The 72089-nt window shown below is 44.4% G+C and overlaps 2 protein-coding genes, 1 long non-coding RNA gene and 1 other non-coding gene across 8 annotated transcripts in view; 2 read left to right on the forward strand and 2 right to left on the reverse strand.

Annotated features, from left to right (window-relative positions):
- The window catches only part of LOC109759772 (uncharacterized), a 14839-nt gene extending 11231 nt beyond the window's left edge, over positions 1-3608 (forward strand). For 2 of the 4 annotated variants that reach the window (XM_020318609.4, XM_020318610.4), the window contains exons 9-18: positions 473-622; positions 728-910; positions 1010-1099; positions 1251-1321; positions 1396-1495; positions 1584-1640; positions 1951-2004; positions 2085-2165; positions 2977-3212; positions 3318-3608. In XM_020318609.4, coding sequence (XP_020174198.1) covers positions 473-622; positions 728-910; positions 1010-1099; positions 1251-1321; positions 1396-1495; positions 1584-1640; positions 1951-2004; positions 2085-2165; positions 2977-3212; positions 3318-3441 — 1146 coding nt within the window. In that variant the 3' untranslated portion in view covers positions 3442-3608. Of the gene's footprint in view, positions 1-472; positions 623-727; positions 911-1009; positions 1100-1250; positions 1322-1395; positions 1496-1583; positions 1641-1950; positions 2005-2084; positions 2166-2431; positions 2724-2976; positions 3213-3317 lie in introns of those variants that run through there. The other 2 variants (XM_020318612.4, XM_040389405.3) reach the window with 2 other exon arrangements.
- Positions 3609-18234: 14626 nt separating this feature from the next.
- Positions 18235-19338, forward strand: LOC109759776 (uncharacterized). The gene is made up of 2 exons (XR_002232188.3): positions 18235-18518; positions 18595-19338. It is a non-coding gene; the product is annotated as an uncharacterized lncRNA (long non-coding RNA).
- A 32164-nt stretch (positions 19339-51502) lies between these two features.
- Positions 51503-54340, reverse strand: LOC109759774 (uncharacterized). 2 transcript variants are annotated; one of them, XM_020318617.4, is made up of 6 exons: positions 54068-54340; positions 53812-53937; positions 53626-53730; positions 53307-53543; positions 53004-53191; positions 51503-52300 (listed from the first exon to the last, which is right to left on the reverse strand). In XM_020318617.4, exons 4-6 carry the CDS (start codon positions 53440-53442, stop codon positions 51740-51742), a joined length of 885 nt encoding a protein of 294 aa, XP_020174206.1. In that variant the 5' UTR covers positions 53443-53543; positions 53626-53730; positions 53812-53937; positions 54068-54340; the 3' UTR covers positions 51503-51739. The 2 variants fall into 2 exon arrangements, with proteins under 2 accessions (XP_020174206.1, XP_020174205.1); XM_020318616.4 differs by having other exon boundaries at positions 53812-53940; positions 54068-54318.
- Positions 54341-56335: 1995 nt separating this feature from the next.
- On the reverse strand, positions 56336-58932 carry LOC109759775 (uncharacterized). The gene is made up of 5 exons (XR_012201490.1): positions 58805-58932; positions 58657-58722; positions 57545-57678; positions 57206-57328; positions 56336-56771 (listed from the first exon to the last, which is right to left on the reverse strand). It is a non-coding gene; the product is annotated as an uncharacterized protein (transcript).
- Positions 58933-72089: the final 13157 nt, after the last annotated feature.

The following is a 72089-nucleotide window of genomic DNA, read 5'->3' on the forward strand; positions in this document are numbered from 1 at the left end:
GGACAACTTTTATGGAATGGAGGGAGTACTAGATTATAAGTTATAAATCTCAGAGGACTAGCTCATGAGTTGTAAAGTAGTATACCTTATGTATGAGAGAGATTTTTAACGCTTAGTTCTGCATCAGCTTTGCAGATAGGCATAGGCAAATATGTTTTTTGGCAACTATAGACAAATTTATGAAGGTGAGGTCGTGAGGACATCACCACTATCATAGTAAGTCCTTTGGGAATAGTGCTTATATTGCTATGGTGTTTTTTAGATTGAGTCATATGTATAGAGGCTGAAGGAATTTAAAGACAAGACGCTTATCTAGTGGATCCCATATACTCCCTCCGTTCCTAAAAACTTGTCGCAGGTTTGAAGTTTGAACTAAGGGAGTACAACATAAGCCTACAATGCTGAATTAGCAGGTCCCCATTTCTGCGCCACATGGATAGCTCATGTTTAATATGTATATTCGTTGAAACAGGACAAAGGCTATAGCGAGTTGGCATATTGGTTCTCCAATTCATGCACATTACTCGTGCTTATGCAACGAACATTCGAAACAGCACCAACAACTATATTTGGTCCTCGGAGACGTTTGAAATTTGTTGAACTAGTCAAGAGGATAATTGAGGTGAGGCCCTCGTCTTTCCGATTTTTTAATGTTCACTCTTTATTATATTTTCTGAAAAATTCTCTATTTTCCAACAACATTAGTCTGAATGTTTATTGATTGAAGGAACTGAAGGGAAATCCAGGTTTCCGTAATACCCACTTGATTGAAGAATTGAGTGGCCATAAAGCCCGACGTCCTGCTATGCTTTTCAAAGGGCACCTTACATCTTTCCTTGAGAAGGTCTATGAAATGATGATGGGCCATCTGACACAAGAGCTGCGGCAGTTGTTTTTTTGTAGCATCACGGTTTGAATAAATTTCCTTGGAATGCTTTTTTAAAATATATATTTCCATAAGATAAGAGGTAATACTCAGCCCTTTTATTTTCTGGCATTTCTATTGCAGGAACCGACAATATTTCAAACTTTGTTTGACCATTGGCAGGTCATAGAGCAAATATTAACCAAGTACTCTACCGTTTTGAAATCCAATTATGTACGCAACCTAAACATATCATTTCAAGACCTGTATCTCACGAAAATATCTATCATTATTTTTTGTCTCAAAATATATACTTCCACTACCCCCTCCCCCCAATATTTTAATAAAAGATATGCAGTGACATGTCTTTTATTGGTATGTACAGGTTCCTCCATTCTTAATCAGCAAATTCTTCACACAAGTCTTTTCACATATTAATGCCCAGCTGTTCAATATGTAAGACTGAGCTCTGTCCGTGCGTCATTATACTATTTTCAGTAAGTTTTACTATGGTATTGCTTATCTTGTAGTTTGCTTCGCCAAAAGAAATGCTATTATTCTAGCAACGCAAAATATGTGAAAGCTGGATTGGAAAGATTAAAAGTTTGGTGCAGTTCTCAGACTGAAGAGGTACTACTCACTTTTCCCGTCCTTCTCTCGTACCTTCCTTTTTTCACACTATGAAACCTAATGATATGCGCATATGCGTTGCACACAGTATGCAGGTTCTTCGTGGGAACAATTGAGGCATATTAGGGAGGCTGTCCTATTCCTCGTTAGTGTCTGATGCTTATTGTTTGTTTCATTTGCTATGTTGTTACTTCCTTTATTCTGTGTACATTTAGGTTTGTTCTAAGTTAAACTTCCGTAAGTTTGACCATATTTACAGAAATTATATAAAACCAACATCGTCAAATTCCATCATAAAATTATATTCACAATATTATTTGGTATGTAGATGTTGATATATTTTTGTATAAGCCAGTTAAATTTTAAAATGTATGATTAGCATACATCTATATGTACCACTATTATGAAGCAAAGTGAATAATATAAATTTGACACTCAACAAATTCTTTTACTAGGTTGTTGATGGAAAGTCAAAGAAAACTCTGACAGACATCAGTAATTTGTGCCCTGTAAGTGTGTATTTGAACTAAGTTCAGTCATTCTCCATATACGTCTTTTGGACATGACATGTCAATCTTTTGCAAGACAGGTGCTGAGTGAACCACATCTGTATCAAACCATCACAATGCATTGGGCTAACACAGATAGCAGAAATACTGTTTCACCGGAGGTATGCGTATTTGCCACTTCAGTTGGACTGGCAAATCCTCGATCACAAGGGTTCCATTTTTCTCGCACTTTTTGATAAAACTATTATCGTTTTCAACGGAATACTGGAAACACTAAAGTTTTAACAAGAGATATAATCTGTTAGAAGGATGTTTGGATCACGTGCCGTGGCTCAAATTTAGGAAGAGGATACCTTAGAGCAAGTACAATAGGATGACGTAGGCGGGCTGCAAGACTTTAAATATTATATTTTTTATGAGTTGGCAGAGAGAGAAGAGGAGAGAGAAGAGAAGCGGGCTACTGATTAACAGCCGGCTGTAGCACGCGCTCCTAGGCACTTTGTGAGAGAGGGAGGGGGCCATGTATCACCAAAGTAGTACATGTTTCTATACAACTATTGTATTTGCCGGCTATTAAGGTTGGCTATAGATGACTTGGCAAGACCATATAGCCAGCTACTGGCTATATTATTAACCATGCTCTTAGAACTATAACTGTAAAAGTAGGATGTTAGAAAATATTTATTTGATGAAATTTAATTGGACTTGGTTCAAAGTTCGAACAAGTTTCATCGAATTTATTTCCAGATTTACCAAAGTTTCGGGTATTTTGGTGGCTACCGAAATTTCTCAAACAAAATTTTGAACCACAATTCATTATAGATCATGAATACCTCAGTTGACTGACATAGGTGTTCTAAAAATGTGGAAGCAACCGTATTCCGTATCCTGATCATTGGCTCCCCACGGATGTCCATCTATCTACATAACTGCGTTTTTGTTTCTGATGAAAGAAAATGATAATTAATGTAGGTTTATTCGTTTGCTGCATTGTCTAAAAAACGCATGATATTTGAGCATGCATCGATGGAAGATTCTAGGGAGGCATCGATGGAGGATTATAAGAATACATCGACTGTAGATTCGAAGAATAAATTTATGGAAGATTCTAAGAATGTATCGATGGAAGCTTCAGAGAAAGAAAGGTTGAAATACGAAAAAGAATTGGATAGCTGGATCACATCCATATCTTTGTTGGAGCCACCAAGGTTATTTTACTTCTCCAAAAGTTCAATACAATCAATAATAACTACAGTACAAGAATTCTTTGTGAGACATATCTCTAATGCTGTTCATGGCACCTCAATTTACAGCATTCCATTTTCTGTGGATGATATCTCCAAGTCATTGGTTACATTTGCGGACACAAATGTTGATGTGCCAGCTCAGATCCGTAATAACCCTTGCTTCAACTTCCTACACGAAAGAACAGACTAGTAGCCCATGGTCACTGGCGACCTGGGTTGAGGTTACTTCGACGACATTACATTAATTTGATTGTGTGTTGTTCAGTAATTTACAAGAATTTTTACCAGAGTATGGGTGATGATAGATTGATAAGGTATACATAATAGTTGAGAATGCAAAAAGGCAGTCTTTTCTTATATTATCCACATATGATTTATCTCTTAATAATAAATATATATATAAGAGAAAATACATTGTATATTAGAGAAAAAATATTATATTATCCATAAGTATTTTGAAGTATTTAGAATACTGTGGACCTGCTTGGCAAGAGCCGTTTGAAGCAGTTCCGAACGATGCGTTGAGCTAGCTAGACATGCAAACTGATTAACGGCCATGCACAGAGCACCGACGTACAATCATGCACTAACTGAATGGCCAAGCTAAACGCGCCATGCACAATCTCCGTGTTACACTTACCGGAGCAAATAGGAGTAGGCAGTCAACGGCGGAGCTGCACGTTGCCCGGAGCAGCTTGGTTTTCTTTCGCGTCTAGGATCACCAAGAGCTGCGCGTGGAGACACGACCTAAAGCTCTGCAAGACCACGGTCCCGGCAGTGGATCATGCAGCGAAGCTGCTCGTGAAGTGAAACAGCTTGGCCTTCATCGGCGTTGCCGTCGAGGTAGTTGTCGCCGTGGAAAGAGACAAGCCTAGCAGCTTGCTCCGCCCCATCAACCATGACAGTTCGCACCGCACTGTACTGCCGTTTCTTGATTTGTCCATGGCCGCCCGATCAAGACGATCTCCATGGACAATACCCAAAAAGGCTTCCGCCCCTAGCAAAGATCAACATCATCTGGTACAAACGCACACCAACACTACACACACCCAAGACAGGATACGTAGGCGCTGCGCGCAGCTACACCATCCGTAGCACTATCATCAGGAAGAGATGAAGCCGCATACGATGAACGATGGACTTCAAGGCGGTGCCTTTAGGAAAGATACGACACTGGAGCGCCACCACCGCCCGATCTGAGGATCAGAGTTCCCCTGGAGCCGCACGGCGGGCAGTGAGAGCCGCGACGACGCCTTCAAGAAGGGAACGAGCTCTGCCGCCGCCGTTCCGTCCGAAGATAGAACAAGTTTTCACCCTGGCCAACACTCACCGACACCGAACGCCACACCCCGGCTACCACGCCGCCCACACGGCCATGGTCACCGGGCAGCACCAAGCCACGGGCTCTGCCCAAGAGCACTGCGCTACCGCCACCAGAGCCGCCACCCCGGTGTCCAAGACCTTGACACCACCTCACCCAAGACCCGCCACTACCCCAACCAAAGAGACGAGCGGAAAGGTCCAACATTTCGCACCCCTGGGCGACCCCAAGCGTCGAGACCCACTAGGCCGGCCAGCATTGGCATCCATCAACCCGTCCTGCAGCCTCGAGTGCGAGACGAGTTCGGTCCTGCGGCACCGTGAGGGTGACGGGGTCAGTCCTGCTGCACCGTGCGCGAGACGAGCTCGGTCCTACTGATACAACTCTACGCACGCATGACGTTCGCTTTACCTAGAACAAATATAAAACTGGAAGTACTTTGTAGGTGTTGTTGGATAGGTTTGCAAGAATATAAAGAGCACGTAAATAAAACTAGGGGCTGTTTTAAGTAAAGAAGCAATAAAGTTAGTATAGCGAGTGTGGAATAGTGGTGGTAGGAGTTGCGAAATTGTCCCTAAGCAATTGGCTACTTTACTAGACCGATAGCAAGTTTTATGTGGGAGGGGCCACTGCTAGCATGTCATCCATGACTTGGAGTTCTATGCACTTATGATTGGAACTATTAGCAAGCATCCGCAACTACTAACGTTCATTAAGGTAAAACCCAACCATAGCATTAAGATATATTGGTCCCCCTTCAATCCCGTATGCATCAATTTCTATGCTAGGTTGAAGGTTCTGTCACTCTTGCCCTCCAATACATAGTCCTATCAACATACAACTAACCCTATGATGTGATCCACGCGCGCGCTCATATGATGGGCACCAAAGGACAGCAACATAATCACAAGCAAATTAAACCAATCATAGCAATTCATCAATTACCGATAGGACAACGAAAATCTACTCAGACATCATAGGATGGCAACACATCATTGGATAATAATATGAAGCATAAAGCACCACGTTCAAGTAGAGGGTACAACGGGTTACGGGAGAGTGGACCGCTATAGATAGATGGGGGAAGGTGATGAAGATGTTGGTGAAGATGACGGAGGTGTTGGTGTAGATTGCGGTGATGATGATGGCCCCGGCGGCGTTCCGGCGCCACCAGAAGAGAGGGAGAGAGAGCCCCCCTTCTTCTTCTTCTTCTTCTTCCTTGACCTTCTCCCTAGATGGGAGAAGGGTTTCCCCTCTGGTCCATGGCCTCCAAGGCGAGAGCCCCTCCGAGATTGGATCTGTCTCTCTGTCTCTCTCTGTTTCTGCGCTTCAGATTCTGGCCTTTCACCGTTTCTTATATTCCCGGAGATCCGTAACTTCGATTGGGCTAAAATTTTAACATGATTTGTACCCAGATATTGGCTTTCTTGCGGCGAAAGAAGTGCACCAACCGCCTTACGGAGTGGCCGCGAGGGCCCAGGGCGCGCCTGACCCCCTGGGGCGCGCCCCTCACCCTCGTGGGCCCCTCGGCATCGTCTCGCGTTGATTCCACTGCTCAAAATTCACATATATTCTAAAAATAATCTCCGTCAATTTTTATCCCGTTTGGACTCCGTTTGATATGGATTTTCTGTGAAACAAAAAACATGCAACAAACAGGAACTGGCACTGGGCACTGGATCAATATGTTAGTCCCAAAATAGTATAAAAAGTTGCCAAAAGTATATGAAAGTTGTAGAATATTGGCATGGAACAATCAAAAATTATAGATACGACGGAGACGTATCAGCATCCCCAAGCTTAATTCCTGCTCGTCCTCGAGTAGGTAAATGATAAAAAAGATAATTTTTTATGTGAAATGCTACCTAGCATAATCTTGATCATGTAATCTAATCATGGCATGAATATTAAGACACGAGTAATTCAAAGTAATAGTCTATCATTTGACATTAAGACAATAATACTTCAAGCATACCGACCAAGCAATTATGTCTTCTCAAAATAACATAGCCAAAGAAAGCTCATCCCTACAAAATCATATAGTTTGGCCATGCTTCATCTTCGTCACACAAAATGCTCCCATCATGCACAACCCCGATGACAGGCCAAGCAATTGTTTCATACTTCGGTATTTTCAAACTTTTTCAATCTTCACGCAATATATGAGCGCGAGTCATGGACATAGCACTACATGTGGAATAGAATATGATGATGGAGGTTGTGTGGAAAAGACAAAAAAGGAAGAAAGTCTCACATCGACGCGGCTAATCAACGGGCTATGGAGATGCCCATCAATTGATGTCAATGCGAGGAGTAGGGATTGCCATGCAGCGGATGCACTAGAGCTATAAGTGTATGAAAGCTTAAACTGAAACTAAGTGGGTGTACATCCAACTTGCTTGCTCATGAAGACCTAGGGCATTTGAGGAAGCCCATCATCGGAATATACAAGCCAAGTTCTATAATGAAAATTTCCACTAGTATATGAAAGTGATAACTCAAGAGACTCTCTATATGAAGAACATGGTGCTACTCTGAAGCACAAGTGTGGTAAAAGGATAGTAACATTGCCCCTTCTCTCTTTTTCTCTTTTTTTTTTGTTTTTTGGTGGGCTTCTTTGGCCTCTTTTATTTTTATTTTTAAAGTCCGGAGTCTCATCCCGACTTGTGGGTGAATCATAGTCTCCATCATCCTTTCCTCACTGGGGCAATGCTCTAATAATGATGACCATCACACTTTTATTTACTTACAACTCAATATTACAACTCGATACTAGAACAAAGATATGACTCTATATGAATGCCTTCGGCGGTGTACCGGAATGTGCAATGATCTAGCGTAGCAATGACATCAAAAAACGGACAAGCCATGAAAACACCATGCTAGCTATCTTACGATCATGCAAAGCAATATGACAATGAATGCTCAAGTCATGTATATGATTATGATGGAAGTTGCATGGCAATATATCTCGGAATGGCTATGGAAATGCCATAATAGATAGATATGGTGGCTGTTTTGAGGAAGATATAAGGAGGCTTATGTGTGATAGAGCGTATCGTATCACGGGGTTTGGATGCACCGGAGAAGTTTGCACCAACTCTCGAGGTGAGAAAGGGCAATGCACAGTACCGAAGAGGCTAGCAAAGGGTGAGAGTGCGTATAATCAATGGACTCAACATTAGTCATAAATAACTCACTACTATTGCAAAAATCTACAAGTCATCAAAACCAAGCACTACGCGCATGCTCCTAGGGGGATAGATTGGTAGGAAAAGACCATCGCTCGTCCCCGACCGCCACTCATAAGGAAAGCAATCAAAGAACACATCATGCTTCAAATTTGTCACACAACATTTACCATACGTGCATGCTACGAGACTTGCAAACCTCAACACAAGTATTTCCCAAATTCACAACTACCCACTAGCATGACTCTAATATCACCATCTTTATATCGCAAAACTATTGCAAGGAATCAAACATATCATATTAAGTGATCTACAAGTTTTATGTAGGATTTTATGACTAACCATGTGAATGACCAATTCCTGTCATCTCTCTAAATAGATATAAGTGAAGCAAGAAAGTTTAATTCTTTCTTAAAAAAATATGCCCACGCTCTAAAATATAAGTGAAGCAAAAGAGCATTCTACAAATGGTGGTTTTCTATGTGAAGAGAAACAGGCAATCCAAACTTCAAATGATATAAGTGAAGCACATGAAGCATTCTATAAAGCCATACTCAAAAGATATAAGTGAAGTGCAAAGAGCATTCTATAAATCAACCAAGGACTATCTCATACCAGCATGGTGCATCAAAGAAAAGTGAAAACTAAATGCAAAAGACGCTCCAATATTTACGCATATCATGTGGCGAATAAAAATATAGCTCCAAGTAAAATTACCGATGATCGTTAGATGAAAGAGGGGATGCCTTCGGGGCATCCCCAAGCTTGGTTGCTTGGGAGTCCTTGAATATTACCTTGGGGTGCCTCGGGCATCCCCAAGCTTAGGCTCTTGTCACTCCTTATTCCTTCATCCATTGTGATCTCACCCAAAACTTGAAAACTTCAATCATACAAAACTTAACAGAAATTTCGGTAAGATCCGTTAGTATAATAAAGCAAATCACTACTCTAAGTACTGTTGCAAACCAATTCATATTTTTTTTTTTGCATTGTAGCTACTGTAATATAACTTTTCCATGGCTTAATCCACTGATAGAAATTGATAGTTTCATCAAAACAAGCAAACGATGCATCAAAAACAGAATCTGTCTTAAACAGGACAGTCTGTAGTAATCTGAACATTCACCCTACTTCTGGTACTCTAACAATTCTGAAAAAATTAGGAAAAATAAAAACAATTATAGAAAGACAGTGCAAAAAGTTTCAGAACCGTTTGACGTTCCAGTAAAAAATGTAAAATCACGCATTACAGCCAAAGTTTCTGTTTTGCACCGCACAAACCAACAAGCAACGTAAACATCCTAAAGGAAAATCTAGGCACATTATTTTTATGATACAATGGATTTGTACAAGGGGATAATTATTTTTGTTGAAAAGTTTCTATAATCAAGTTTCACAAAGTTTCCGTGAGCATGAACAAAGTTCAAGGAGCTCCCCCACTTCAACAATGCTTGTCTCTCTCACTTTCACTTTCCTTTTTGAAAAAGTTTTAGGTTCCTCTCTTTATTTTTTTTGTTTTTAAACTATATAAAAGCACTCAACAGAAGTAAATGACTCTCTAAAACTTTCGGGTTGTCTCCCTGGCAGCGCTTTCTTTAAAGCCATTAAGCTAGGCATATAGTGCTCAAGTAATGGATCCACCCGGATCCCAAGGTATATCAACGCCAATTTTAATTAACAATGATTTGTGATTTAGTAGTGAGCACAAAGTAACATATATCATCCAACAACGAAGTCTAACTCTCTTCCTATGCATCGGCATGTCATACAAGAACAATTCATGAACATCAAGTAAAGTCCCATACATAGCATAAGCAGTTTCTTGCAATTTTATATCATAATTGTATTTATAAATTCATCAATATCATAATTGTATTTATAATTCTCATAGCAATATTCAAGGATAGCTAAATTTTTAGGTCTATAAACTGAATCATCAAAATCTTCAAACTCTTTAAACAAAGATTCAATTTCACATGCACCCTTAAAAGCAACGAATTCTTCTATTCGTTCCACATCATGGTAATCATATATACCGTTAGCATAAGAAGCTAAGGTTTCATTATCATTAAATTTGCATGAAAAGGGAAGGTGTGGAGCCTTCATCCTAGAGCAACAAGTATAATCATATCTCAAGCATAGTTGCCTAGCATACCAATACAACATATAAATTTGATCCCATAATAGTTTTCCTTTTTGAGTCAAGCGATAATCCCTAAAGTATTCACGTTGACCCAACATGTCTCCCATAACATAATTGAATGGGGTTTTCTCAGGATTATCAAAGTAGTACATAATATCTCTCACATAATGAGCATCGAGGGTTTTAGGAGGTTCCCCATCTCCATGAGTAGCAAGTAAACCTAATTTTTTTGGTATTTCGTGTTCCATATCCATAACTAAAGATAGAGAACAAATTAGAACAGCAAATAAAAATTACTTAGTGATAAAGCAAACAAGCACACACGAGAATATTCACCCCACGCTATAACTCCCCGGCAACGGCGCCAAAAAAAGGTCTTGATAACCCACAAGTATAGGGGATCAATTGTAGCCTCTTTTGATAAGTAAGAGTGTCGAACCCAACGAGGAGCTAAAGGTAGAACAAATATTCCCTCAAGTTCTATCGACCACCGATACAACTCTACGCACGCTTGACGTTCGCTTTAACTAGAACAAGTATGAAACTAGAAGTACTTTGTAGGTGTTGTTGGATAGGTTTGCAGGAATATAAAAAGCACGTAAATAAAAACTAGGGGCTGTTTTAAGTAAAGAAGCAATAAAGTTAGTATAGCGAGTGTGGAATAGTGGTGGTAGGAGTTGCGAAATTGTCCCTAAGCAATTGACTACTTTACTAGACCGATAGCAAGTTTTATGTGGGAGGGGCCACTGCTAGCATGTCATCCCTGACTTGGAATTCTATGCACTTATGATTGGAACTATTAGAAGGCATCCGCAACTACTAACGTTCATTAAGGTAAAACCCAACCATAGCATTAAGATATACTGGTCCCCCTTCAATCCCGTATGCATCAATTTCTATGCTAGGTTGAAGGTTCTATCACTCTTGTCCTCCAATACATAGTCCTATCAACATACAACTAACCCTATGGTGTGATCCACGCGCGCGCTCATATGATGGGAATCAAAGGACAACAACATAACCACAAGCAAATTAAACCAATCATAGCAATTCATCAATTACCGATAGGACAACGAAAATCTACTCAGACATCATAGGATGGCAACACATCATTGGATAATAATATGAAGCATAAAGCACCATGTTCAAGTAGAGGGTACAGCGGGTTGCAGGAGAGTGGACCGCTGTAGATAGATGGGGAAGGTGATGAAGATGTTGGTGAAGATGACGGAAGTGTTGGTGTAGATTGCGGTGATGATGATGGCCCCGGCGATGTTCCGCCGCCACCGGAAGAGAGGGGAGAGAGCCCTCCTTCTTCTTCTTCTTCCTCCTTGACCTTCTCCCTAGATGGGAGAAGGGTTTCCCCTCTGGTCCATGGCTCCATGCCGGCATAGGGGCGAGAGCCCCTCCGAGATTGGATTTGTCTCTCTGTCTCTCTTTGTTTCTGCACTTCAGATTCTGGCCTTTCACCGTTTCTTATATTCCCGGAGATCCGTAACTCCGATTGGGCTGAAATTTGAACACGATTTGTATCCGGATATTGGCTTTCTTGCAGCAAAAGAAGGGCACCAACCGCCTTACGGAGTGGCCACGAGGGCCCAGGGCGCGCCTGACCCCCTGGGGCGCGCCCCGCACCCTCGTGGGCCCCTCGGGCATCGTCTCGCGTTGATTCCACTTCCCAAAATTCACATATATTCCAAAAATAATCTCCGTCAGTTTTTATCCCGTTTGGACTCCGTTTGATATGGATTTTCTGCGAAACAAAAAAACATGCAACAAACAGGAACTGGCACCTGGCCACTGGATCAATATGTAGTCCCAAAAATAGTATAAAAAGTTGCCAAAATTATATGAAAGTTGTAGAATATTGGCATGGAACAATCAAAAATTATAGATACGACGGAGACGTATCACCCCCCATCGCGAGGAGAAAGGCGGGCGCTTCCACCCCCCGCGCCAACTGCACCAGCCGCCCATGCAGCCACCACCAGATCTGCAGCCGAGAGATCCCTACAACTCCGCCCAGCCACCAGCGCATCTGTCGGCGCGCCCCAGCACGCTGGAGGTCGGGCCTAGGCTAGCCGGACCACCCTCAGCCCACGCCGCCGCAGCCCTTGACCCCTGCCGTTGGGATCTAACGAGGGAGCACCACCGCAGCTTGCAGCCTCACCATCCCCGCGCACAGGCTCGCACCACCTGACCTCACGCAACAGCACCACCGGCACGCCACCCAGGTCGCCGTCGCGCTGTCCCGCACGAACGACGGGCTCCTCGCCAGTGCCCCGCGTCCCGCGCCGCAGTACAGTAGGGAAGGAGGGAGTGGAGCCCCGCCGCCATCGACGCTAGCCAGGCTTCGCTCGGCGGCACCCTCCGGCGGAGGGGAGGTGGGGGAGGTGCACGGCCGGCGGTGGCTAGGGTTCGCTCGGCCGCCAGCGAGAGCAGCACGGGCAAGCGAGGGGGTTATCACCTCCATGGACAATAGGGCGGCGGCTTGGGAGCAAGCGAAGGTAACAACGAGCTCGTTCATTTCGGGTGCTCAGTTTTGAAAAAAGAGGTCCGGTTTCTTTTTTTCAAACAGAGAAAATACCATAGTATTAAAAAAACTGTAGTATTAATATCATTGTTTTTAGTGGTTGTCAAACAGCTCAAAGTAATTTAAACCATGATAATCCTAAAAACTCTAGTATTTCTAGAATACTTAGAAAATTCAGAGCCTTATGTGTCAATGTGAAAAGTAGGCTGATATCATCCTATTATAGATGTTCTAAGAAACGTGAAACAATTATCTTAGGACATGTACAATAGTTAAGAAAGCAGTCTTTTCTCATCTCTTCCATCCTATTTAGAGATGACAATAAAACATGTTGTACAACTATTTATGTTTTAAAGTCATCTTTGAATAGTGATTGTTTAAATAAATAGTAGAAAATATGTGTCGCATAGCTCGCACGTGGCGAGGACCTTGAGTAGTCGTGCGGGGTGCTTTCCAGAAAACCTTATTAGCCCTCTTCCGATGCAAGATCACAAGAACAACGCTACAATAACGCTTGGAGTAAACTACAATGACGGTTCAAGGCAAAACCCTAGATCAGATGGTGTATCTTTGGAGGTGGCCGATAGGTCTTATTGGCAGACCATTCATGTACGCTTTTCGTCTCGAGCTCGGCCAGGCAACAACAACAACTAAAAAACATCCTAAATTCTAAAAAGTGCAGCTGCACTTTTTAAAGGTCCTGAGCACACACCCTTCCACGATGTCCGATTGAAATCGCGGCCTTCAGGTACTGGATGGTCGGTGCCGAAACAAACAAATCCATCCATCTTGTTTCTCTGCTCCCACGACCCACTCCTCTCTCTCTCTCACCCCATGAACTCACCTTCTTCCTCCACGCCCCAGCGAGATCCACCTCCATCGACATGGCCCTCGCGCTAGCCCGCCTCCACCAAGCAAAATCCCGCGCCGAAGCTCCTCCTTCCCCAGCCTTCTTCTCCGCTGACGTACCCCACACCCCGATCGGAAGAGACAGCAAGATGGGCCTTGCACCGATGGTAGCCGGACCACGTTTGACGGCGATGTGGGTAGAGACGACCAGCGGAACCCGGGAGATGGTGGCCATGGTGGTTAGTACGTGATCAGGCGCGACAATGATGGGGAGATAGAGAGGGTGCTGGAGAAGAAGGACAAGCTGGTTCGGAAGTATGAGGACAAGAAGAAGGCTCCGATGGACTGGGCAAGGCAATTCAACGACAACCGGAGTTAATCGAAGAAGGTAATACTATTACAACTGAGCAACTAGTTCATTGTATGAGTTGCATCAAATCGTGCATGAGAATGAGAATGAGAATCAGGGTTCACAAGTCCTAAATTCTTCCAATAAGACCTTGTACAATGCAAGGTGCTTAGGAGATGTGCTTAGAGAAATAAACCAGGCTCTCTAAGCACCGGTGCTTATTTGTACAGGGTAGAAGCTTAGTTAGGCGTCTCTCCTATAGAAATAGACACTGGTGCTTCAGAAAACCCGGTTTATTTTTTTAAGCATCTCTCTAAGCACCTAGCATTGTACAAGGCCTAAATGAACCATGTTATAGCATGCATCGTTAATCATAGAAGCCCAGATATAAGAGGTGGAGGCCTTGCTTTCCCCTGTCATTTTTCGTACCCATCTGTGGAGACTGTACCTAGTAAAAATACAGAAGAAAGAAGAGAAATTAAAGGAAATGATACCTAAAGTTTAGAGCCTTGTTCATAGGAATTGGAGGTATCGGAATAATTGGCATCAGTAACACATGCTCACTACGTAGCATGTGCTGCTGCTGGACGTCTCCCTCTGGACATATTGTACAGAACCATGATTGTCTGTGACAATTTTGTGCGATTTCACGTATAGTAACCAAATTGGCACGAAGTCACACAGATTGGAAAACGAACACCCCTTGAGTACAGCGACTTGCTTGCCTCTTCCTGAGTACTACAATGTTTTGTCTCTGCTAGGGGGGGGGGGGGGGGGGGGGGGGGGCAGTCTTTCAGGATTAAACCTTCTTTTGGTGCAGCGGGTGTTTATTTGGCATAATGAGCGTCACGTACATTTCTCTGGCCAATAAAAACAACAAGAAACCACAGGAGCTTAGAACATTGTCGAAACTCCAAAGAAGCATGACTAGTTGTGTCCTCTTTTCATGGCGTCGGTGGTCGTACTGCTCCTGAGCGGGTAAGTCGTCAGAAGCGGCTGAGAGTAGAACAGTATCCTTCCTATGCTGCCACGCTCGTTCCAGACCGCCGACGTGCTCGCCAACTACACCTCGTGCTCTGGCTGTTGGGCGTCAGGTCCAGCCGAACTACACGTCCATCCGCTGAGGTGGAGGTCGAGCGCGCCAGCCTCGCCCAGGTGCCACTCCACTGCCTCCCTCAACCTGTTGATAATTCGTTCGTGTTATGTTCGTGTGTGTGCTCCTGTTATGCGTGGTGCATGTGCTCATGTCATGCAAGTCCCAACAACCGAAGCCGACGACTTTGACCGTGACGGCGACCTCGATTTCCACGAGACCAAGGGCGAGGGACATGTCTACTTCCTGTCCAAATATGATTTCGACAACGCCGTCACAAACAAGTGAACTAAAGTTGTGCGAATTGCTTCATACTCGCGGGCTAACTGTTCAATGAAATGAGAGAACCAAATGACAGTTATAGGGAAGTAGGTTATAGGGAATATGCTAGCTGTGAAACAATGAATTACCTAGAAAAAAGTGAGATAGAGAGTAGTTTTGACACTTTTAGTATAGGGGGTCTGCTAGGGATACCCTTAAGCCACTGATTTGTGGATTTTCTCTATATTATGAACTGAGAAGGAGCGGGAGGTGCCTGCCGCAGCTGTCCCGGCCTAGCCCCTGGCGGCGGCGAGGGAGGAGGTCCGACGGCGGCTAAGGTCACCTCCCCGCCGCTTGAGAGAACGAACCGCGTGAGGGAGGGGAGGGGAAAGTTCTCGTCTTTTCTTGTCTACATGGAAGAAGTATGGTAATTTTGGACATTTTATCTAATTATGATAGCATCAATGGTAATGACACAAAGCGAAATCATACACCCCAGTTGAAAGTTATCGATGCATTGTTTATCAAAAGTTCATTGACTTGGATGTTTCTTTAGATCGTGTTGGTTTAGAATTCATAAATGATGGATAGTCGAGCAATTGCCTATGTGGGGCATGCCTAGGCCAGTCCTATGTCTTATTTTGAGCTGAGTTTTTATTTATTTATTTTTGTTTCAAACAATTTATAAAAAAAATATAGCTAATCATTTTTAACATTGCAAATTTTTAGGGAAAATGAAATAAGTACATATTTATATGTATAATATTCACAACATACTTAAAAGGTACTTATAAGGTATTTGAGAAATTTTCATCGTGTATTCATAAATTATTCACAGAATACTTTTAAAATGCTCATTTATACAAATTATTTTTATGTATTAAAATTTTCCGTTTTTATATATTATCATGCACATGTGAATAGATGTTTCTATACTGTCCGGAAAAAAATTCAAGTATACAAAAAAAGTGAAATTGAAACAAAAATATTGCAATAATAAAAATAAAAAAAGAAATCAGAAAATAAAAAGTAATGAACGAAAATACAAGAGCAAAGATAAATGACAAAGTAAAAGGAAACAAAAGCCAAATAAAACACGGGCCAGGCCCAGTTGTGCACTGTGTGAGTGCATTCCTCACATCAAGTGGCTCCTGTTCTCTTCTAAATTTGCATTCAAGGCTTATTTCCTAACCTCTCGGGTAAGCAGCATCTCACAACTGATTCGTAAACCATGGGCGCATCTCAGATGCAAACTCTTTCTGTGGCTCGTTATTCGCGTTAGAATCAGGATAGCTGACTGGCTCACTAAACAAAGTCCGCCGCAAAATGAAAGTTGTGCTTTTTCATCTTCGTCTCATGAGGATATTTATCACTTATTAATGGTAGAGAATGAGTGGCTGTCGACAACATATGTTGCTCAGTCTTTCTTTGGCCAAGCTCCAGCTTGTAATTAATTCTGAAAACAAATTCAATCCTGCAATAATGTTTGACATTGTTGCAAGGATTAGGATTCAGTGGCGAGGAAGCTTTGAAGACGACTGTGATTTTGGTGGTCGGTCCATTTGGTGGGAAAGGAAAAGAAGGGTGTGTGACAACCTTTTCGTACACATTCAGCAGATCAAAGTACATTCAAGGCAATGGACCCTTGAGAGCGTTAGTTGATTTTTTTTTTTCTCGGGGTTCCAGTTTGAAAACACACTACCTCTTGGTGCTAGCTAGTGGTCAACCTTGTCTTATTATGAATTTAGGATGCTTTATTGGTTGTTTTCATATTGTTTTTTCTCAGGGCTTCTTGTTTCCTGGTTGTACTTGAACTTTCTTTCCTGGTCTTAATTTATCGTATGCAATTCTTACTACAAATTAAAACGCGCATGTTACCATTTACCCACATAAGCCCATGATATAAGAGGTGGAGGCATTGCTTTCCCCTACCATTTTTCATACTCATCGATGGATGGGATAGGGAGGGGGTCTGATAACTAAAGTTCAATATTTTCATTAATCCATGCTCCATATAGGAATAAGAGGTATCGGAATAATAGATATCAAGTACATCAAACGATGCAGGACGTTTTCATTAGGTCATCTTGCTTCGGGGCGTTATTGTACCATGATTTGAGCATAGGACCACGGATTTTAGCAGTCGACCACCTGTTGGAGGAGAGTGGCTTGCTTGACTTGTGTCCATTTGGAGGCTGTCTTGATCAGTGGCAGAGGAAGGGGGTGGCCAGCACTGAGACAGCCCCCCCCCCCCCCCCCCCACCCCCCTCCCCCTGCGCGCAATGACAATGCTTTTTTTTTTTGTATTATGTGTATGAACAGTATATTCTTTTGATTTTCCGCATTGACCGGCCCTCCTTAATTCCAGTTTCTGGGCAATCCTGCCACTGCCACTGGTCTTGATGGCATCCAAGAAACAAAGATAGGGATTTCTTTCAACACTATTGTGTTGATCTCGACTATTATATTAATCATGTATCTCATTAATAAATCCGAAAAAATGTAGTTAACAGATCGGTTATAATGAATTACATCCTCAATATCTTCTGGGGCTGCTACTTTGTGAGTCTTCTGTCTGTAAGGAAAAATCTGGTCCGGCAAGAGTAATATTGAAAGAGGATGGTCACCCGCAAAAAAAGGAGGATGGTCATACCCATCGACCGCTGAGAGGTTCTCAGCAGGCCATCATCTCACCAAGGACTGATGGAGCAAAATTTTAAGAAAGAACAAGGGACCCTTGGACCTCGAAGGAGCATAGATCGTTGAATGATCCTGCCATTGTATCATCTTTGTATCTATCCACATTAGTCAGTATACCCAACATGTAGTAATTTGGAAATTACCGGGTTCTGGTGTCATGAATTGCATCAATAGGAATAAAGTGACTGGAGACAGATGAAGGGCGATTTCCTGGAAGAGGCTTAACTAAAAGAAAATAATAATTGCCTTCCGTTGTACTTGCGGGGCTTTTTCAGTGGTGTGAACTGCAGTTGATTGATAATTCCCTGGAAGTAGAGGCAGCTGAGCATCATGATTGAATTTCAATGGTGATGATTCATTGAGTAGTCTGAACTGGTTTTTTCTCAGTGGTGTCTCTGATCAATACAAACCCCAAGAAAAGGTACACACCGAGACAATTTCAAGAAACCAAACTGAGAGCCGATGGGGGAGAGGTTCTGCATTCTGTCGGCAAGAGAGGCAGCATCGTGCGATGGGACAACCATTCCATTCTTCGAATGACACATTTTCCTCTATTTCATCATTCTATCTAACAAATCATTTTTATTTTTATTGTACTGTGATTATTTATGAGGTTATGATATATTTCATCGAATGACCACCATGGTAGGCATTTTGTATCTTTGTTTAGTATCGGACCATCATTGCTTGATTAACTGGCAGACAATCATGAAATTTACCTATCATTTTTGTAACCGCAGATCACCTTACTTTAATCAGGCAACAGAGGAAGGAAGTTGCAAAGAAGCATGAAGAGAATAAAGATCTCTGCATTTTTCCTGACTGAGGTAATCTCATGATCTTATCATATTTGCTTTTCTTATATGATGCCAGCCCCTTGTGTTGATAAGTATTTTGCTGCAGGTATGAAGGAAATTTATTTTTTGGTGGAAAAATCTTTCTTCGATGTCAGATCACTATAAAGGATGAGTTGCTCCACAGTGTCATCAACGAGTACAACCACGCCGTGCTCACTATGATGATGCGCAATACAAGCTCTTGCCCTGTAAGTATCCTGGAGAAAGATTTGCATCCAGTTCTCCGGTTCAAGTTCAAGCTCTTGCCCTGCAAGTATTTTCGAGAAGATCTGCTACAGTTCTCCGATCGGTGCCACTCCATTGTCAATGGCGCTTCTCCAGCAACAACACGCAGATCATCTACACTAGCAACAAACCACCTGGGACACGCAAAGGAAAACTAGATTCTGTCTTTTCCACTTCATCACAAACCAAGCAGAAAGTAAATCTATCTACTGACCAGTGTAGCCGTAGTACCTAGGTCTTAAGTTATGTAAGACAATCATCCTAAATAAAACAATACTCCATAGTAAGTCTCTCTTTCTCTTCCCTTGTGTGCTATAAAAAATTGAAAAGACAAAGCACACAAATGTTTGCACAAATTTTCGGAAGGCAACTAACAAATATATCAGCAGAGCGCGGCGTGCCGCGGTGCACAACCTGCTAGTGTATACCTATGTATGTTGTGATGTGGTACTGGACTTGTGAACCTACAAATGTATATCGATGTATGTATGAAGACATGATGTATTGTTGAGATATATTATGATGCAACTTTAGCTCTACATGTGTGATGTTACATGTATACATACTTGAACTGGATTTTTTGTGTGTTGGCGGTGTACTTAATTAAGGGCACATCGACTGCCGGGAATTCTTCCATCTGCCCTGTAATGTCAGTCTGCCGGCAAAAATCTATGTGCCGGGAATAGTACTAACTGCCGGCAAAGCTTCAGGCATGTAGGTCAGGGGAACTGCCGGGGTTTCTTGTAACTGACGGGAATGGTCTTTCCCGACAGGACTTTCAAGGGCAGTTTGTAAATGCCGGCAAAATGCATTCCCGGCAGTTTATTTGCCTTCATTGGCTAGTTTTCCCGGCAGATAAGGTGACCCCTAAGTTTTGTCATGGTGTAGTGGTTCCGGTAACCTCCCGGTACTCCTGTAAAATCCCGATTTCACCCGGAACACTTTCGATATCCAAACATAGGCTTTCAATATATCAATCTTTATGTCTCGACCATTTCGAGAGTCCTTGTCATGTCCGTGATCACATCCGGGACTCCGAAGAACCTTCGGTACATCAAAACATATAAACTCATAATATAACTGTCATCGAAATGTTAAGCGTGCGGACCCTACGGGTTCGAGAACTATGTAGACATGACCGAGACACGTCTCCGGTCAATAACCCATAGCGGAACCTGGATGCTCATATTGGCTCCCACATATTCTACGAAGATCTTTATCGGTCAGACCGCATAACAACATACGTTGTTCCCTTTGTCATCGGTATGTTACTAGCCCGAGATTCGATCGTCGGTATCTCAATACCTAGTTCAATCTCGTTACCGGCAAGTCTCTTTACTCGTTCTGTAATACATCATCTCGCAACAAACTCATTAGTTGCAATGCTTGCAAGGCTTAAGTGATGTGTATTACCGAGAGGGCCCAGAGATACCTCTCCGACAATCGGAGTGACAAATCCTAATCTCGAAATACGCCAACCCAACAAGTACCTTTGGAGACACCTGTAGAGCACCTAATCACCCAGTTACGTTGTGACATTTGGTAGCACACAAAGTGTTCCTCCGGTAAACGGGAGTTGCATAATCTCATAGTCATAGGAACATGTATAAGTCATGAAGAAAGCAATAGCAACATACTAAACGATTGAGTGCTAAGCTAACGGAATGGGTCAAGTCAATCACATCATTCTCCTAATGATGTGATCCCGTTAATCAAATGACAACCCATGTCAATGGCTAGGAAACTTAATCATCTTTGATCAACGAGCTAGTCAAGTAGAGGCATACTAGTGACACTCTGTTTGTCTATGTATTCACACATGTATTATGTTTCCGGTTAATACAATTCTAGCATGAATAATAAACATTTATCATGAAATAAGGAAATAAATAATAACTTTATTATTGCCTCTAGGGCATATTTCCTTCAGTCTGCCACTTGCACTAAAGTCAATAATCTAGTTCACATCACCATGTGATTAACATCCATTGTTCACATCGTCATGTGACCAACACCCAAAGGGTTTACTAGAGTCAATAATCTAGTTCACATCGCTATGTAATTAACACCCAAAGAGTACTAAGGTGTGATCATGTTTTGCTTGTGAGAGAAGTTTAGTCAACGGGTCTGCCACATTCAGATCCGTATGTATTTTGCAAATTTCTATGTCAACAATGCTCTGCATGGAGCTACTCTAGCTAATTGCTCCCACTTTCAATATGTATCCAGATTGAGACTTAGAGTCATCTAGATTAGTGTCAAAACTTGCATCGACGTAACCCTTTACGACGAACCTTTTTTCACTTCCATAATCGAGAAACATATCCTTATTCCACTAAGGATAATTTTGACCGCTATCCAGTGATCTACTCCTAGATCACTATTGTACTCCCTTGCCAAAATCAGTGTAGGGTATACAATAGATCTGGTACACAGCATGGCATACTTTATAGAACCTATGGCCGAGGCATAGGGAATGACTTTCATTCTCTTTCTATCTTCTGCCGTGGTCAGGCTTTGAGTCTTACTCAATTTCACACCTTGTAACACAGGCAAGAAACTCTTTCTTTGACTGTTCCATTTTGAACTACTTCAAAATCTTGTCAAGGTATGTACTCATTGAAAAACTTATCAAGCGTCTTGATCTATCTCTATAGATCTTGATGCTCAATATGTAAGCAGCTTCACCGAGGTCCTTCTTTGAAAAACTCCTTTCAAATACTCATTTATGCTTTGCAGAATAATTATACATTATTTTCGATCAACAATATGTTATTCACATATACTTATCAGAAATGTTGTAGTGCTCCCACTCACTTTCTTGTAAATATAGGCTTCACCGCAAGTCTGTATAAAACTATATCCTTTGATCAACTTATCAAAGCGTATATTCCAAGTCCGAGATGCTTGCACCAGTCCATAGATGGATCACTGGAGCTTGCATATTTTGTTAGCACCTTTAGGATTGACAAAACCTTCTAGTTGCATCATATATAACTCTTCTTTAATAAATCCATTAAGGAATGCAGTTTTGTTTATCCATTTGCCAGATTTCATAAAATGCGGCAATTGCTAACATGATTCGAACAGACTTAAGCATCGCCGCGAGTGAGAAAATCTCATCGTAGTCAACACCTTGAACTTTGTCAAAAACCTTTTTCGACAAGTCTAGCTTTATAGATAGTAACACTACTATCAGCGTCCATCTTCCTCTTGAAGATCCATTTATTTTCTATGGCTTGCCGATCATCGGGCAAGTCAACCAAAGTCCATACTTTGTTCTCATACATGGATCTCATCTCAGATTTCTTGGCCTCAAGCCATTTCCCGGAATCTGGGCTCATCATCGCTTCCTCATAGTTCGTAGGTTCGTCATGGTCAAGTAACATGACCTCCAGAATAGGATTACCGTACCACTCTGGTGCGTATTTTATTCTGGTTTACCTACGAGGTTCGGTAGTAACTTGATCTGAACTTACATGATCATCATCATTAACTTCCTCACTAATTGGTGTAGGAGTCACAGGAACAGTTTTCTGTGATAAACTACTTTCCAATAAGGGAGCAGGTACAATTACCTCATCAAGTTCTACTTTCCTCCCACTCACTTCTTTCGAGAGAAACTCCTTCTCTAGAAAGGATCCATTCTTAGCAACGAATGTCTTGCCTTCGGATCTGTGATAGAAGGTGTACCCAACTGTCTCCTTTGGGTATCCTATGAAGACACATTTCTCCGATTTGGGTTTGAGCTTATCAGGATTAAACTTTTTCACATAACCATCGCAACCCCAAACTTTAAGAAACGACAACTTTGGTTTCTTGCCAAAGCACAGTTCATAAGATGTCGTCTCAACAGATTTAGATGGTACCCTATTTAACGTGAATGCAGCTGTCTCTAATGCATAACCCCAAAACGATAGTGGTAGATCGGTAAGAGACATCATATATCGCACCATATCTAATAAAGTACGATTACGATGTTCGGACACACCATTACACTGTGGTGTTCCAGGTGGCGTGAGTAGTGAAACTATTTCACATTGTTTTAACTAAAGGCCAAACTCGTAACTCAAATACTCTTCTCCATGATCAGATCGTAGAAACTTTATTTTCTTTTTACGATGATTTTCCACTTCACTCTGAAATTATATGAACTTTTCAAATGTTTCAGACTTCTGTTTCATTAAGTAGATATACCCATATCTGCTCAAATCATCTGTGAAGGTGAGAAAATAACGATATCCGCCACGAGCCTCAATATTCATCGGACCACATACATCTGTATGTATGATTTCCAACAAATCTATTGCTCTCTCCATAGTTCCGGAGAACGGCGTTTTAGTCATCTTGCCCATGAGGCACGGTTCGCAAGCATCAAGTGATTCATAATCAAGTGATTCCAAAATCCCATCAGTATGGAGTTTCTTCATGCGCTTTACACCAATATGACCTAAACGGCAGTGCCACAAATAAGTTGCACTATCATTATTAACTTTGCATCTTTTGGCTTCAATATTATGAATATGTGTATCACTACGATCGAGATCCAACAAACCATTTTCGTTGGTGTGTATGACCATAGAAGGTTTTTATTCATGTAAACAGAACAACAATTGTTCTCTAACTTAAATGAATAACCGTATTGCAATAAACATGATCAAATCATATTCATGCTCAACGCAAACACCAAATAACACTTATTTAGGTTCAACACTTATCCCGAAAGTATAGGGAGTGTGTGATGATGATCATATCAATCTTGGAACCACTTCCAATACACATCGTCACTTCATCCTTAACTAGTTTCTGTTCATTATGCAACTCCCGTTTCGAGTTACTACTCTTTAGCAACTGAACCAGTATCAAATACCGAGGGGTTGCTACGAACACTAGTAAAATACACATCAATAATCTGTATATCAAATATACCTTTGTTCACTTTGCCATCCTTCTTATCCACCAAATACTTGGGGTAGTTCCGCTTCCAGTGACCAGTCCCTTTGCAGTAGAAGCACTTAGTCTCAGACTTAGGACCAGACTTAGGCTTCTTCACTTGAGCAGCAACTTGCTTGCCGTTCTTCTCGAAGTTCCCCTTCTTCCCTCTGCCCTTTTCTTGAAACTAGTGGTCTCATCAACCATCAACACTTGATATTTTTCTTGATTTCTACCTTCGTCGATTTCAGCATCACGGAGAGCTCGGGAATTACTTTCGTCATCCCTTGCATACTATAGTTCATCACGAAGTTCTACTAACTTGGTGATGGTGACTAGAGAATTCTGTCAATCACTATTTTATCTGGAAGATTAACTCCCACTTGATTCAAGCGATTGTAGTACCTAGACAATCTGAGCACATGCTCACTGCTTGAGCTATTCTCCTCCATCTTTTAGCTATAGAACTTGTTGGAGACTTCATATCTCTCAACTCGGGTATTTGCTTGAAATATTAACTTCAACTCTTGGAACATCTCATATGGTCCATGACGTTCAAAACGTCTTTGAAGTCCCGATTCTAAGCCGTTAAGCATGATGCACTAAACTATCAAGTAGTCATCATATTGAGTTAGCCAAACGTTCATAACATCTGCATCTGCTACTGAAATAGGTCTGTCACCTAGCGGTGCATCAAGGACATAATTCTTCTGTGCAGCAATGAGGATAATCCTCAGATCACGGATCCAACCCGCATCTTTGCTACTAACATCTTTCAACATAATTTTTCTCTAGGAACATATCAAAAATAAACACAGGGAAGCAACAACGCGAGCTACAACATAATTTGCAAGTACTATCAGGACTAAGTTCATGATAAATTTAAGTTCAATTAATCATATTACTTAAGAACTCCCACTTAGATAGACATCCCTCTAATCCTCTAAGTGATCACGTGATCCATATCAACTAAACCATGTCCGATCATCACGTGAGATGGAGTAGTTTCAACGCTGAACATCACTATGTTGATCATATCCACTATATGATTCACGCTCGACCTTTCGGTCTCCGTGTTCCGAGGCCATATCTGTTATATGCTAGGCTCGTCAAGCTTAACCTGAGTATTCTGCGTGTGCAACTGTTTTGCACCCGTTGTATTTGAACGTAGAACCTATCACACCCGATCATCACGTGGTGTCTCAGCACGAAGAACTTTCGCAACGGTGCATACTCAGGAAGAACACTTATACTTTGATAATTTAGTGAGGGATCATCTTATAATGCTACCGTCAATCAAAGCAAGATAAGATGCATAAAAGATAAACATCACATGCAATCAATATAAGTGATATGATATGGCCATCATCATCTTGTGCTTGTGATCTCCATCTCCGAAGCACCGTCATGATCACCATCGTCACCGACGCGACACCTTGATCTCCATCGTAGCATCGTTGTCGTCTCGCCAATCTTATGCTTCTACGACTATCGCTACCGCTTAGTGATAAAATAAAACATTACAGGGGGATTGCATTGCATACAATAAAGCGACAACTATATGGCTCCTGCCAGTTGCCGATAACTCGGTTACAAAACATGATCATCTCATACAATAAATTTAGCATCATGTCTTGACCATATCACATCACAACATGCCCTGCAAAAACAAGTTAGACGTCCTCTACTTTGTTGTTGCAAGTTTTACGTGGCTGCTACGGGCTTAGCAAGAACCGTTCTTACCTACGCATCAAAACCACAACGATAGTTTGTCAAGTTGGTGTTGTTTTAACCTTCGCAAGGACCGGGCGTAGCCACACTCGGTTCAACTAAGGTTGGAGAAACTGACACCCGTCAGCCACCTCTGTGCTAAGCACGTCGGAAGAACCAGTCTCGCGTAAGCGTACGCGTAATGTCGGTCCTGGCCGCTTCATCCAACAATACCGCCGAACCAAAGTATGACATGCTGGTAAGCAGTATGACTTATATCGCCCACAACTCACTTGTGTTCTACTCGTGCATATAACATCAACGCATAAAACCAGGCTCGGATGCCACTGTTGGGGAACGTAGTAATTTCAAAAAAATTCCTACGCACACGCAAGATCATGGTGATGCATAGCAACGAGAGGGAAGAGTGTTGTCCACGTACCCTCGTAGACCGAAAGCGGAAGCGTTAGCACAACGCGGTTGATGTAGTCGTACGTCTTCACGATCCGACCGATCCAAGTACCGAACGTACAGCACCTCCAAGTTCAGCACACGTTCAGCTCGATGACGTCCCTCGAACTCCGATCCAGCCGAGTGTTGAGGGAGAGTTTCGTCAGCACGACGGCGTGGTGACGATGATGATGTTCTACCGACGCAGGGCTTCGCCTAAGCACCGCTACGATATTATCGAGGTAGACTATGGCGGAGGGGGGCACCGCACACGGCTAAAAGATCAATGATCAATTGTTGTGTCTATGGGGTGCCCCCCTGCCCCCGTATATAAAGGATCAAAGGGGGAGAGGTGCGGCCAGCCTTGGGGCGCGCCAGGAGGAGTCCTACTCCCACCGGGAGTAGGACTCCCCCCTTTTCCTAGTTGGATTAGGACTTGGGAGGGGGGAAAGAGGAGAGGGAGAAGAAGGAAGGGGGGCGCCGCCCCCTTCTCCTTGTCCTATTCGGACTAGGGGGAGGGGCACGCGGCCCGGCCCTAGCCGCCTCTCCTCTCTTCCACCTAGGCCCACTAAGGCCCATTATGTTGTCGGGGGGTTCCGGTAACCTCCCGGTACTCCTGTAAAATCCCGATTTCTCCCGGAACACTTCCGATATCCAAACATAGGCTTCCAATATATCAATATTTATGTTTCGACCATTTCGAGACTCCTCGTCATGTCCGTGATCACATCCGGGACTCCGAAGAACCTTCGGTACATCAAAACATATAAACTCATAATATAACTGTCATCGAAACGTTAAGCGTGCGGACCCTACGGGTTCGAGAACTATGTAGACATGACCGAGACACGTCTCCGGTCAATAACCGATAGCGGAACCTGGATGCTCATATTGGCTCCCACATATTCTACGAAGATCTTTATCGGTCAGACCGCATAACAACATACGTTGTTCCCTTTGTCATCGGTATGTTACTAGCCCGAGATTCGATCGTCGGTATCTCAACATACCTGGCAAGTCTCTTTACTCGTTCTGTAATACATCATCTCGCAACAAACTCATTAGTTGCAATGCTTGCAAGGCTTAAGTGATGTGTATTACCGAGAGGGCCCAGAGATACCTCTCCGACAATCGGAGTGACAAATCCTAATCTCGAAATACGCCAACCCAACAAGTACCTTTGGAGACACCTATAGAGCACCTTTATAATCACCCAGTTACGTTGTGACGTTTGGTAGCACACAAAGTGTTCCTACGGTAAACGAGAGTTGCATAATCTCATAGTCATAGGAACATGTATAAGTCATGAAGAAAGCAATAGCAACATACTAAACGATCGAGTGCTAAGCTAACGGAATGGGTCAAGTCAATCACATCATTCTCCTAATGATGTGATCCCGTTAATCAAATGACAACCCATGTCAATGGCTAGGAAACTTAATCATCTTTGATCAACGAGCTAGTCAAGTAGAGACATACTAGTGACACTCTGTTTGTCTATGTATTCACACATGTATTATGTTTCCGGTTAATACAATTCTAGCATGAATAATAAACATTTATCATGAAATAATGAAATAAATAATAACTTTATTATTGCCTCTAGGGCATATTTCCTTCACCAGCGCCCGCACGCCCCCTTTCCCCCGGGTTCTGCTAGTCGCGGCGCACGGCGGGTGCTCCTGCCCACGCCCGGTAGCCCGCCCCATTTGGCCTCTGGGCCTATGACAAGGGGGCCCCGCCCCTCGGAACGATTTTTTTTAAAAAAGAATTAATTAAAATAAATAAATAAGATAATAATAGATAAATAAATAATTAAAATACTAATTAATTATTTAATTATTTAACTTAATTAATCATGATTAAATTAACATAATTGCTAATTAAAATAATTAACATGTTTAGTTAATCTCAGCCAATGACATGCGGGACCCACACGTCAGCGACCCAGTCAACGCCTCTCTTGACTGCTGACGTCATGCTGACATCGTGCTGATGCATTAATTAATTTTCGAATTAAATTAATTTATTAAATCCTGGAAATTGATTAAATGTTTTAAAATTAATATAAAATAAACCGTAGCTCGGATGAAAAAACTTTGTACATGAAAGTTGCTCAGAACGACGAGACGAATCCGAATACGCAGCCCGTTCGTCCGCCGCACATCCCTAGTATAGCAAACACGCAACTTTTTCCCTCCAGTTCATCTGTCCGAAAACGCGAAACACCGGAGATACTTTCCCGGTTGTTTTCCCCTTTCGTCGGTATCACGTCGTACCGCGTTAGGGCACACCTAGCACCGCGTATTGCCATGTTATGCTTTGTGATGCTTTGATTGCTCTGTTATTTATTGTGTTCCCCCTCTATTACTTCTTACCGGTAGACCCCGAGACCGCTGTCGATACCCCCGAGATCGACTACATCGACGACCACCCCTCCTTCTTGCCAGAGCAACCAGGCAAGCCCCCGCCCCTTGATCACCAGATATCGCCTATTCTGCTCTATACTGCTTGCATTAGAGTAGTGTAGCATGTTACTGCTTTCCGGTAATCCTATTCTGATGCATAGCCTGTCATTGCTACTACTTTTGTTACCTTTACCTGCAATCCTAAATGCTTATTATAGGATGCTAATATTCCATCAGTGGCCCTACATTCTTGTCCGTCTGCCATGCTATACTATCGGGCTGTGATCACTAGGGAGGTGATCACGCGTATATATTATAAACTTTATACATGATACATGTGGTGACTAAAGTCAGGTCGGCTCGAAGAGTACCCGCGAGTAATTCACGGATTGGGGGGCTGAAAGGACCTTTGTCCCGACGGCCCTCTGGGTGGATCTTTGTGGCGGAGCGACAGGGCAGGTTGAGACTACCTAGGTGAGAGGTGGGCCTGGCCCTGGTCAGCGTTCGCGGTTACATCAATTAACACGTTTAACGAGATCTTGGTATTTGATCCGAGTCTGGCCACTGGCCTATACGCACTAACCAGCTACGCGGGAACAGTTATGGGCACTCGACGTCGTGGTATCAGCCGAAGCCTTCGTGACGTCAGCGACTGAGCGGCGCGCGCCGGATTGGACCGCGTAAAGCAACTTCCTTTGAAATGGAGGTTGCTAGGTCTGCTTCCGGCCGCCCTCGTAACGTGCAGGTGAGCAATGGGCGATGGGCCCAGACCCCTGCGCCATAGGATTTAGACCGGCGTGCTGACCTCTCTATTGTGCCTAGGTAGGGCTGCGACGTGTTGATCTTCCGAGGCCGGGCATGACCCAGGAAAGTGTGTCCGGCCAAATGGGATCGAGCGTGTTGGGTAATGTGGTGCACCCCTGCAGGGAAGTTAATCTATTCGAATAGCCGTGATCTTCGGTAACAGGACAACTTGGAGTTGTACCTTGACCTTATGACAATTAGAACCGGATACTTAATAAAACACACCCATTCAAGTGCTAGATACAACCCGGTGATCGCTCTCTCACAGGGCGACGAGGGGAGGATCGCCAGGTAGGATTATGCTATGCGATGCTACCTAGAGAACTTACCATCTACTCTCTTCTACATGCTGCAAGATGGAGGCTGCCAGAAGCGTAGTCTTCGACAGGACTAGCTATCCCCCTCTTATTCTGGCATTCTGCAGTTCAGTCCACCGATATTGCCCCTTTACACAGATACCCATGCATATGTAGTGTAGATCCTTGCTTGCGAGTACTTTGGATGAGTACTCACGGTTGCTTTTCTCCCTCTTTTCCCCCTTTTCATTCTTCTTGGTTATCGCAACCAGATGCTGGAGCCCAGGAGCCAGACGCCACCGTCGACGACGACACCTACTACACCGAGGGTGCCTACTACTACGTCCAGGCCGCCGCCGACGACCAGGAGTAGTTTAGGAGGATCCCAGGCAGGAGGCCTGCGCCTCTTTCGATCTGTATCCCAGTTTGTGCTAGCCTTCTTAAGGCAAACTTGTTTAACTTATGTTTGTACTAAGATATTGTTGCTTCGGCTGACTCGTCTATGATCGAGCACTTATATTCGAGCCCTCGAGGCCCCTGGCTTGTATTATGATGCTTATATGACTTATTTTATTTTTAGAGTTGTGTTGTGATATCTTCCCGTGAGTCCCTGATCTTGATCATACACGTTTGCGTTTATAATTAGTGTACGATTGAATCGGGGACGTCACAAGAACATTCGCCAAGGTGGAGTTTGTTAGAGTTGTGTCGAATATTATTGTACAAGGTAGGTTACAGTTGGACTTGGTTTTGGACTGTGTGTAGACAGGGTAGGAGTTGTGTCCTAATAGGACACTTGTATCCTAGGCCTCTCATATATAGTGGAGGTAGACACACGATGTAACCTATATCAACATAATAGCATGGGTACGCGGGGGAGCCGGCGGCGTGTGCCGGCGCCCAGGCGGCCGGAGTGCGGTATTGTAGCGGAGTCGTGGGGAGGAGCGCCCGTAGTCATGCCCCGGGGATGTAGCCATATCGGTGAACCTCATTAACAAATATCGGTGTTGTGCCTCGTGTGATTGCTTGGTCCTCGGATGATCGACTACACGCCTCGGATTTATTCTAACAATACACGTGATTCTCAAGAACGGAAAGAAACTGTACTGTGTTTCTAACAAATTCTCCGAGCCAGTAACGACGGAAGACCAAACATATGCCGACCGTCTGTTGGTAGCCGAGCATCTGCGGGAGAGTCAAGCAATGTAGAGAGAATCAGGATTGTACCGTTAGGATTTTCTAGAGCTCTCCCTTAGAAGATGACCGTTGTGTGATACTATAAAGTGGTAGCACCGTGTCACAGTGAAACTTTTTGTGGGGCTACAGAACTCCTTAATTCTTCTGACAAACAAACTTCTGGTCTACGTACAATGGCAGACATAGAAAAAATAGCTTTGAATTAGTATCGTAGTTGTTTTTACCTTTGCGTGTTCTAGCGCGCTACACACCTACTCATATATAAGTTGAGGTTGTGTTGCTAGCTCTCCCCTGTCACCTCTCATACATACTCATCCATACAAGAGGCCGCAGCTAGCAGCAATAAAAGAGAAAGTTTGAAGTCATGTTGATAGGATTGAGAGATGTCAGAAACAGAGGCGCTCTGTCTAGCATGTGTAGGCATAGTCACACAAGAGTAAATTGCACCAAGTTCCGCAGACTCTCTCACCCACCGTAGTTCTTTTTCTTTGCCCCCGCCGCCCTTTGTGCAAAAGGACATGCTCTCCAATATTCATTTCTTTCCTCACGCAGCAATAGGGACAGAGACACACAAGCTCCGCCTCCCAACTCCCAAGATAGATGCCGCTCCCAGCTGCTTGTTCTGGGCGAGAACATATTGAGTGCGCCAGCTGAACTCATGCACCGGATGCACCCATGCTACATGAGCCACCTTCCGAACTGAACGCCTCCGCCTCCTCCTCTTTCTCCGGCGAGTCAGGACACTCCGCCTCCTCCTTCGCCTCCTCCTCCTCCGGCGAGTGATCAGGGCACTCCGCCTCCTTCTTCGCCTGCTCAGGCGCGTGACGACACTCCGTCTCCTTCTCCGCCTGCGCCGGCGCGTCCGAGCAGCCCGCCTCCTCCTCCGCCTTGTCAGCAAGGGCGGAAGAGAGCCGCCGCCGCTCCGACTGCTCCGGCGCGTCGTAGCATTCCGCCTCCTTCTGCGCCTCGTAAGCAACAAAGGAAGACAGCCTCCGCCGCTCCGGCCGCTCCGGCGTCTAGCAGCACATCCAGAGGCGGGAGGCAATACAGATTCGGTCCATCTCTCAAACCTATAGAGAAGTTACCATAGGAAATGACCGAGAGGAAAACGCGGAGATCTGTCGGGCCCACGTGAGGGACTTCTTTGAAACGCAAAGAGCTAAGAAACATCCACCTCCGGTGGAGAAGATAGATCCGGTGAAAGCAAAGCGTACTTTGGATGCCCTGAAGCGACCACCACCGCCTCCGCCGGATGACAACCATGTCCGCGCTCTTAAATAGGCAGCGCAAGAAGTGCGCCGATCGGGAACTACTTCAAGTGACAAAAGGTTAGAAGAACGAAGAAGTGGGAAAAAAATTCCCCAGCTAGGCAAACAGGCGAACCAATCTTTGCCCCCGCTGAAGGTGTCTAGCGATATCATCGCAAATCTGCCGGGGATAATGCCCGGTACCAATCCTGGTGATTACCTACCCGACGATGCACATTTTGATACAATGAAGGTGGACGATCACAAATATCGATACGAGAAGCCTCTCGTCAAACCTGGAGCTCCTCCTCCAACAACGATGATGCGAAGATTCCATAAGTGGTACATGGACACCTGCAAGTCTGGGAAGGATACTTTGATGCTAAGAGTTAAAGAGGAGCACGACCTCGTTGGAATTGATCTGTTGTCTGTTCCATTTGAAGAGTTCTTCCAGTTTTCAATCAGAAGACCCTCGATAAAATAATCATCACATGCTACTGTCTGTAAGTACTACTTCTGTAATTAAGTCTCTATATATAGCTCAGCTCTTTCATTGCATGTATATATAATTATCGTCACTATATTATGCAGATTGAAGATCGTCCAATGCAAGAAAAGACAAATCTGGGATATTGGGTTCATTAACACAAATATCATAGATGAATGGACGGTTAAACATAATGCCAAAGAAGTCGAGGCCAACTTGCTAAAATCATTGCTTCAAAATCAAAACAAAGATAAAATACTCTTTCCTTACAACTTCAAGTGAGTGTTACTGTCTTGTGCATATTCGGTTTCCCTTATTACTCTAGGTTATAGTAATGTAATTGATGAGTTATGCATGCGTGCGCAGCTTTCACTTTATTCTCCTACAGATTGAGCTTGAGCAGGGACTAGTAACCGTTTTAGACTCAAGACGAAAAAATCCCAAGGAATATGCGGACATGACTGTAATGCTCGAGAAGTAAGTTCAATCGATCATTATCGTACCATATCGGCAACTTTGTTCATTTCCTGATATGAAGTAATAATCATTTTCTTTGTCTCGCAGGGTTTGGAAAGTGTTCATCGCAAAAGCTCCGAGACTGCCGAGGAAGCTGCGATTTACACACCCGAAAGTAAGTACTACTAGCTAGTTCTGCGCATCTCCCATTGATTCTAGCTAGTTTCATCAATACCATTTATAATGCTTGATTATCGGTTTGATTGACCTCTATTTCTTGTATAAAGTGGTTGTGGCAGGAAGGCGGGACTAATTTTTGTGAATACTACGTTTGCGACTACATCTACAACGCGACGACCTCTAAGCGGGGCTACTCTAAAGAAGATTATGAAGTGCGTAAGCAATAATATTCACAATTTTATTTTATTACCATCATTTGTGTTGAGTTTCATTCATATATATGTATTGACCCCCTTCTTCAAATTAGCTTTGGCAGCTCTGGGATGAACTCCTACCACAAGATCGCATAAAAGCAATTCAAGCGGAATTGGCGGGATTCTTTCTTGACCACGTCATCAATAAAGACGGAGAATACCATGTGGAATATGAGTTCAGATGTTAGGGGATTTTAAGAGATCTTATATTGTATATATGTAACCAGTAGCGTCGGATAGATATACGAAAACTTGTTGTTCGACCAATCTCTCGAAGAAGGAGAGAGGTCGATCACTTCTCTCTGTATATGTTCATGACGATCTTCTATACTTAATGGTTTCCTTCATTTGCTTACTACGGGAGGAGCGTGGCCTGGTGGATCTGGGAGGGAGGGGGTTAGGTGAGGCGAGGTTGCGTTGAATCCCAGAAAAGATGAGCGTGCGGGCGGGAACAATCTGAGGGAGGCCGAAACCCTTGCCATGGGTTGGAGAGGGCTGGATGGGTGGGGGATTCGGCGGATCTGGCAGCTCCCGGTGCTGCGAGGTGAGAGCAGAGGAGTTGGAGGGCCGACGGCGAGCTCTTGGAGGAGGGAGGCGAAGAGGGGGAGGGTGGCAGCGATGTGAGACGATGGGGAATGGGAGGGGGCTGCGAAGGAAGAGAGGAGGGTGTTAGGGTTGGGTTTTTATAGCCGGGGAGTTAGACGGGCTTTAGCGGGCTTTGGCGGGCTTGCGGGGCTATACCAGCCCATCCATGACAGTTTTCGAAAATGTCACCGGAAATCCATCATGGATTAACAGGTTTCTTGTAGTGTAGCTAGCGTGTCGAGTCCCCTCTATACGTATAGTACGTAGCGTCGATCAAGCATGAAGATAAGAGAGGACACTTCTCTCTATTAGCTAGCTAACACAATATATGAAACCCCCTAAATTAACCCTACAACCCCCCCCCCCCTTCAAAATAATTAAAAACCCCAGCCCTTGAACTGCTGAAGCGTGGACGGTTATTGGTCCCGGTTGGTGCCTGGGGAAGCCGCAGCGGCCACGTGGAGCCCCATCTGTCCCGATTCGTATAAGAACCGGGACTAAAGGTATTGGGTTTTAGTACCGACCCTTTAGTCCCGGTTCCCGGACAAATGAGCCTTATGAACCTGAACAAATGGGCCTTTGTCTACTAGTGGATCAGGCCCCGTAGAAGGATTGTTGGAACATTGCAGACTGGTCCTATTATTTTATCAAAATCAACCCTCACTTCACATCTCCCTCTCCCACAAACAAATCTATGTGTTTAATTTTTTGGTTCAAACAAAGCAGGGGTCATATATTTTCAATTAAATCTCTGACTTCGCAAATGTTCTGACTATCTTCTATGTTTTGACAAGATCTTTGAATCAAAATCAATGTTAGTTACATTTTTCAACATTAATAGCATCTGCTTTTTGACACTTCAATCGAAACTTGACTGCAACATTTACATGTTTTGTAATTTGCCGGTTAGAAATATCAGCCTACCTCTCATACATGGGTCCCACGTGCACATGCTTCCAGTACACCAAGTTCTGGGTCAATTTTCAAAAGCAAAAAATAATGATTATTGGAAACATATACAACGTTAATCTTATTTCAAAAACCTTGAGGCGGCCTCACCACGTGGGTCGAGCTTGTGGAAACGAAAAATGTCAACACGCGGTGGGTCGCGTCTTGAGCTCGGGGGGAGTTAGGTCCTTGCGTTGTAGAGATCGCTCAGGCCCGGAACTTTGTGGATTTTTTACCATCGCAGATCCTAATCTTTGACTAAGCCTACATACACAGCAAAATAGTAAACCGCGATTAAACAGCGCCCTAGCTTCTAGAACATGCTTTACTACTCTTGCGCCGCACAGTCCACCTAATATGTGGTATCTCTGGAATTACGTGCTTGATGAGCCATGTAATCATGTAACCGTTTTTATGTGTATGTTGTCGGAGCGGTTGGCCAGCGAGATTTTATGCAATATAGGTGACAACATAATTTCCTGATCGTTCCACCACCTCCAGTGACATTTGCATAGTTTATGTCTTATATGAATTTATTGGCTGATATGTCAGTTTTTTTACTTTACTTTAGTCAGATGTTAGTGTTTTAGTTGTTTTCATCTTAGCTATACAATGGTCGGGGTTTGCTCATCATTATTTTAGTGCGACATTTGGAGTTAATGCAAGTGCCCTTTATCGGAAAAAAATGAAATATTTTTTACTGATCGATTGTGGTATTTTCCCTTTGCGTTTAGTTGACACTGGTGAACTAATTGGATTTTTTTTCTGTTCTTTTCAATAAAATGGTTGTGTGCATCAGTTGATGCACAGATCATGGTACGCGCCTCATTGGAAAAATTGTGGCACTTCTCATGTTCTTTCTTAACATATTCAAGTTACATTCTTACTACTAATCGCAACGTACTCGTCAGATTGTTGAGGTGATTATCTTCTTACTTGCGCTGTTATATGTACCACTTTCTCAAGTTCCAGATTTACTGATGCAAGGCTCATATTTATTCGATGGCACTACGGATGAGCTCACTTGTATATACACTTGAAGAGTACATCGATCAGTTTGAATGCAACACACATAGAGCACATAATATAAGGAAATGTTTCATTACTTTCCCTTGTCACTTCCCATACACAACCATAGAAAAGACTAGTAGACATATATCCAACAAAAGTGAAAGACCTAGCACAAGATCATTCAATCTTACAATCTTGTTAATATATAGAAGTGACATGTATCAGAAATAATACAATACTCTGTAGGCTATATAGAGGTGTAACCACTTGGCATGAGTGGTAATCTATATAAAAAAAATATAGATGTGTACCGTATACAACAAAATAAATTACTAAACAATATTCCTGTAATATTTAGAAATATGAACTTATTATTTAGAAAATACTCCCTTCGTCCCGTAGTGTAAGACATTTTTTGAAACTAGTGTAGTGTCTAAAAATGTCTTACATTATGGGACAAGGGGAGTACTATTTTTAGAAAATAATTATTAATATTATTATTGACATACTTTTTACATTGAAAAAATAGCATGCGGTAAATGGGCCACAGGCTGCAACCCATTTATGTATACAGGAGTTTTCGGTTCAAATACATTAAGCATGAGGGGCTTATGTTGACATGGAAATATGTTTGGTGGAATGATGAGCGAAATTTTCCCCAAGCGTCAGGTCACAGCTTCGATGCCTGTCCAGTACATTGTATGTTAATTTTCTTACTAATTACTGACAGGCGGGCCCGCTAGTCATAGGGTCATATAGTACTCAAGTAATTCTGTTTTGTACCTACAAGTGGGCCGCACGCCATGTCAGTGCCACGTCGACGCAATTTTATGTCTGCGAGCAGGATTAGCACCGTATTTGCACGTTCATGTCAAGTTTTAGAACCAGTTCGGCGCATTTTTCAAGTTCAGACACTAAAGTGAACATCGATGACAAGTTCAGGCCCCACCAGTGTATTTACCTCTAAAAAGAAGTAAAGAGCAAGAGTCGAACTCGCGACCTATTCGCCTAGAGCGTGTAGACGTTCCACTGAGATACTATCACTTCTTTGTCCAATAACAGTTTAAGTACTATCTATATATCTAGTCTAAAAAAATTTGAATTCAAAATTCAAAAATAAAATTCGTCCAAAATATATTCGGTATTTCTCGGTAACCGTGGTAACCGAGAATCTCCCCCCCCCCCCCCCCACCCCCACCCCCCACCCCCCACGAGAAAATTCGTCCATTCGGAATCTAAAACCTTGCCGCTATCCATCCGCAAGCTCCCCAACTCCGCCCTCCAACCCTTCCTAGATCGTTTGGAGGGGCAGCTCACTTGGAAGGCTAGTCTTCTCCCTATGGATGCGCGGTTACTACCCGTGTGCCACACTCTTCGCCAGGTGCGCACGTTGCTAGCTGTCTCCATGGATGCTAAAACTCTCAAGAAAGCTGACCGCATCCGGCATGGTTTTCTTTGGTACAGGAGCAACGACGTCCGTACCATCTTTTGAGCATGCACGACCTGGCAGGTGGGAGATGGCCGCTCATGCCTGTTCCGCAAAGACCACTGTCTCCTTGGGCATTCGACCATGGAGATCGCGTCGGCGGTGTTTGGCATGGTTCCAAATCCACGACGAAAGAGACGCACGGTGGCCGAGGGCATCCACGGGCGCTCTAGGGTGCAAGACATGCACGGCTCCCTCTCTGTGGAGGTCACCGTCCAATACATCGAGCTATGGACAAGTCTACAATTCCACCAAACTTTCAGATGAGCCCAATCAACTCTCCTGGAAGATGACCGCCAATGGATTCTACACTGCAGCCTTCTGCTACTCGGCGATGCTTCTCGGCTCCGTCACAGCTTACCAATGGCAGCTTAATTGGAAATCTTGGGCGCCATTGAGAACCAAGATCTTCATCTTGCTGGCTCTCCAAGACCGGTGCTGGACCGCTGATAGACTTCTCCGTCGCGGGTTACCACATTCGCCCAACTGCGTGCTATCGAAAAAGGGTTTTCCCCCGCTTTGTATACAAAGCAACCAACCGAGACAACCAACGATAAGTGCTGGGGCGGAAGCAGCATAGTCACGCCCAAAAAGAAATAAAAGAGAAAATACAAGAGAAACAAATGCCGACAACGACGGATCGACAAAAAACGAAGAAGACTCGCGACTGCTGCATCCACCGGAGATCGCCCACCAAGCTTCGAGACTCCGAAACGCCGGTACCAATCAACACCTCCAAGAAGGAACGCGACGATGACGACGCTGCTGCCAAGGGTTCCCCCGGTACGCGGCAAGGAGAGAGGAAGGGTAGCCCTGACGCCCTCCAGGAAGGTCCGGCGGCACCCTCAGGTGCCACCGCGTCCGTGTCGGCCAAGCCCAAAAGGATTTCTCCCGATCCAAACCTTCACCTCAGGCACTCCGGAGCTCGCCACCAAACCAACCACCACCCTGCGCCAACCCAGTCATGAAGCTTCCCACGCTGTCTCACCACGGCACCACGAAGCATGGCCTGCACAATGAAGAAGAGGAGCCAGGACTAGAGCAGCAGCACCGTCGGCATGCGGGAGGGCCCCACCTCCACCGTCAACGACGGTAGTTGACCGGACGCAATAGCAAGACAGGCCCATGGCCCACAGGCCCGGCCGGGTTCTCAGAAGCCCGTAAAGTTTCCGCCTTCACGCTGCAACCGGCACGCCGTCAGCGTCACCGCCCTTGTCCAAGTCGCTCCCCAGCCTCCCCGCACAGAGAGCGTCGAGGCCATGCCGGAGCCGGCCTGCTAGGAGCCAGATGGGGCCCTACGGGCCCAGATCTGGGCCGGGGTCGCGACACCGGCCACCCAGCACCACCAGACCGCCCCGCCGCCAAGTGGAAGCACCGCCACTGCGTGCGCCGCCGGACGCCACCACCAGGACGCCGGACCGCTACCGGCCGAACATCGCCGCCGCCGCCCCCCGCCCTGGGCAGGAGGAGCACGCGCGGGTACTGGAAGACCCACCGCCGCCGACACCACCTGGCCAGATCCGGGGGAGACCGCCGGCGGCGGCGGGAGGGAAGGAAGGATGGTGAAGGACGAGGGGGAAAGGGGCGCGCGCCACGCCAGGCCGCCTCCCGGGGAGACAGCGCGGGGGCGGGACGGGGAGGAGGGGAGAGGGGAGCGGGGCGGGCTGGGGCGCATGCGCCGACGGCCGGCGGCGACGGGAGGGGGCTAGGGCGCCTCCGGCGACGGGGGAACCCTAGCGGGAGAGGTTGGGTCGGGCCCCAACTGCGTGCTATGCGACCAAGTTCCCGAAACCATGCAACATCTGCTCGTGGAATGCCCATTCTCGCGACAAATCTGGCATGAAGTCCTATCTTGGTGCCGGACGGCGATTTCTTCACCTGTTGCTGATGACAACTTCATTGAGTAGTGGGCGGATTCTCATGGTGCGTCACCAAATAACCAGCGGCAGGGCATCTCATCCATAATAATGGTCACGACTTGGCTCCTCTAGAACGCACGGAATGCTTGTATTTTCCATGCTAAGCAGCCATCGATCACGCGGCTTACCAACAACATTCGTGAGGAGGCCAAGAACTGGGCTGCCGCTGGTGCAACCGGGCTGGAAACCATCTTGCCCGAGACGTAGTCTTGACTGATAGGGCGACATTGCTTGTCGCCAGCCGTCGTGTAACCGACGCCATGTGATTCCGTTCGTGGTCGAACCAACTTTGTGAATTTTTCTTCTCCTATCAACGCAATGACACGCAAGCCTTTTGCGTATTAGAGGAAAAACAAATGCTCCAGGCTGCTACCAGGAATGTTTCACAGAATAGATCATTGCTCCAAGATATTTTAACTTGTGATAGCAGTTGAAGGAAGCAGGGTACCGACGGCCACTGATGTTGAACTTTGCCCAGCATTGGCTACTGAAAGAGCAAGTGAAAATCATGTGGTCCACCGTCTCTTCGATGAGGAGCCCGCATAGGAGGGACTCATGATAATCCTAGTGTCTTCTTTTTAACATGTTCCGAGTGTTGAGTCAATCATTTAGGACGAGCCAGCCGAAGACCTTCATTTTCATTAAACATTTGGATTTCCAGAGCCAGACAAACGGTGCGTGAGCTTGTACATCCTTGAAGAAGAACCGACAAAAATCAGTGGATTTGAAGTCAGCCTTCCCCAGATATAGTGCCACACGTCAGAAACTGCAGTCATTGGTTGTGTATGGTTGTCAGTGTCTGCAGTTCTTTTAATTCTTCATGAGCTTGCGGGGAGAGCGAGAGGTGGAACGCCTCATCCAGTGTCGTGGTCCCCAAGAAATCCCTCACCGAGATGTCTTCGTCCAGAGAGAAAGAGTAGGCTCGGGGGTGGGAGTTTTGAACTATCTCGTCACGCCATAAGTCTTTCCAGAAAAGTGTTATTGTGCCACATACCACATTGACTCGAGATGCCTCTGTAGATAGGTGCCAGCTTCAGAATATCTTTCCACCAAAACGATCCGATCGGATCAGAAGCATGGGGTATACAATTCGAATAGTAGGTGTCCCATGTCAGCTGCACCCAAGGGATATCTTTCTTATTATAAAATTTGTGGATAAATTTTAGGAGCAGCGCTTCGTTCTGTACATTGAGGTTGATCACCCCGGGCCCACCATGCTTCTCAGGCTTGCACACCATACCCCATGCGGCTAAAGAATTGCAATTCTCACCTTGATCATTTTTTTTTATCCAGAGACATCTTCTTCTAATCTTGTCCAAGAGTTCAATGAACTTCGGCAAGAATTTTATCGTGCACATGGCATAAACCAGCAGGGAAGTTATGGTGGGCTTGAGAAGCGCGAGTTTCCCTCCATATGCCATCATGGACATTGTGGACGTGAGGCGGCGTTCAGCGGAGCAGACCAATGGCATGAGATCTAGTATGGTTGGGCGTATAGTACCCATCGGGAGCCCCAAGTATGTGAATGGCATGGAGCCAACAACACACCCAAAGATACCAGCAATTGTCGTCGTGAGGTGTTCATCCATGTTGATAGTGATAAGGTGGACTTGTCGAAGTTAATTTTGAGCCCAATGGAACATGCATAGTCCGATAGGATTTGTTTGATCAGTGCAACTTGTCTTGTGCACGCAGGCATAGCCAATATAGTGTCGTCTGCGTACTGGATAACCGGATAGTTGTATTGCCCATTTGCAGGGAAGGGTAGATGAATCTGTCAGGCTCAAAAGGCATCATTAATCGCGGCTTGAAGGAGGTCTACGGCAAGAATGAAGATTAGAGGTGACAATGGGTCGCCTTGTCTGACACCACACCGACAGTGGAATTGGCGGTCCCAGATGAAAATATGCATTTGATCCATTTCATCCATGTGTTTCATAATTTGCATCATTGGTCCATGCTCAATGGTATCGAGTGCCTTGGCAAAATCGAGTTTTAGCCTTTTAGGAGTACTATTGGTTGCTTCAACGCCTGGCATCGATGAATGTATTGGAACACCCATGCAAGGCAATCTTGTGTTGAGCTCCCCTTCAAGAAGCCATATTGGTTTTTGTGTACAATTTGCAGGATGAGTCTTTTGAAGGCGATTTGCAAGAAGCTTGGTAATCACCTTTAGGCAGCAGTTGAGAAGTGTGATCGGCCGGTAATCATTGACAGTCTCCGGCGAGGCAGTTTTTGGGATTAGCGTGAGCAGGCCATCATTGATGCTTTGTATGTCAAGGGTGCCTGCGTGAAATCGTGAGCAAAGCATGTAGAATTCTTGTTTAATTATGGGTCAACATGCCTCAAGAAAAGTGCCACTAAAACCATCAGGGCCAGGTGCTCGGTCCGCTGGCATTTCTTTAACAACATCGTCAATGTCAGATTGGGTGAAGGGCACCGTCAGTTGATCAAGATCAGCCACTTTTTTTATGAGAGTGTAAGTCAAATTTCATTTCAGGGGGGATGATGTACCCAGACGTTCCTTGTAAGTTTGGAAAGCAACGCTTCTTCGCCGTTGTGATCATCGACTGAAATGCCACCAGGCATGGACAGACTTGCAATATTATTTTTTCTATACCTTTCAGTGGCCACTGCTTGGAAGAACTTTGCGTTCTCTTCGCCGAACTTGACCAATCGGATCGTGCAGCGCTTTTGTCAGTATTGTTTTCGGTATGCCAAGAGCCTTAATAGATGTTACGGAAATTAGTCTCTGGTCTTGACGGTGCCCTTTTGCTCTCAAGCTCATCCAAATCAGCAAGCACCTTGTTGGAGTTCTCAATGGCAACAAACAATTTAGAGATGTGTTTGCTCCGTATTCATGTCTAAGGGTCTTGAATTTACGGCTCAGGGCTGTAGCGGCATTAGTTGTGTGGAACGGTTCTGACCAAGCAGTTTGCACCACATCCATAAACCCTGGGTGAAGAACCCAAAATGATTCAAATCTGAAAATCTTACTGCATGGGATGGTGGTTTCTATATTCGCCACGCAAGGAATGTGGTTGAAAACTGGTTTTCCCAAGGGTTTGACCATGGTTTTGGGGTAAACATTTGTCCAATGGAGCAACAAGAAACCAGTCCAATTGCTCGAGTAATGGGTCTTGCTGCATATTGCCCCATGTGTAGGCCCACCCTTTGATTGGGATTTCAATTAGATTTTGTTTGCGGATGATGTCATTCAAGGTGAACATTTCATTTGCATTGCCACCAGATTTGTTACAATTGTCGGGGGCTTGGATATAATTGAAGTCACCAAGTAAGAGCCAATCTTCATCATTGGGTATGCTAAGGTCATATGGCCAATTGGTGTAGGCTATATGGTCATCACAGGTGCAGGGGCCATATATGTTCAGCAGTGTCCAAGTCTGGGCAGATTGATTGTGTGCTTGTAAAGTGGATGGCCTCCTGTGCAAAATCAGCAGAGTATGGTACTTCTCCGAGAAAACCAAGCTATTCCATTTAGTAAGAATTCCACCCGAAGCATCATGAGAAGGAACAAACGTGAACTTATCAAAACGTTTAGGGCAGTAAGATTTAATAAACTCAAGATCGACATAAGTTTTTTTCGTCGCGCACCCACTAATAGTGATAGCATTGGATAAAGCAAGTCGTTTATCATCCGAATTTAAGCCACGAATGTTCCAGCAAAGGACATTAATTCCAACTACGCAAAAGAGGCATTATGATAAAGCAGAATTAAAAGCGGGAGGAGGATGAGCCCTCATCGTTGCTTGCTGGGGGGACGTCCACGCTGGGCTCAGCTAGGAAAGCTTCTTCAGATAATTCTTCCGGTGGAACAGCACAGCGTGGGACACCATTGTTCTGCATCACAGGGGTCGGGGTAGGAGGTGGTATTGCAACCTGAGCAGAGCCAAGTTCCATCGAGGCGGCCGAGCTGTCCTGTACTGCAGAGGGTACCAACTGTGGCTTCAATTTAGACTGTGTGGCACGGGTGTCAGAGATATGTGTAGCTTTGAAGCCATTGTATTTCTTGGAGGGATTGGTGGTTATGGGGGCCTGGGCTTTCTGGCGCCGCCCACACAGCCCGACCGTTCCAGCTGTATGAAGCAAGGCAATTTGACCCAGCCCAATTCCAGAGCTAGTGATGGCCATGTCCGAGCTACTACCGGAATCCTGGCCCAGAACATTTGAGATAGGATTGGGCGCCAAAGCTGGAGGTTCAGACTGCTCTTGATCAGGGGTAGGAACAGCAGAGTTCAGTTCAGTTGAAACTGGGCTCAGAGTAACAGTAGAGTCTGTCAGAGCATTATCATCATCAACCTCTGTTATAATGACCTGGGAACAAGTTGGCTGAGCATTGTGTTTAATGTTGGTCCTCAAATTCACCTGAGTAACAGAATTCTCCATAGCAATATCAAAGCTAATAGGCGGTGGGGAACCCTTGTTTACATGTACTTCAGCCTTTTCATGCTTTGGTAACAGGACATCACCTGAGACATTGCAGGCATATGTGAGTCGTTGGGGATCCAGGCTATCACTCAGTTTCTTGACCTCTTTGGTCAAATCTGACTTGGCATTGTAATTCTCAAAGAAATATTCTGTACTTTCTTCAGCCATGTTTTCATTGCCTTTGTCGTTCTCTGATGTTGTATTTTCATTGGCCGCTCTCTGGAACTTCAAAAAAGGTTTGATCAGGACATGGGTAAAATCTTGGGGATCAGGTTTTAGAAGGCTGTTAAGTTTATTGCTGCCGGGGCCTTGAGGACCAAGATCAACCGGTAAATCCTTCAAACAAAATCTGTGGGACTTTGGATTCTTCCTGTAGTACAACCTCAGATCCTCAATAATCAGTAATTGATCTTCAACTTCTGGCCCAAAATTTTTTTCAACACCTTTTGGCTCATCCTCCTTTGACTTCCCACGTTTTTCCACAGCTTTCAAAGTCCATTTGCTGGGACTTATATCCACCATTATGTCAAATGCTTCCACTGTACGACCGGCCCAGTTTTGGGCATCACCAAGAAGTGGTCTACCCATCCTGTTGACACCACCAATGAAAGTAGTGTCTATCTTGTGAAAGAGCACATCTGATCTTCCGGCTTCGGGAATATGGACAATGAAATGCTCTCCGGCTATTCGAATTTCAGCTTCCGTAAACTTTTGTGTGCCTTCGAGATGTTTATACATAGTGTTGAAAGAGTTTTTTAAACCCATGATGCCAAGAAGACATTGGGCAGCATAGAGATAAGATCCTTTCCAAGGTAGCATTTCAGCATCTTCAATGTACATCGGCAATTGACTTATAATCTCCTTCTTGCGTTCCTTGGACATGCCTTCAGAAATTTCTGTTTTGTTCTCTTGGATTCTCTTGTCCTTGGGTAAGCTCCTTGTTATATATATATCCTGTTGGGCAGTCAATAACCAGGCACATCCAGTTCCCATGGAAATGGACGTACACCAGAAAATTCCCTGATTTCGGCAGCTTGCAGCTCTGCCGCTCTTCATGGCCGAAATAGAACCGCTCGTCCGTGGTATTGAAACACCAGAGACGATACCTGAAGACTGTCATACGCCAGGTACGATGTGCGGTGGTAGCGTCGTCTAGGTTCAGCACAGAATAATTCTCTTGACAACAAATTGAACCCAATCAGGGAAATGAATAAGTAATAATTAAAATGTGCAGACATAGATAATCATATGCAAATATTACTGTCGGAGAACCGTCTCATCACTAATAAGTTGATCACTCTCATAAACAAGCCAAGTAGCTAACCATAACAAATAACTAGCCCATGGCCATATTCTATTAGCATTAGTTGCAGGCTTGAGGGTCTGCACGGACCGCCAGCAGGAGAAGGTATTATGGACACCACTGGCGCCACAAGTTCAGTTCACCGCCCCCGATGGCTCCTCGGCCAGTCACAGAGTGCTCAAAGGTAATGCGTTCTTTTCACAAAAGCAGATCTGCTAGTTTGTTTCAAAACATGTCTTGGTTCTGTATCCAATTTCACCCCGTGCTTGTTCTCTCCCGTCCATGCTTAGATGGGATTTTCCTCTGCTTCTTGCCAATTGATAGACTGAACCATACATAATTGATAGACTGAACCATAAGTTATGGACACTCTAATCTGAATAGTATGTGATCTGAATCATAGGTAACTGACAAGTCTGAACTACAGACAATGGAGACTGATATAAATATTATGTCATCTGTTGATGCAATATACGACTAGCGAGAATAGAAACAGGCATTTGCCTTTCATCCTTGATGCAGGGAGTTGACGTCATGCACAACAGTCTAGCCGTGAAATCAATGTTTCTTTTAACTCTGCATACTTTACAGATGTACCAAGACACACACCCACACTAATTGTACAAAAATATATAGCAGGCTCCACAATACAAGAATCGTGCTGATATCTTTTCATGCTGATTGTAAATCATAATTCAAAACTGACACTATAGTAGAAACGGTGTGTACATCAGTGTGATTTCTAAGCCAACTTTTTTAGCATAATTTTGGACATTGGATATCCTTTCATGGCATCAAACCCATTGTACATGAAACTGAGTCACAGAATAAGCTGCATGAATCTTCCACTCAGTAAAAATTATCACCTCATAAATAGATACTACAAGACTTTTCAAGCTCAATAACTTACACAAAATATATTTTTTTGGTTCGATCTTATGATGATGTGTAGAATTGTTATCTTGTTTGGTACGTGTTGCAGGCCAATGTATACCCATCCGCTGGCAGCCAATGTATACACATGGACAAAAAACAATAGACATCCAGACGACTTATACACGGCTGATGAATTACTAGCTGAGGAGGATATGCTAGACTCCTTGCGGTGTTTGCAGGGTCTGTTCTCTATTCTGTGTTGTCCTGCAACGTTTGTACGATCGGGGTGATATCAAGAATGTCATGATGGCTTGCATTATTCCTCACAATATGGTAGTCCAGGATGAAAAGAAGAGGCGGCTAATATTCTTGATTTTGGGCAGGGTATTCGCCCAAGTGCTATAAATTGATTTGGTAGAGAATATATGGGAAATGTTGGATCGGGCCAAAATGGAATACCATCAGTACTTACTCTATGCACCTCTGACTATAATTGTACATACTTTGATGGTGTATCTTATTGACACTTCATATATGGACTCGGTTCAAATATATTTCGTTGTGATTTATTTAAGATTCCTAAATACATGCCACAAATAGGCTACAAAGTTTTACATACTAGTAAGACCCTACTAGTATTAACTGAAGAGAGGTCAGGTGCATGAAGCTAAGAAGCAATGCATTGGAAGTTTGGTTGCTAAGCTTGGGAATCCACAATGTATGCAATGATGATGACGACGGGGGGGTGTGTATACATACTATTGCTGCTGCTCCGGTAACTGGCGGCGGCCTCTCGAAAGTGACCTTGTTCTCGAGGTTGTTGGAGGCCACGGCTGCGCCGGCTTGGGAATGGGAACCCCGGTTCTTCTCCCCCCTCCCATCTGCCGTCCCTCTGCCGCATCTCCTCCCCTTGTCCTCGTCCCCACTCCCTGGCCCGTGTGGTCTCTTGGGGCCTCTTGCAACGGCCATATCGCCTCCAGGAACGTCCGCCACGAGTATGTACTTGATGATCCGAAATGCAGGATGGCCGCGCGAGACAGACCGTGGCGAGGTGGTCGTGAGGAGTCGCCGGCGCGGTGACCAAGCGGAGGGAGCGTCGCCTGCTCGGCTCGACCGATGCCGTCGGGCTCGCACCCCTGTCCGTGTGTGGGTCCACAGACGGGTTGGCATCGGAATCTCTCTCTCTGCCGTTCGGTCCCACAGAGTCACGTACTCTCTCTCTCTCTTTCACATAAAACAGCTTTTCAGTATCTGAGCTTGAGCTCGGATTAATAGTAAAATCGAAAGAAAAATATAAAAAAAAAGTTCAAAAAATTCTGACTTTTCTTTCATAAACTTTGAAAAATGTTCTAAGTGCTCGCAAGCTTCCGTCATGAGCTCACATTCGTGGAAGGCATGACAAAAAGAAAATCGATGCTCCGAAAATGCTTCCACGGATGTGGTCTAGATGAGGAAAGCTTGCAAACACTTATTATCAAAGTTAACCACAAAAAAATCAATTTTTTTTTTATTTTTCCTGTTCATCCAAGCTCATTTGAGCTCGAGCTCGGAAGGGTATTTTCGTTTTCAGTAGCCATTTTTCAATATCGGGTTATGAACGCTATCGGGCAATCTTTTCTCGTTATATTAGTTTCCCTCAAATGCTCACCCTTCTCTACATATATAAATGTAATCCAAATTCCGTGTTTACGCAATCATAATTCAAACTAGGTAGTGTGTTTCAACTGCACACAATCCTACAACATTTCAAATCCCTACAAAATTGAAATCCAATTCAAACCAAAATTTAGGGAAGAAGTGGGGCCAGAACATGCCCTCTTCTTCTCATCCCAAATGGTACATCAACATTTTATACCCATCATCCTAGAGTCAAACATAGGGATTCCACAGGCTCACACACTCCCACCGCCCCTCCCTAGCGGCCCGAAAGCCTGTTGTTTTCGCCCTCAAGTGGTGCTACGATACTCATAAGAGCAACCCTAGCATCCCCAGAGCAACTCCCTTCCCCTAAAATCCCTTACCCCTAAAAAATTGTTTAGGAGATTAAACTTTTTTTGCGAATGCTAGGAGATTAACCCTTAGCTAGCCTTTCCTCTAACAACTTGACCCCTAAAAAAATATGGCCCTCCCCCAAACAAACCAACCCCACTAGTCTAAATTTGCTCTCAGAACCCTACTCTCAGTACTTTCTTTTTCCTCCCGCCCGACTCTTTGTCATTCTCGCGCGCTCTCTCCTCTTGTCGCAGAATGGAATCCTCGATGCCCACCCCACCTCCGGCAACCCCTTCCCCTGAAGAAAGCGCGCAAGCAGAGGCAAGAAGCGGCGATAGGGGAAATTTGAGGTCAAGCCCGATGCACCGTCATGAAGAAGACCACCACGCCCGCCACTGTCACCGGTGCCATGCCTATGGTGGATGAAATCCAAGCAGAGAGAGGGAGTCTCGAAGTCGAGGAGCTCAACAGACAAACAATGAAGAAGGGGCAATCAAGGTTGGTAACTACACGGCCGAGGAGGATGTTGGATTATGCGATGCTTGGATGAACATTTCTCTTGATACCTTGGAGGAGCCACTAGTAGAAAACAGGGCTTTGGTCACAGCTCAATATACCCATTAGTCCCGGTTGCATTACGAACCGGGACTAATGTGAGCATTAGTCCCGGTTCGAGCGACTGCACGCATTAGTCCCGGTTCAAATGAGACCTGTAGTCCCGGTTTGAGACACAAACCGGGACTAAAGGGCATCGCACCCTTTAGTCCCGGTTCGTATCTCAAACCGGGACTAAAGGGGTTCGTGTCTCAAACTCTACCCCCCCACCCCGTATCGCCATTTCAGTTTTAAAAAAAGCAAAATAAAATGATAAAATCTTTAAAAATAACATCTACTAGTTAGGAGAATTAAAAACCTTAAATTTGGACATGTTTTGCAAAAAAGTGTTATGAAAAAGTAAAACGGCTATAACTTTTGCATACAATGTCGGAAAAAACGTATAATATATCAAAATGTTCAGCACGAAAATCCGCATCCGATTTTGACCGCCATAGGCCTGTTTGCAAATTTTTAGAATCCTCAAATTCCAAAAGGAAAAAAAGATATGCTCAAATTTCAGTTTTTTTGAATTTTGGTCAAACTGTGGTCAAATAATTATTTCAGTTTTTTTGAATTTTCATCAAATCTGGTCAAACTGTGGTCAAACTACTTATTCAAGAAATATTAGTGTTACTAAATAATTATTCAAGAAATATTAGTGTTACTAAATAATTATTTCAGTTTTTTTTGAATTTTAGTCAAATCTGGTCAAACCGTGGTCAAACCGTGGTCAAACTATGGTCAGACTACTTATTCAAGAAATATCAGTGTTACTAAATATTATTCAAGAGTATTAGTGTTACTAAATAATTATTTCAGTTTTTTTGAATTTTCATCAAATCTGGTCAAACTACTCGTTCAAGAAATATTAGTGTTACTAAATAATTATTCAAGAATATTAGTGTTACTAAATAATTATTTCAGTTTTTTTGAATTTTCATCAAATCTGGTCAAACTGTGGTCAAACTACTTATTCAAGAAATATTAGTGTTACTAAATAATTATTCAAGAATACTAGTGTTACTATATAATTATTTCAATTTTTTTGAATTTTCATCAAATCTGGTCAAAATGTGGTCAAACTGTGGTCAAACTATGGTCAAACTACTTATTCAAGAAATATTAATGTTACTAAATAATTATTGGTTTTAAGAATAATAGTTTCAAACGCAAACAGTGTAACGTGGTGTTCATGCTCAAATTCAACTCCTAAGGGTTAATGGGATTGACATTTTACTATTGTTAGGTAAACAACAAGTGCAGACTTGGAAACGAGGGTGAATAGAACTCGAAAGTTAAGCGTGCTCAGGCTGGGGTAGTGAGAGGATGGGTGATTGGTCAGGAAGTTAGACGATTTGGAATGATGAGGGGTGATTAGAGATTAGAGATTAAATTGAGCAGTGATGAGGGATGATTAGAGATTAAATTGTCAATAGTTCAGAAATTTGAAAATCGAGAAAAAAATTCAAATTTTTTTTCCAAAAAAAAGTCAAAAGAAATTTCAGAAAAATCCCTTTAGTCCCGGTTGGTAACACCAACCGGGACTAAAGGTAGAGCTCCAGACAGCGGCCACGTGGAGCCCCATCTGTTCCGGTTGGTATAAGAACCGGGACTAATAGGGGGGCCTTTAGTACCGCCCTTTAGTCCCGGTTCCCGAACCGGGACAAATGGCCATTTTTTTACTAGTGAGCTGATCAAACCAAGGACACTTTTTGGAGTAGGATATAGCAGTACTATGCAATCCATGTGTCAATTCCCTCAAACCACGCACGAGGTTCCTCGCTCGTCGTTGGATTGTTATCAAGGATAATTGCAATCGGTGGTCCAGTTGTGTTGAACAACTAAACCTAGACCGCTGAGTGGAGTGCTAATAAACCAATACGAGCTTACCATCCAAGAGCTTTACAAGTAAAGGAACAGAACATGTGGCAACAAGGTCTTCTCTTTGCATCACTGTTATAAGGTGCTTGCGAAAATGAAAGTGGGCTAGGAGAAACTATGATACAATGTTAGAGGAGGGCAAGATTGGGCATATCTATTGATGTCGTCGCCGATTTGATAGAAAACCTTCAACTCCCATCTCGGTCGGATGGACAAAAGCACACAAAGGAAAAGAAAAGAAGAAGAATGGAGGAGTGGGGGCCCTACAGAGAAGCGCCCGTTGTAATGATTGAGATGAAGAGGTATTGGCACCGAGCGCAAGGAGAATATGTCGAGGTGGATGGAACTCAAGATGATGGAGAGGAGAGGTAGAAAGAAGAGGCGGTGACCGAAGATAGAAAGGTGCAATCAGAGGAGTGTATGCTTGCAGTGAAAATGACTTCCAATGGAGGCCAATGAGAAGTTGAACAAGACCAAGATGGAAGACACTGAGTGACCAAGGACCCAATCACCAGAGTAAGGCCGAGGAGCGTGTTATCATTTTTATGGATGCAAGCACAATGGATGAAACAACGAGACAATATTGGTAAATCACACATGGAGAGATCTTGCAAGATCAAGGTCCAATCCGGGTGCTCGTAGTGGTGGGAGTGCATGATTTTGTGGAATTTGATGATCTATATATGTGCTATGTGGTGGTTTTTGATGAGATTACTGGATTCAATGGCTTTTGGCTGAACTATGTTTATGTTTGTTGTTGAAATTGTTGAAGGTGTTGAAATGTGATGCATTTGTTTATAGTGTTTGTGCCATAGTTTCGAAGAAGTAGCAAAAGAAACCTTCAAGGGATTAAGTTTTAGGGAAGGGCTAGGTGCCAAAAAGTCTAATGCCTCAAATTTTGAGGGGTTATATTTTAGGGGAAGACTAGAGTTGCTCTAACATGGTCCAGAACACTCCGTAAAAAAAATGGTCCAGAACTTTTCCAGCTCTGTTTTATCATGAAAACAAGAAAACTTGTGCAAACTCAGAAAAAAATAGATAATAAATTTGACTTCGATTCAATCAGCAAATACACCAGCTCAATCAGCCCAGTGCAACAAACACTTGATTTGAACCAAACAGGCTACTTTTTCCCCACTTGTCAAGGTATCTTGATCTACATAGTAACTTACCATGCAAACAAATTATAAGGATGCATCCAAATTAAAAAGAAAATAGTGGAACTACGAAGATAACAGAGGAAATGCACTTGGAACATGTTTGGGTTTCCACCAGTTATACTAAATGGATAGGCCACATAAAAGTCAAGATTTTTTTTCTCTAGTTTTCATGAGCTTCAGGCTATAAATATATAATACTTCTGATGTCTGCCTAAGAGGGCTTAAGAAGACAAATTCAACTGCTACTTATATACAATACCAAGAAAAGCAACAACACTTTTCCATGAGCTTCAGGCTTTCAGCGAATGGCTACACTGTCAGAATGTTGGAGCTGAGCTTCACTGACAATCCTTTGGAGCAAATATCACCCTCACGAAGAACTGGCCATACTCAAAGATTGAGTCATGAGGAGAAATAACAGCTCCGACATGTTCATCTTGAAAAGTCCACTGGAACACTGAACCGTTCACTTCTAAAAAAACTTGAAGTTCTTCATTTGCTTTCACTGCGACAATATGCTGGAATAATTTTTCGTGGCCAAATAATTTGTCATCAAACAGCACAACTCCACGATGAGGATAGTCATCATATCCGGTGCTAAAAGCAGTGAACCTCACGTGGTGAGGATGGTCCACCTTTGCATATACTTGTATTACAGCCTCGACACTTTCTGAAAGGACTTTGTATTTTAAGTCCAAATTGCAATTATCACCAGAAATTCGTGAATAAAACATGACATTAGCTTCAGCATGGACATCAATCTCAGCGTAGGCAGAAAGTAGTTGCTTGTCATCTGATTCATCCCCTTCCTTCTTTACCCAAAGATCAACTTCTACTAAAGCCTTATCCGATACATACATTCCTCGACAAGGGCTACAAAGTGGTACGACAAAAGAATCCTACAATTTAACAGCTTGTTAGAACTAATAAGCAATATCCACTTCCACATGCATTAGCAAGTATCAACACAACAAATTCAAAGATATACATGCTCATGTTCAAATTAACTATTGGGTGATACTCACTCCATCTTGAGGGTGCCTTTTCTTTATTACATTTATTTGCATATGCAAGACATGCATGCGACTTTAATGCAATTGTGTTCTTTTTACCCTGATTTATCTTGTCAGTTGCTCAACATTATCACATATTAGACTACATCATCACTAGGGATCTCATAATCATTACCCTATGCCCCTCTACTATCTAGCTGATTGGGAGTTATAACCGTCTTAATAGCACATGCGTAATCAAAAGGCGACAAAGAAATAGAGTAGATGTCTATGTAAAGTATATTAACAAGATGACCAGTTCTGTATGTTTGTGTTAAAAAAAGTACAATCAATATCAAATTTGGAGATCTCATGGGTTGAAGTGATCGTCCATCTAAGGCTTAACAACACAAAGAGCAGATCCTTTGAAGATGGAGAAGTAAATTAACCTGGCCTCACACAACTTTTAATAGATGCAAGCAATGATGGAGACAAATCAAAGAACCAAACTAACATAAACATCAGTGTTGAACATCATTATTCAGCAGCCAACCATTTCGGAAACAAAAACAAGCATAATATCTTCGGGAGGAAATGAAGTCTTAATTACCTGCTTCTCAATTGTTACAGCATCATCCCTGGGACGGTTAAAGACATAGTTCCGTCGCCGGTCCAAGTAATCCCGAATGGCGAATATTCCATACACACTAATGGGATACAAGGCTTCAAAGCTTGATAGACGCATGGAGAAAAATTGTAGCATATGACTTGGTTCACGATATCCAAGAGTTGATGGGGCTGCAATTATTTAGTGAGAACAAAAGCAAGTTGGTGACAAAGTACATAGACAGCACAACAGCAGATGAATTAATTACTAGTAATGATTAATGAATGGCAGGCAAATGACGCTTACTAGTAGAAGTGTCATGGGTCCTGTAAACACGGTGGTGGCAGGATTTGAGCCCAAGGATGCACAAAGCTGTTGCCTCAGGGAACACTTTCATGGGAGATGGGGGGAAAGGAGTCTCATCATCATCTCCCAGGGCCATAATCTCCTTGCACAGCTTTGAGTGTTCTATAATCCGTTGGAAGAACCTATCTGCCCATCTGAGATCTATGGCCTCTGCTTCGCTCTCGGGGTAGAGCTTTCCTGAAGAATTGATGTAGAACAGCTCAGCAGATAAATATATAGGAGTATTTTTGTTTCATCTGGTGAGAGAATCAGCAGCTACCTGGACAGTTTGTCTCGGCTAGTATCACTTGGCAATTGCGGTCGTCGTCGTCGTCTTCATAATCGCTGCCCTACTGTGTGCTACAGTCATCGACTCCTTCCCCTCCTACAGAACCAATCAATGTAAATCTAGGATCTAGGTATAGTTAATTACTTATGGAAGACGTCTGCAGGGAGAATTGGCTACCTTGTTCATCGTCGTCATCAGTGCCCTCCTCCCGTGCGCTCCAGGTGCTCCAGCCGTCATCGCTGTCCTCCTCCCGCGGGAACATGAGGTCCAAGGCACGCCTGGCGATTTCACATGGATCTGAATCTGCTGCTCAGTGACAATAGATAAATAAGTATTTGATCAACGAGTAATTGAGTTGGCGGAAACAAGATCAGTAAGAGAAATTGCAGTGAGGCATGAACACAGGAAGAGTGGAGATGCACGATATACGCACAGGTGCTCATGCGCGCCGGCTGGTGATGGAGCTCGGCAACCTCCACCCCGTTCCGCCGATCGCCTGGGTCTTCAGGGTAATCCCAATCGGCGCAAGCGTCGGGGTGGTGGGCGCCGTGATACGACAGGTTCCTCGATCCAAGGAAGACCTGCTCCTCCGTCGACGCCATCAACACGGCGCGGCGGCGGCGGCGTGTTGGGTCGGGACAGGTTAGGGATTTCTGCTCGCGGTTGCGGGGTGTGGGGAATTGGAACGTTTTTTTTCTTTTCTTTCGAGGTACATGGAAGATGAAACGGGTTACAAACGTAGCTGCCTGGATAGGGCCCAAGGCCCGGCCCGGTTGCGTGTGCTTCGTGTCTGCTCCCATTTTTTTTGTTTTTCGGAGAGAAAGTCTCAACTATTTCGAGATTTCGAGAAAAGTTCTGATCCTCAGAAATGCGGATTCAAAAAAATTTCAACGAATTCAAAAACAGTTCTTGAATTCGAAAAAATGTTCCTTCCTTCAAAAGAGTGAATGTGTTTGAATTTTAGTGAACATTTTTATGAGCATTTTTTAGTAATGATCAAAAAAATATTATTTAATGAACATTTTTTGGAATCTGCGAACAAATTTAGAATTGGATGAACATTTTTTTCCAGTTTGATGACATAATTTTAGTTGATGAATATTTTGTAGATCCGCTGAACAAATTTTTGAATTGATGAACATTTCTTGAATTGGATGAACAAAAAAAATTCATGAATTGAATATAAAATTTACAAGAAAGTGAAAACGTAAATAGGAAAAATGAAAAATGAAAAAGAAAGAATAAAAATAAAAATAAAAAGAAGGAAAAGACGAAAGGAAAAAAAAGGAAAATGGGTCGGCCCATACGAACACCAGCGCATGAGGGATTCCCGGTGCTTTGTCTCTGGTCTGAAGGGAAGGTCCTAGTCGGCACCTTAAGCGCCTCGAAGCAAACTGACGCTCATAGGAGAACCTAGTGGGCCGGCCCATAGCGGACAGAAATACTATAGCGCGAAAACCACCCAAATAGGCGTGCATATCGAACACGAGTACATGCGACAAGGGCACCCAACACTTGGAAGCCCCCTCCGAGCCGCCATGCTAAAATTTATGTTGATGGAGGATTGTCTCATGATGGTAGCCTGGGTGCAGCAGCTGCAGTTTGCAGGGATGATCGAGGTAACTATCTTGGATCTTCAGCGATCGTTCTTCCTGGAATGAATACCCTGGCAACTCTTGAAGCTAGTGCATGCCTTTAGGCGTTGGCTCTAGCTGTCGATTTGTCTCTAGAGCGCGACAATCGCTAGCGACTGCAAGACAGTTGTGGATGCCATAAAAAATGGGTTGGGAGGCACTCATATCATGACGATTGTCAAGAAGAGCCAGTTTTGAGAACTGTGATTTTATGTTCGAGGGCCGAGAGCTTCAAACCGTGAAGCACATAACCTTGTAAACAAATTTGTTTCACTTCCTCAGGGTCGCCGCTTGATGACCCTCTTTTGTATCCCTTTGAATTTTGCTTCGAATTAATTGAAGTGTGGGGATCCCTAAAAAAACCAAAAAAAAGGTGTGTGTCACGCCGCTACTCTCCAGCTAGAGAATGCACACCACAGGACCATTCGCCTACTAGTGATTGGTTGTAGCGCGCACTACTTAAGAACAATTCTAGCGCTGCTATTTGAATGAAAATAAGTTCACTAATATGGGAAAAAGGTTCACCAATTGACCGGTCTGACTAGTTGACCGTTAACAGTTCAAAAAATATGTGCAAGTTTTTTTTTTGAAAAAATAGGATTTAAAATAAGTTCATTGGTTAAAAAAAGGTTTAAAAACTCACAAAAATGGAAAAAGTTAATTCATCTTCAATGGAAGTTCATCGATTTTTAAAAAAGTTAATTTGATTTGAAAAAAGTTCATCGAATCTGAAAAGTTCATCATAATTGAAAAAAGTTCATCGAATCTGAAAAAAAAAAGTTCATTAATTTTGAAAAAAGTTCAGCGGATTTGATAAAAAGTCACTACTAGGAAAAGGGCTACTAGTAGCGTGGGTTTTTTGGCTATCAATAGTGCTGGTGCCCGCGCTACTACTACGACGCTACAGCTAAATTTTAGCAGTACTAGTAGCGTGCCATTCTTCCTCCATGCTACTACTATTCTAAGTACTAGTAGCATGCCATTCTTCCCCCACGCTACTGCTAAGTAATTAGAATTTAAAAAAAAATACATGCAATATTCATGGATGGAAAACAAGACACATCCAAGGCAAAATAAAAGAAGGTCACAGAACCATCTTAGCACTTGCAATCGTTCATGGATACAACATTGAACATCTCAACTCAAAGAGATCACGAGATACCATTTATACATCAGACGCACACAACCGTCACTAACGAGATACCATTCCACCAACCTAACATGACGACTTCTCTAGATGTATCTACCAAGGCGTCGAGGTCCTTCACCTTGGCAACCTCGAGACGGTGGCGTCGAGGTACTCCACCTCGGCAACCTCGATACGGTGGCGTCGAGTCCTCCAGACGGTGACGTCAAGGTCCTCCACCTCGGCGACCTCCAGCATCGCAATCACCTGGACAATCATCTGTGTGAGGCGGTCGCCGGGCTTCACAGCAAAGTCCGCCTCCGAGTTGTTGAAGAGCACGACGCCCACCGGGTCGCGGTAGTCTGCGTCGATCACCTCTGCGCCCACGTCGGGAAAGTGAAAACATGTTAGTTCGCATTCTTGTGAGTAGGATATTTTCTTCATTTATCAGTCTCTTTTAGTCTATTATGAATCTTCAAAACGGAAAGACACCTACTAAATGCATACCCTAGCTATACGTGTTCATGCTATCTTGTCGTTTTGGTGCATACAAGAAATTTATACTTGTGTATTTGAGCTATATATGCTTGCAATATTTGACAGTTAACATTCTGTTCAACATTTATTGTTGCATGGATAGGGAAATAGACAACCAAGGACTTCAGAAAATCGATTCCCACTGCTTTTGAAAACAGGGAATAGGAGAAGTCTATTTTGAATTTTGATATTCCATGCCAACTTCAAGTATATATGCTACTATGTAATCTTTGAACGTGGATCAAAATGAGATTTCAGGCTTTATCAACCTTACCATGATCAGTACTAAATTCTCTAGGCTGCTCAACCTTTCCTTGTAGAGAGCATATCTTTCACCTAGTATCTCGTCGTTAAGTTTGGGAAGAAACTTGCATACCTTCAGATGGTCATCCATATCCTGAAGAAAAAAACAGTATACATTTTCAGTGACTCACAATATACCATCAAATACTGCTCTGGTTTAGTCTAAGAATAATTGCTACAAGACTCTCTACATACATACAGGCAAAGCAATTTTCACCAAGAATCAGCTAGTAGTCTAATATAATCCCCTTTCCAATTACTCGAGGAACTGATGAAAAGACAAGTTAATTAGCTGGTACAAAAATTAAACCTTTTGAGATGGACGGATGCCCTCTTCACTCAGATCTAAAGATGATGGACGGATGCACCCAACAGCTTTGTCGCTGACGGCGACGGAGGAGAAGATCTTTGTACATACCTTCAAACTCTGTCGCTATCTTCTACCTGTAAATGAAAACAGACCTTACTTATCAGAGAAGCAAATGTGAAATTGTTCAGATTAGATGTATTCAACATAGACACTTCAATCACAGAGCTCAATATCTACTAGCTTAAATTCAAATGCTTTATTCAAGATTGAGATATCATACTGGACTCTGGCTGCACACTAACTACTCTGTGAGGTTTCCATCTAAGAAACTATCTAGAGAGATAGTAAACGACAAGTCAGAATACGTAAACAACAAACTTCGTGAAAGGAAGAGACGACGCCGCGCGAAGGGCCCAAGCAGCAGTCGGTCAGCAACACGAAATCCAACTTATCTAGGCATTCATTCATAATTCAGCATCGAACTGGAAACTAGTCACAGTTTGTTTCTGGTGTCATCCGTTGCTTCAGCATCGTTGCAAAGTTCAGTAGTGCCTCCTACTCCTAGCGTGGGATAAATTTTTCATCCGTCAGTCGTTACTGACCCAGCAAAAAACATACAGGAAAGACTAGGGGGGTCACAACCAAGCCCTGTCTGGATCAATTACGCACCATATAATCCAGGTTCTATAATATAACACTCCCTACAATCCAGGTTCCTCCGTGTAATAATATCTTGGGAGTTGGAATCAAATCTTAGTTACATATAGGAGTTATAGGTAGTACATACACGAACACCGAGACGGCGAGACTACAGGATAGGATCAAAACGTAACAGCACAAACGCTGCCCAGCTGCTTATGCTCTCAGGTTGGCCAACAATACAACCTCTGGCCAACTTTGGTGTTTATTATGATGTGAAAAATAATATTTAATTAGGCCAATTACCAGAGTCTGCCAAAGAAGAAAGTATATACCTTCAGTGTATAGTAAACTATTGAGATACTTCAACAAAAAAACGTATTAACGATTTAAAGTGGTTTACTAGGATGTGCAATTTAAATTGATTTGATGATGACTGATATAGGTTTTAAAGGTTGAAAATCCAAGCTCACCATATCTGATGTTGCCGCTGCCTTTGGAACTAGTGAATTACCAAGCACGTCCCTAATATACTGATCCTGCACACAATAATAATAGCTTTCGTAAAAAAAACTTCCAGACTCTGAAACAGGAAACTTTATCTGAAACAATTCGACAGACCTGTGACCGCAAAATTTCTTCAAGTGTATTGTTGCTGTTGTCTACAGACTCGTAGTAAACATCAATTAAGTCTGTAGGTTCAAGCTGAGCAGTCTTCCGTAATTTCTGGATTCTGTTTACAACCTGAAAATGGTTGCTCATGAATTAGGAGACCAGACTGTTGACTGTTCATCAAAACGAAACTAGTGAATTTCCATCATGATGCGTGCCAGACAAAATTAGTGACTTTTCAGGCATCAAGAAAATGAACCTATGCGTCAGTTACTACTGTAGTTACCTAGGAAGGGTCGTCGTCGCGGCAGCGGGTGATGGACTCGCAGCCGCGGGTGTAGGGGTTGGCGGTGGTGCTGATGCGGCGGTTGTAGTAGGGCACCCCTGGCCGGGAGCACAGCACGGCGTCCCCCCGCAGCGCGTCGTAGCTGATGTACCTCCGCCCGCCGCCGGTTGCCCACAGCAGCTGCCCGTGCGCCGCCGGTTCAGCGCCCATCTCCGCCGCCTCCACCCCCATGTCTACGTCCATGTCCAGGGTGGCGATGGTGATGGCGCCGTGGCCTCCTCTCCCCTGCACGAGCAGCAGCAGCAGGAGGGGGATTAGCAGCGGCAGCACGGGGGTGGAGGAGGAGGGGGAGGGGGAGCTGAGACCTCAAAGAGTGGAACCGTTGCTCTGACAGAGGAGATGAGGTTGAGGAAGGGGGACGGGAGGCCGCCGGTGGAGGGGGTCTCGATCTAGATCTGGCTCCGGGTGGGTGGCGTGGGAGTGGACGGTTGGTGGCATAGCAATAGCGCGGTGTGTTCCACCTGCGCTACAACTATTCATCTAGTAGGAGCACAGGTTTTATACCCCACGCTATAACTATTGTCTGTTGAGGAGTCAGGGTGGAAATCATTTAGTAGCAGCGCAGGTTTTTTGTGCCCGCGCTACTACTATGCCATACCAGTAGCGTGTTTTTCTGCCCGCGCTACTACTAAGAAGCAATAGTGCGGGTCAAATAACCCACGCTACTACTAAATGTCTATCTATAAGGGTTTTCCTAGTAGTGATTCATCGATTTGCTAAAAAAAAGTTCATTGAATTAGAAAAAAGTTCAGCAGATTTGAAAAAAGTACATCAAAATTTTTTAAAAAAAGAAAATAGAAAAGGAAAAGGGAAAGAATAAAAGAAGGAAATGTTGCTACTTACAAGAGCAGGCTTGGTAGCAGGTTGGTTAACGTAGCGTGGTAACACGAGGGATGTCTCTAGTTCGGTTCACCAGGAGCTCACTATTTCTGCGCCAGCCTCCCGCGCAAGTTGTGACCTGCTAATCCAAATTTCTGCTACAATGCATGGTACAAATCTCTAGGTGTTGGATTCTCAACATACGGTGGCGATAAGATGGTGCCTAGACACCCGGGTCCTGAAAGTCCACTCTCCCTGAAGTATTTGGTTTTGATGTTCAACATATTGATGAAATATAGTCATCAACGATGCCCCTCTCCTAGATAATTAAGTTGATTAGATATATTTATTTTCAGACCAATGCAATCATCCCTGTAATCAGGGCGCCTAAGTTGGAGATCTTGGGCCCATTGCCGGATGGTATTGCTAAGCTCAAGCTTCGAATTGCAGCTTCTGAGGTAGCTACAGCCTATGACCACCTATCGCAGATTCGATGTTGTGCATCACACGCTCTCATCTTATGTTCTTTTATGCATTTTTGTATTTACCAGGAAATGATTGATGGCAGCTTGAATATAGAAATGTGTGGTGTGAAGGTCTTGCATCTCACATCTAGTGGCCCTAATCTTGGTGCAGTTGTTCGCTTCCTCAAATTCTTTTCTTGCTTGGAGAAGATGTACATAATGGTGACTCCCTGCATCAATAGCTTTTGGTTTTTACTAATTTCAGTTGTTTCATACTCTCTACGTCTGAAAATAAATGTCTTAAACTTAATACAACTGTGTACTAAAGTTAGTATAAAGTTGAGACTTGAGACACTTATTTTGGGTGGGACGAAGGGAATATATTTCTACAACGGTCCTTGTTTTACTTGCCTGGAAGAAGTTTATCTTTCTAGTGCATCACTTCTTTTAATTGTGGCACTATTTTCAGTCATCTGTTCAGAGGAATACCGGAAGTTGCTATCATCTTAACCCGGAAGATCCTATTGAATGTCTTGACACTCTCAAGGAAGTAGTGCTGATGTATTCCACCTTGGGCAAGAGGCCGGAGGTTAACTTGGCCAAATTCTTTGTTCTCAATGCTAAAGTGCTGGAGTTAGTGAGATTTGTTGTCCATTTATGTACATATAATGTCGATTCGAGACAACACAGACTGTTATAGTTTGATAGTAGGGCTTCTCCAAATGCTAGATTTGATGTCATAGTTGATTATAATCATCATATGTTTGCGTGTACAAACAATCTTCACATTTTTTTCCATGGCTGATCCCTTCGGTGAGTTCTGTGGGTATTGTGGACACGGTTACTGATGCCATCTGCATGGTGGTCATGTATGGCTTGTTGTCCGCCCGAAACTGCAAACTTGTCAATGTATCGGTTAGGTGTAATATTGTAAGAGGTGATGTTTACCAACTATTGTGTTCACCGTGTTGTTTGTGATCTCCTAAGAGGTGGTTTTGTATGGCTTGCTGTCTTCCCAGAACTGCAAACTCGGCAATCTGTCAGTTACATGTAGTGTTTTAAGGTTTTGTTTACTAGTTGTTGTGCCTATCATGTTACTAAGACTAACAATGTGGTTTCCATTTGAAACTGTGAATGGCATGAAGAGAGCCTAACTTGTGCATGTACACGCTTGGGGCTATGCAATTCTCGCGGTCAGATAATGAGATGCAGCGGAGCTCTCTTGTGAAGTATGAACTTCCAAAGAAGTACATGGGAATACTGGCTTTGCACAAAAGGACTAATTTTAGCCTACAAAAAACCAAGTCTGCCTTGTTAGCACTTGCTAATGGGTTTATGTAAAAAGTTTTGGGGCCAAAAGGTGGATGCTTTTGTAGTTAATTATGTTCTAATATCAATTTTGTGTTGGCATGCTTATAGCTCCGAAGTAACATTGGCACCGTAGCAATAGAGACATCCATTTTTCAGCCAAGTATTTTCGGACGGAGGGAGTATCAGTTGCGAATGGTGCTTGACATCCATTACCTTAAAACTATCTAGTAGCGGAGCCTGGAAATGATTTGAGTTGAGCCCAGAGTTGTACTTGCCAAATTTCAATTATTATTTGTATAATTTTGATTACAGAAAGTGTTTGGCTGGTATACTCTGTACGTTGATGTCCAGAGCTAGTGAGTAGTGCTCTTGGGAGCATGAGGCGCACATGTTCATGTAACAGCAAGTTTATATTCTGCCCGTAACAGAGCTAGAATATTTTTCAAGCCTAATTTGTCTGATACGTGATAGTAGTATCCCTGAGATGAAGATGTGGTGGAACACTGCAATAGTGCAAGTTGTATCGTCTGGTTGGACAAACAGAGCCCATCTAGTTTCTGACCCCTCTCCTTCCCACAAACAACCACCATCCACCCACTTTACTTTCTCGCTCTTTTCCTCGTGTGCCTCTACGACTACGAGAGTCATTGGTAGCTATCTCGGTGCTTTGAGTATTGGGGGTGCGGCGGAAAGCAATATATTTCAATCTGCTAGCTAGAAGACATTAATTAATTGGAGTCCTTTCTTTTCCTCATGGACGGAGTTAATTCCTGAATGCATTGTGTTCTTGCACCTACCTTACTTTACATTGTTTATCTATATGCAAACAATTAATTAAGGAACAAAGATATTTACTGACCGCGTGTTTAATTATTTCAGTTCTGTAGGAAGCTTTACATATTTTACGATCATGCCAAGCCAATACAACTGTGCAGTACTTCAATCTCCGATCTTGACAGCTGAGGATGCACACGACCAATATATAAGGACTTTATAATGTACAGGTACAGTAGTCCCAAAGATCTAGACAAAAAGGGGACAAACACTAACAAGAAGCAACTCACTTCTTAACCATCTCCCGGCCCTCCAGCCGCTGAAGCAATGACCAAGTATGCAAGGAAAGGAAAATATTGTCTTATCGTACACCATACAATATCTTTGTAGCCATCATGACCAATACAGGTTTCATATATAAATGCTTCAAGCTTATTTTATCCACTCATTGCATATATAAATGCTTGGAGCCCTTGCAATTTTTCATCAAAAAATGAGTTCCGCACCCTGTGTAAAAAAACATGTGTGCGGTATTCAATGAAAGCTTGTGGGGGGGATTAGAGGTGAGAGGAAAAAAAAATCAAAACAAGAGGGGGAGGAGGAGAGGACGTACATGGTGGGGGTGGGATGAAGGTGAAGAGTGGAATGTTAGTGGGTGAAATAGGGAATTTCATGTCCTTTTTAGATAATAAAATAGAGATATTGTTTATCCATTGAGGAAAATGACCCAGGAGTCATTTCACCCTGCCTAGTAACAAATTCCTTAAAAATGACAACATATTTGTCAACGAAATGCTGCAAAGCATCTGCGTCAAAATATTAGACGACATTGACACTTACTTATTGTTGGTATGCCTAGCACAGCTTGAAAATGATATGTGTTAAGAGTCCAGAGTTGTACTCGCCAAACTGCTTTATTTTTTGTGATTTCAAAAACATTTTCGCTCAAACACTCCTTACATCGGTGTGAAATCTAAACAATTGGAAACCTAAGATGTCATGAGCTAGTTCCTAGTTCTCTTCCAGTACCAGACCCGCATGTTCGTGTAACAACAAATTGTCTCGTCGCATGATCCACGGTATCAGGCATGACACTCGCTTTGCACAACGAAGCATGTAGCCTACATCTTTTGAGTAATCGGTGCTTTACAGAAAACAAAGCGCCTTCTATTGGATGTCATGTATCACCACGGCAACATGATGGGAAGCGAGGCAGTTTCCTAGTGTCGAGTATCGTGATTATTAGGAAAGGTAGGATATCGTAAGATATTATTCTACCTTGCCTTCTACTCCAAGATGATTATGTACTTCTATATATATATGCCTACGAGGCTCAAACAATACATTGAACTATTTCACCAATCCTCTCTCTCCCTTCTAATATGGTATCAGCCTAACCGATCCAACCCTAACCGCCGCCCTACACTACCGCACCCGCGCCGCCCCCGGGGCGGTCGGCCTCCATGACCATCGCCGGGGGCCGCGCCGCCCGTACCTAGGGTTCGTCCGCCGGCCGTGTTGGCCGATTGACCTAGAGTCTTTTTCCCGAGCCCTGCTCCGGATTTTTTCGCTCTCTCGCCGGTCGTTTTGATCGGCGTTTTTTTTTGGGTTTTCCGATCTAATCTTGAACGGTTTGCGTCGCAGCCGCCGCCGTTGACTCCCGTGCGCCTCTACTCCGACACCGTCGCGACCGGCCGGCTCCTTCACCGACCTGGCGGCCTCGCGCGACAGGCGGCCCCTCACGGCCGTCGTCTGCGCGCCGGCCCGCCCGTCAATCTACGTCGACCGTCTCCACCCTCTCCGACCGGGACACCTGCATCGCCTCCACCCAGCGGCCTCGTGCCATGCGGCGGCCAATCATAGCCGCCCGCCTCCGCCGCGTCTGCACGGCGGCCCTGCGGGTTGCCTCGCCGGCCTCGTCCCTGCTGCGTCGGGCCGTCTGCTTCAGGCCCGTCGGCTGCCTCGAGCTCGGGCACCGTTGCGCCGTTGGTCGCTCGGGCCTCGCTGCCCGGGCGCCGGCGCTGCTTTGGTGCCCGGGGTGCCGGTGCTGACGCGCTCATCCGCATGTCGTCCCACGCCGTCCATCGTCGCCGGCTTCATCTCGGACTCCGCCGCCACTACACCTTCACCGGGCGGCATCTCCGACCTCGCGCGTGATTGGATTGATCACCCGCTCACTGCAGCGATCCGCCTCATCTACGCCGCGCGACCGACCTGACCTGTCGGTTACACGCGCCTCCGAAGGTCCCGTGAAGATCGTCCTGAGTACCGCGTGCCTCTCCGCCGATCGAGCATCGGGTTGCCGCTGCGTCGCCCCGTCGAGCCGCCGCGCCGCCGCCCCTTGGTTCTTCTCGCGCCTACGTCGCCCCGCCAGGCCATAGTGTCGTGATACGCGGTCCCCGCCGCCGCCCCGAGGCCGTCCCCGCGGTTGCACCGACTCGCGAACCGCCGTTGCGTCGCCACTTCGGGCCGCAGCGTCGCGGCCCGCGGTCCCCCCCCCCCCGCTGCCCTGAGGTCTTCCCGCCGTCGCCTTGACCCGCCTGCCGCCGCTGCGTCGCCCCTTCGGGCCGTAGCGCCGCGGCCCATGGTCCACTCAGCCGTCACCGCGCGTCGACCTCCCGTGGTATGCGTCGCGCCGTCTCCCTTGGCGCGGGAACGCCACCGTCCGCGCCGGTCTTCGTCACGCTGTCAGGGTTCTTCGCCTACTTCGAGCACCGCCGCCGCACTCCTAACCTTGCCGCCGCCGTCAGGCTGCCGCCGCCGCTCTTCTTTGGCCGCCGCCGCCGCTACCTCCGTCGCCGCCGCCGCCCGTCCACCCCCTTCGTCTTCGTCCAGCACCAGCTCGTCGCCAGCGTCGCCGTCATCTACCCCGACCACTTCGTCTACTCCGACCACCGTTGGTGACATCGGCCCCGCGCCGATCGACGCCGCAATCGTCATCGAGTTCTTCTCTACTGGCCCCTTCGACTTCTCGTACATGGCGTACAGCTCGTGTAGGTCCCTCGTCTACGCATGCCCGGTGCTGGCAACACCGATGAGTGCCTTCATCCACGACGTGTCCCCCGGCCTAGCAAGCCTGGTCAGCGCTTCGTCAACTTTGTCTTCGTCCGTCTACGCATGCCCGGTGCGTGCCTTCGTCCACGACGTGTCCCCGGGCTTGGCAAACCCGCCGCGACGCGTCGTCAACAACATCTTCTTCCTGGCGCACCCTACTTCGACACCACTGCGCCCATGCTAACTCGGCGCCCCCTTGCGCCCACGGCTCCACGGTGACTTTCTCGTCACCGACTACCCTGACTCGACAGCGACCACGACATTCTTCGCACGGCTACCTCGACCACGGCTCCACCACTCTACGCTCTCGGCTACCTCGACAAACGGCACAAAGGGCTACCGCCTTGCTTGAGCAACCTCGTCGGTTTCCACTCCAGCCACGCCTTCCGCGATGCATCGACCGTTACGACTGTGGGGGGTGTCCATCGGTTTGCCTTCAGATTCTTCTCCAGTCTCGCCGTCTGCGTCGCTACCGTTGTGACTGCGGGGGGATGTTGAGTATCGTGATTATTAGAAAAGCTAGGATAGCGTAGGATATTATTCTACCTTGCCTTGTACTCCAAGATGATCATGTAATTCTATATATATGCCCACGAGGCTCAAGCAATACATTGAACTATTCCACCTCTCTCCACTAGTAGAAAAAGGGTCAAATGTCAAGCACATTAGTGCCGGTTTGCTTTTGAGCCGACACTAATGTGTGCATTAGTGTCGGTTCCAACGGCTAGCCAGCCGCTTTCATTAGTACCGGTTCGTGGCCGACCTTTAGCACCGGTTTGTGCCATGGACCGGTACTAAAGTGAGTGGTGGCAGGATGTTGTCAGTCTGGGGCCCCTCCAACACCTTTAGTACCGGTTCATGGCACGAACCGGTGCTAAAGGTCATCCTACATAAGCCCTTCGTCCACCCGAGCTCGCACTGTTCTTCCCCTTTCCCCTGTCCTCTCTGTTCTTCCCCTCTTCCTCTCGAGCTCATCACACATTTTGCCTAAAATTTGTCAAGATTTGAAGGCCCCCATCCATTCAAATGATCACAAAGGTTAGCAACTTTGTCCTTTCATCTCTCATTGCTAGATTAGCTCTTGCAATGCTTTGTATAGTGATTAATTTATGAGTTTAGTAATTTGGTAGAAAATATATGTGCTAGTATTTGATTTATATGCAATTTGTGGTCAAAACTAACACTTAGTTTGCATATGTAGGTGTGGTTTACTTAGTGCCTTCTAAATCTCCGTCGTAACCACAGTCGATCGCCCGCACCGTTCCGTCGCCGGCACCACCTTGTGGTGAGCCTCTTGTTCATGAATGTTTTACATTACCAAATTGATGTTTGTGTGATTTGGATATATAGTAACTCGTATAATTATCTTACTCGTACGTTGTTTGTTATACATAGTGCCATGGTTTTGATATCCGTCCCCGTCGGCCCTCGTCCTTGTTATGATTCGGATGTGGTATATTCTCTTTTAAAACTAGTTGTTGCATTTCGTGTTTATGACAAATTATGCCCATCAAGTTGACATAGATATTTTTGTCTAGGAGGTTTGTGAACCGGAAATTCCAACCGACCCTATTGTCGAGAGGTTAAATTTAGTTGAAAGAGAAAACGAGTATTTGAAAGAAAAATTGAAAAGAATTGAGGGGGAGAAGATGGAATTGGAGTTGCATGTTGCCGATGTCGTCGATGATCACAAGATCAAGATGGAGAAAATGCGCTTGAAGATTAGAAAGATTAGAAAATATGCCATTGATAGTGAGGCTTGGTATCATTATGCTGTTGGATCAATTGTTACCTTAGTTGCGATCTTGATCGCATTTGTTGTTGCATTTAAATTCTTTAGTTAGAGAGTTATTTGTTTGTTGCATTTAAGTCTTGTATGAACTTCATGTATGAACTTTATGTATGAACTTGTATTAATTTGGTCTATTCGGTGTTGTGTAATGAAGATGAGCCGACAATGGATGTACGATGACCGATGCTCTCCCGAGTTCATTAATGGCGTGCAAACTTTTCTGCTTGCGGCTGAGGCAAACAAGCGGGCGGATGGTTTTATGCCTTGTCCATGTTTAGTCTGTAAGAATGATCACAATTACTCTACCTCAAGAACCATTCACGTCCACCTGTTTAAGTCCGATTTCATGCCCCACTATAATGTTTGGACCAAGCACGAAGAAAGAGGGGTTATGATGGAAGACAATGAAGAAGAAGAGGACGACGACGGCTATCCTGGCCATGGGTTCCCTGAATACGATGATACAACAAGAAGAATCTGAGCCGGCAATGCGGAAAGAAGCTGAAGAAGAGGCATCAGATGAGCCCGCTGATGATCTAGGTCGGGCCATTGCCGATGCAAAGAGAAACTGCGCAAGTGATTTGGAGAAGAAGAAGTTGCAGCGCATGTTAGAGGATCACAAGAAATTGTTGTACCCGAATTGCGAAGCTGACAAGAAAAAGTTGGGCACCACACTGGAATTGCTGCAATGAAGGCAGAGAATGGTGTATCTGACAAGGGATTTGGAAAGTTGCTGGTAATGATAAAGAATATGCTTCCAAAGGACAACGAATTGCCCGAGAGTACGTACGAAGCAAAGAAGGCTGTCTGCCCTCTAGGGTTAGAGGTGCAGAAGATACATGCATGCCCTAATGACTGCATCCTCTACCGCGGTGAGTACGAGGATTTGAACGCTTGCTCGGTATGTGGTGCATTGCGCTATAAGATCAGGCGCGATGACCCTGGTGATGTCGAGGGCGAGCGCCCCAGGAAGAAGATTCCTGCCAAGGTGATGTGGTATGCTCCTATAATACCACGGTTGAAACGTTTGTTCCAAAACAAAGAGCATGCCAAGGCGATGCGATGGCACAGAGAAGACCGTAAGAAAGACGGAAAGTTGAGAGTACCCGATGACGTGTCGCAGTGGAGAAAAATTGAGAGAAAGTACGGGAAGGAGTTTGCAGATGATGCAAGGAACGTATGGTTTGGTCTAAGCGCAGATGGCATTCATCCTTTTGGGGAGCAGAGCAGCAACCATAGCACCTGGCCTGTGACTCTATGTTTGTATAACCTTCCTCCTTGGTTGTGCATGAAGCAGAAGTTCATTATGATGCCAGTGCTCATCCAAGGCCCTAAGCAACCCGGCAACGACATTGATGTGTACCTAAGGACATTAGTTGAAGAACTCTTACAGCTGTGGAATGGAACAGGTGTACGTGTGTGGGATGAGCACATGGGGGAAGAATTTGACCTAAAGGCCTTGCTGTTCGTGACCATCAATGATTGGCCTGCTCTCAGTAACCTTTCAGGACAGACAAACAAGGGATACCGCGCATGCACACACTGTTTGGATGATACCGACAATATATATTTGGACAATTGTCGGAAGAATGTGTACCTGGGACATCGTCGATTTCTTCCGAGCAGGCATCCCGTAAGAAAGAAAGGCAAGCATTTCAAAGGTGAGGCGGATCACCGGACGAAGCCTTGCCACCGCACTGGTGCTAATGTACATGATATGGTCAAGGATTTGAAGGTAGTCTTTGGAAAGGGTCCTGCCAGACAACCTGTTCCGAATGACGCTGACGGACGCACACCCATGTGGAAGAAGAAATCTATATTTTTGGACTTGCCCTATTGGAAAGATCTAGAGGTCCGCTCTGCAATCGACGTGATGCACGTGACGAAGAATCTTTGCGCGACCCTGCTTGGCTTCTTGGGCGTGTATGGGAAGACAAAAGATACACCTGAGGCACGGGAGGACCAGCAACGTATGCATGGAAAAGACGGCATACATCAGGGTCATGCCAGCTACACTCTTACCAAAGAAGAGAAGGAAATCTTCTTTGAATGCCTGCTCAGTATTAAGGTACCGTCTGGCTTCTCGTCGAATATAAAGGGAATAATAAACATGGCAGAGAAAAAGTTCCAGAACCTAAAGTCTCATGACTGCCACGTAATTATGACGCAACTGCTTCCGGTTGCATTGAGGGGGCTTCTACCGGATAACGTTCGATTAGCCATTGTGAAGCTATGTGCATTCCTCAATGCAATCTCTCAGAAGGTAATCGATCCAGAAATCATACCAAGGTTAGAGAATGATTTGGTGCAATGTCTTGTCAGTTTCGAGTTGGTGTTCCCACCATCCTTCTTCAATATCATGACGCACGTCCTAGTTCACCTATGCGAAGAGATTAACGTTTTGGGTCCTATATTTCTACACAATATGTTCCCCTTTGAGAGGTTCATGGGAGTCTTAAAGAAATATGTTCATAACCATGCTAGGCCAGAAGGAAGCATCTCCAAGGGCCATGAAAATGAGGAGGTCATTGAGTTTTGTATTGACTTTATTCCTGACCTTAAACCGATTGGTGTTCCTGAATCGCGGCATAAGGGCAGACTGGATGGAAAAGGCACGCTAGGAGGGAATCAAAAAATATGTATGGACGGACATTCTCTCACTGAAGCACACTACACAGTTATACAGAATTCCGCCTTGGTGGCTCCGTATATGGACGAACACAAGAATTTTCTACGCTTCAAACACCCGGAGCGGTCTGATGACTGGATTACACGTGAACAAACCAGGAGTTTCGCCGGCTGGTTGCAGACACGTACCATGCATGACGCCTCTATTGAAGATGACCTGTACTCGCTGTCCCAGTTACCATCTTCGAATATAATGACTTTCAAAGGGTACGAGATAAATGGTAATACATTTTACACGATCGCCCAAGATAAGAAGATCACCAACCAAAACAGTGCTGTCCGCTTTGATGCAACAACTAAGACGGGAAATGAAACATATTATGGTTGCATAGAGGAGATATGGGAACTTGACTATGGACGTGGTTTGAAGGTCCCTTTGTTTCGGTGCAAATGGGTCAATATGACACGATATGGGGTAACGGAAGACCCGCAGTATGGAATGACAACAGTTTATCTCAACAATCTTGCGTATGCAGACGAACCATTCGTCCTAGCTAATGATGTGGCACAGGTTTTCTATGTGAAGGATATGTCTACCAAGCCGAGAAAAAGAAAAGATAAGGAAGCGAATGCATCATACGATGAGCCAAAGCGCCACATAGTTCTTTCTGGGAAGAGAAACATCGTGGGAGTGGATGACAAGACAGACATGTCAGAAGATTATGAAAAGTTTGATGAAATTGCTCCATTCACAGTGAATATTGACCCGAGCATCCAGTTAAATGATGAAGATTTTCCATGGCTACGGCGCAAAGGGACACACGCGAAGAAAAAGTTTCACACCCAAAGATCTGGTAAGTGATCGGCTTCACTATCATCACTTTTTTCTGTGTTTCACACTCAGGAGGGAATCTCTGTAATAGTTAGGGTAGTTATGTGTTTTGGCATTTGAAACATGAAGAAATTTTATGTGCAAACAAATTCTTTCATGCATTTACTGATTTTTTCAGCTAAATGACCCTGAAATTGAAAAGCATTTCAAATGAACTCAGAAAAGGTTGAAAGTTGGCATGGTATCATAATTTCACCCACATAGCATGTGCAAAAAAGTAGAGAGGGTTACCGCAAAAACTGGATGCACTTCATGTACAAAATGGACAATCTCTTTTGAAGTATCAGGGTTTCGGAAGAAAACTCATCCGTTACAAAGGCATTTCATTTTTTAAATAACCTAAGCATTACCAAATTGAATACAATGATAAAACACACTAATATTAAACATAAGATAAAAGAATCACTGAAAATCTATTTTCAAAGTTAAGTTATTCACAAATTAGTGATTCACACAAATTTCAAATAATTCAAAATGTAAACTATTCAAATTTGTAAACTACGGGCACTAATAGAAAGTTTGTACTTTTTTGTACCTAAAGCAAAAATATTCACAAAGAAACTCTAAAGACAGCAAAAAACAACTCAAAAATAAATAAAACAAAAATAAATAAAGCAAAAAAAAAAGAAAATAAAAAAGCCCGCCTACTGGGCCAAAGCGGCCTGCATACGACTAGAAACCCAACCTATTGTTGGGCCAGGATGCAGGCCCGCAAAGGCCCAATAGGCCCACAGGGCAGCACAGAACAGGTAGGCCCAGAAGGCCTGCAATAGAGAGGAGCTCGAGACAGCTGCCGCGACAGGGCTTATAAGCAGGTGCGGGCGCCCTTCGGCTAGCGAGGTGGGACTAAACCTGCTCGCACCGCACCTGCGCCAGCGCACCCCCTTTAGTACCGGGTGGTGGCTTCAACCGGTACTAAAGGGGGGGGGGGGCCTTTAGTACCGGTTGCAGCCACCACCCGGTACTAAAGGGGTGCGCTTCCCGCCGCTTGGCTTGGCCAAAATCGACCTTTAGTACCGGTTGATGGCTCCAACCGGTACTAAAGGCCCCTCCTATGTAAACAACACTTACGAAACTTTTGTTAGTTTCCTCCCACTTCTCTCTGCTTCATCGCCGCCGCCCCGTCCCGCGCTGTCGCCGCCGCCGTCGCGCCGTCCCCGTCGACTCCGCGCCGCCCCCGTCCTCGTCGCGCCGTCCGCGTCGCCGGCCCGTCC

The sequence above is a fragment of the Aegilops tauschii genome, chromosome 1 (genome assembly GCF_002575655.3).
Source record: "Aegilops tauschii subsp. strangulata cultivar AL8/78 chromosome 1, Aet v6.0, whole genome shotgun sequence".
Lineage (NCBI taxonomy): Eukaryota > Viridiplantae > Streptophyta > Magnoliopsida > Poales > Poaceae > Aegilops > Aegilops tauschii.

Bases quoted from the DNA above. Each gene is read 5' to 3' on its own strand.
- LOC109759774 (XM_020318617.4), bottom strand. From the start codon at position 53,442: ATGGCCCTGGGAGATGATGATGAGACTCCTTTCCCCCCATCTCCCATG. The intron at 53,192-53,306 runs GTAAGCGTCATT...AAATAATTGCAG, and splicing joins GACCCATGACACTTCTACTA to CCCCATCAACTCTTGGATAT. The intron at 52,301-53,003 runs GTAATTAAGACT...GTTAAATTGTAG, and splicing joins CTGTAACAATTGAGAAGCAG to GATTCTTTTGTCGTACCACT.